This window comes from Tenrec ecaudatus, chromosome 13 (assembly GCF_050624435.1).
Source record: "Tenrec ecaudatus isolate mTenEca1 chromosome 13, mTenEca1.hap1, whole genome shotgun sequence".
Lineage (NCBI taxonomy): Eukaryota > Metazoa > Chordata > Mammalia > Afrosoricida > Tenrecidae > Tenrec > Tenrec ecaudatus.
The window spans coordinates 121,886,962-121,952,432 of record NC_134542.1 but is presented as its reverse complement, the minus strand read 5'-3'; positions in this window follow the sequence as shown (position 1 = coordinate 121,952,432).

Sequence of the window (65,471 nt, the reverse complement as noted above, 5' to 3'; positions counted from 1 at the left end):
CCTAGCCTTAGCCTAAGCCTAGTGGTGCCCTAGCCTAAGTCTAGATGTGCCCTAACCTAAGCCTAGGGGTGCCCTAGCCTTAGGCTAGGGGAGCCCTAGCCTTAGCCCAAGACTAGGGGTGCCCTAGCCAAAGACTAGCGGTGCCCTAGCCTAAGCTTAGGGGTACCCTAGCGTAAGCCTAGGGGTGGCCTAGCCTAAGCCTAGGGGTAGCCTAGCCTAAGCCTAGGTGTGCCCTAGCCTAAGCCTATGGGTGCCCTAGCCTAAGCCTAGGGGTGCCCTACACTAAGCCTAGGGGTGCCCGAGCCTAAGCCTATAGGTGCCCTAGCCTTAGCCTAAGCCTAGGGGTGCCCTAGCCTAAGCCTAGGGGTGCCCAAGCCTAAGCCTATAGTTGCCCTAGCCTAAGCCTAGGGGTGCCCTAGCCTTAGGCTAGAGGAGCCCTAGCCTTAGCCTAAGCCTAGGGGTGCCCTAGCCTAAGCCTAGGGGTTCCCTAGCCTAAGCCTAGGGGTGCCCTAGCCTAAGCCTAGGGGTGCCGTAGCCTAAGCCTAGGGGTGCTCAAGCCTTAGGCTTGCTGAGCCCTAGCCTTAGCCTAAGCGTAGTGGTGCCCTAGCCTACGCCTAGGGGTGCCCTAGCCTAAGCCTAGGGGTGTCCTAGCCTTAGGCTAAGGGAGCCCTAGTCTTAACGTAAGCTTAGGGGTGCCCTAGTCTAAGCCTAGGGGTGCCCTAGCCTAAGCCTAAGGGTGCCCTTGGCTTAGGCAAGTGGAGCCCTAGCCTTAGCTTAAGCCTAGCGGTGTCCTAGCCTTAGCCTAGGGGTGCCCTAGCATAAGCCTAGGGTTGCCCTAGCATAAGCCTAGGGGTGCCCAACATAAGCCTAGGGTTGCCCTAGCATAAGCCTAGGGGTCCCCTAGCATAAGCCTAGGGGTCCCCTAGCCTACGCCTAGGGGTGCCCTAGCCTTAGTCTAGTAGAACCCTAGCCTTAGCCTAAGCCTAGGGGTGCCCTATCCTAAGCCATGGGGTGCCTTAACCTAAGCCTAGGGGTGCCCTAGCCTAAGCCTAGGGATGCCCTACCCTAAGCCTAGGGGTGCCCTAGCCTTAGGCTAGGGGAACCCTAGCCTTAGCCTAAGCCTAGGGGTGCCCTAGCCTAAGCCTAGGTGTGCCCTAGCCTAAGCCTACGGGTGTCCTAGCCTAAGCCTAGGGTGCCCTACCCTAAGCCTAACGGTGCCCTAGCCTTAGGCCAGGGAGCCCTAGCCTTAGCCTAAGCCTTGGGGCACCCTAGCCTAAACCTAAGGGTTCCCTAGCCTAAGCCTAGGGGTGAGCTAGCCTAAGCCTAGGGGTGCGCTAGGCTAAGGCTAGGGGTGCCATAGCCTTAGTCTAGTGGAGCCCTAGCCTAAACCTAGGGGGCCCTAGCCTAAGCCTAGGGGTGCCCTAGCCTAAGCATACGGTTGCCCTAGCCTAAGCCTAGGGGTGCTCTAGCCTAAGCCTAGGGGTGCCCTAGCCTTAGTACAGTGGAGCCCTAGCCTTAGCCTAAGCCTAGGGGTGCCCTAGACTAAGACATGGGATGCCGTAGCGTAAGCCTAAGGGTGCCCTAGCCTAAGCCTAGGGGTGCCCTAGCCTAAGTCTTGGGGTGCCCTAGCCTAAGCTTAGGGGTGCCCTAGCCTAAGCCTAGGGGTCCCTAGCCTAAGCCTAGTGGTGCCCTAGTGTTAGGCGAGGGGAGCCCTAGCCTTAGCCTAATCCTAGTGGTGCCCTAGCCTAAGCCTAGGAGTGCCCTAGCCAAACCCTGGGGTGTCCTAGCCTTAGGATAGGGGAGACCTAGCCTTAGCCTAATCCTAAGGGTGCCCTAGCCTAAGCCTAGGAGTGCCCTAGCCAAAGCCTAGGGGTGCCCTATCCTTTAGGATAGGGGAGACCTAGACTTAGCCTAAGCCTACGGCTGCCCTAGCTTAAGCATAGGGGTGCCCTAGCCTAAGCCTAGGGTTGCCCTAGCCTTAGGCTAGGGGAGCACTAGCCTTAGCCTAAGCCTATGGGTGCCCTAGCCTAAGCTTAGGAGTGCCCTAGCCTAAGCCTAGGGGTGCCTTAGACTAAGCCTAGGGGTGACCTAGCCTTAACCTAAGCCTAGGGGTGCCCTAGCCTAAGCCTAAGGGTGCCCTAACCTAAGACTACGGTGCCCTTGCCTAAGCCTAGGGATGCCGTAGCCTAAGCCTAGGGGTCCCCTAGCCTTAGCCTAAGCCTAGGGGTGCCCTAGGCTAAGCCTAGGGGTGCCCTAGCCTAAGCCTAGGGGTGCCCTAGCCTAAGCCTAGGGGTGCCCAGGCCTTAGGCTAGAGTAGCCCTAGCTTTAGCTTAAGCTTAGGGGTGCCTTAGTCTAACCCTAGGGGTGCCCTAGCCTTAGACTAGGGGAGCACTAGCCTTAGCCTAAGCCTAGGGGTGCCCTAGCCTAAGCCTAGGCGTGCCCTAGCCTAAGCCTAGGGGTGCCCTACCCTAAGCCTAGGGGTGCCGTACCCTAAGCCTAGGGGTGCCCTAGCCTAAGCCTAGGCTTGCCCTAGCCGTAGGCTAGTTGAACCCTAGCCTAAGCCTAAGCCTAGGGGTGCACTAGCCTAAGCCTAGGGGTGCCCTAGCCTAAGCCTAGGGGTGCCCTAGCCTAAGCCTAGGGGTGCCCTCGCCTAAGACTATGGCTGCCCTAGCCGAAGCCTAGGGGTGCCCTAGCCTAACCATAGGGGTGCGCTAGCCTTAGGCTAGGGGAGCCCTAGCCTTAGCCTAAGCCTTGGGGCGCCCTAGCCTAAACCTAGGGGTTCCCTAACTTTAGGCTAGTGGAGCCCTAGCCTTAGCCTAAGCTTAGGGGTGCCCTAGCCGAAGCCTAGGGATGCCCTAGCGTTAGGCTAGAGGAGCCCTAGCCTTAGCTTAAGCCTAGGGGTGTCCTAGCCTAAGCCTATAGGTGCCCTAGCCTAAGTCTAGGGGTGTCCTAGCTTAAGCCTAGGGGTACCCTAGCCTTAGGCAAGAGGAGCCATAGCCTTAGCCTAAGCCTAGGGGTGCCCTAGCCTAAGCCTAAGGGTGCCCTAGCCTAAGCCAAGGGGTCCCCTAGCCTACGCCTAGGGATGCCCTAGCCTTAGCCTAAACCTAGGGGGCCCTAGCCTAAGCCTAGGGGTGCCCAGGCCTTAGGCTAGAGTAGCCCTAGCTTTAGCTTAAGCTTAGGGGTGCCTTAGTCTAACCCTAGGGGTGCCCTAGCCTTTGGCTAGGGGAGCCCTAGCCTTAGCCTAAGCTTAGGGGTGCCCTAGCCGAAGCCTAGGGATCCCCTAGCGTTAGGCTAGAGGAGCCCTAGCCTTAGCCTAAGCCTAGGGGTGTCCTAGCCTAAGCCTAGAGGTGCCCTAGCCTAAGTCTAGGGGTGTCCTAACCTAATCCTAGGGGTACCCTAGCCTTAGGCTAGAGGAGCCATAGCCTTAGCCTAAGCCTAGGGGTGCCCTAGCCTAAGCCTTAGGGTGCCCTAGCCTAAGCCTAGGGGTCCCCTAGCCTAAGCCTAGGGATGCCATAGCCTTAGCATAAACCTAGGGGGCCCTAGCCTCAGCCTAGGGGTTCCCTAGCCTAAGCCTATCGGTGCATTAGCGTAAGGCTAGGGGTGCCCTAGCCTTAGTACAGTGGAGCCCTAGCCTTAGCCTAAGCCTAGGGGTGCCCTAGACTAAGACATGGGGTGCCGTAGCCTAAGCCTAGGGGTACCCTAGCCTAAGCCTAGGGTTGCCCTACCCTAAGCCTAGGGGTGCCCTAGTCTTAGGCTAGGGGAGCCCTAGCCTTAGCCTAAGCCTAGAGGTGCCCTAGCCTAAGCCTAGGGGTGCCCTAGCCTAAGCCTACTGGATTCCTAGCCTAAGCCTAGGGGTGCCCTACCCTAAGCCTAGGGTTCCCCTAGCCTTAGGATAGGGGAGCCCTAGCCTTAGCCAAAGTCATGGGTCGCCCTAGCCTAAACCTAGGGGTTCCCTAGCCTAAGCCTAGAGGTGAGCTATCCTAAGCCTAGGGGTGCCCTAGGCTAAGGCTAGGGGGCCCTAGCCTTAGTCTAGTGGAGCCCTAGCCTTAGCCTAAGCCTAGGGGTGCCCTATCCTAAGGCTAGGGGAGCCCTAGTCTTAGTCTAAGCCTAGGGGTACCCTAGCCCAAGCCTAGGGATGCCCTAGCGTTAGGCTAGAGGAGCCCTAGCCTTAGCCTAAGCCTAGGGGTGCCCTAGCCTTAGCCTAGGGGTGCCCTAGCCCAAGCATAGGGATGCCCTAGCGTTTGGCTAGAGGAGCCCTAGCCTTACCCTAAGCCTAGGGGTGCCCTAGCCTAAGCCTAGGGGTGCCCTAGCCTAAGCCTAGGGGTGCCCTAGCCCAAGGCTAGGGGTGCCCCAGCCTTAGGCTAGGGGAGCCCTAGCCTTTGTCTAAGCCTAGGGGTGCCCTAGCCTAAGCCTCGGGGTGCCCAAGCCTAAGGCTAGGGGTGCCTAGCCTAAGCATAAGGGTGCCCTAACCTAAGCCTAGGGGTTCCCTACCTAAGCCTAGGGGTGCCCTAGCCTAAGCCTACGGGTGCCCTAGCCTAAGCCTAGAGGTGCCCTAGCCTTAGGCTAGGGAATCCCTAGCTTTAGCCTAAGCCTAGGGGTGCCCTAGCATAAGCCTAGGGCTGCCCTAGCCCAAGCCTAGGGGTGTCCAATCCTAAGCCTAGGGGTGCCCTAGCCTAAGGCTAGGGGTGCCCTCACCTTAGGCTAGGGGAGCCCTAGACTTAGCCTAAGCCTACGGGTGCCATAGCCTAAGATAGGCGTGCCCTAGCCTAAGCCTCGGGGTGCCCTAGCCTAAGCCTCGGGGTGCCCTAGCCTAAGCCTAGGAGTGCCCTAGCCCAAGCCTAGGGGTGCCCTATCCTAATCCTAAGGGTGCCCTATCCTAAGCCTAGGGGTGCCCTATCCTAAGCCTAGGGGTGCCCTTGCCTAAGCGTAGGGGTGCCCTTGCCTAAGCCTAGGGGTGCCCTAGCCTTAGGCTAGCGGAGCCCTAGCCTTAGCCTAAGCCTAGGGGTACCCTAGCCTAAGCCTAGGGGTGCCCTAGCCTAAGCCTAGGGGTGCCCTAGCCTAAGCCTAGGGGTGCCCTAGCCTTAGGCTAGGGGAGCCCTAGCCTTAGCCTAGGCCTTGGGTCGACCTAGCCTAAACCTAGGGGTTCCCTAGCCTTAGCCTAAGCCTAGGGGTGCCCTTGCCTAAACCTAGGAGTGCCCTAGCCAAAGCCTAGGGGTGCCCTAGCCTTAGTCTAGGGGAGCCCTAGCCTTAGCCTAGGCCTTGGGGCGTCCTAGCCTAAACCTAGGGGTCCCCTAGCCTTAGCCTAAGCCTAGGGGTGCCCTAGCCTAAGCCTAGGGGTGCCCTAGCCTAAGCCTACGGTTGTCCTAGCCTAAGCCTAGGGGTGCCCTAGCCTAAGCCTAGGGGTGCCCTAGCCCAAGCCTTGGGGTGCTCTATCCTAAGCCTAGGGGTGCCCTAGCCTAAGATTTGGGGTGCCCTAGCCCAAGGCTAGGGGTGCCCTCGCCTTAGGCTAAGGCAACCCTCGCCTTAGCCTAAGCCTAGGGGTGACATAGCCTAAGATAGGGGTGCCCTAGCCTAAGCCTCGGGGTGCCCTAGCCTAAGCCTAGGGGTGCCCTAGCCCAATCCTACGGGTGCCCTATCCTAAGTCTAGGGGTGCCCTATCCTAAGCCTAGGGGTGCCCTATCCTAAGCCTAGGGGTGCCCTATCCTAAGCCTGGGGTGCCCTTGCCTAAGCCTAGGGGTGCCCTTGCCTAAGCCTAGGGGTGCCCTAGCCTTAGGCTAGCGGAGCCCTAGCCTTAGCCTAAGCCTAGGGGTGCCCTAGCCTAAGCCTAGGGGTGGCCTAGCCTAAGCCTACAGTTGTCCTAGCCTAAGTTTAGGGGTGCCCTAGCCTAAGCCTAGGGGTGCCCTAGCCTATGCCTAGGGGTGCCCTAGCCTTAGGCTAGGGGAGCCCTAGCCTTAGCCTAGGCCTTGGGGCATCCTAGCCTAAACCTAGGGGTTCCCTAGCCTTAGCCTAAGCTTAGGGGTGCCCTAGCCGAAGCCTAGGGATGCCCTAGCGTTAGGCTAGAGGAGCCCTAGCCTTAGCCTAAGCCTAGGGGTGTCCTAGCCTAAGCCTAGAGGTGCCCTAGCCTAAGTCTAGGGGTGTCCTAGCGTAAGCCTAGGGGTACCCTAGCCTTAGGCTAGAGGAGCCATAGCCTTAGCCTAAGCCTAGGGGTGCCCTAGCCTAAGCCTAGGTGTGCCCTAGCCTAAGCCTACGGTTGCCCTAGCCTAAGCCTAGGGGTGCCCTAGCGTAAGGCTAGGGGTGCCCTAGCCTTTGTACAGTGGAGCACTAGCCGTAGCCTAAGCCTAGGGGTGCCCTAGACTAAGACATGGGGTGCCGTAGCCTAAGCCTTGGGGTGCCCTAGCCTAAGCCTAGGATTGCCCTACCCTAAGCCTAGGGGTGCCCTAGTCTTAGGCTAGGGGAGCCCTAGCCTTAGCCTAAGCCTAGGGGTGCACTAGCCTAAGCCTTGGGGTGCCCTAGCCTAAGCCTACGGGTTTCCTAGCCTAAGCCTAGGGGTGCCCTACCCTAAGCCTAGGGTTCCCCTAGCCTTAGGCTAGGGGAGCCCTAGCCTTAGCCAAAGCCATGGGGCGCCCTAGCCTAAACCTAGGGGTTCCCTAGCCTAAGCCTAGAGGTGAGCTAGCCTAAGCCTTGGAGTGCCCTAGGCTAAGGCTAGGGGTGCCCTAGCCTTAGTCTAGTGGAGCCCTAGCCTTACCCTAAGCTTAGGGGTGCCCTAGCCTAAGCCTAAGGGTCCCCTAGCCTTAGCCTAAGCCTAGGGGTGCCCTAGCCTAAGCCTAGGGGTGCCCTAACCTAAGCCTAGGGGTGCCATAGCGTTAGGCTAGAGGAGCCCTAGCCTTAGCCCAAGCCTAGGGGTGCCCTAGCCTAAGCCTAGGGGTGCCCTAGCCAAAGCCTAGGGGTGCCCTAGCCTAAGTCTTGGGGTGCCTTAGACTAAGCCTAGGTGTACCCTAGCCTTAGGCTAGGGGAGTCCTCGCCTTAGCCGAAGCCTTGGGGTGCCCGAGCCTAAGCCTTGGGGTGCCCTAGCCTAAGCCTTGGGGTGCCCTAGCCTAAGCCTAGGGGTGCCCTAGCCTAAGCCTAGGGGTGCCCTCGCCTAAGACTATGGCTGCCCTAGCCGAAGCCTAGGGGTGCCCTAGCCTAACCATAGGGGTGCGCTAGCCTTAGGCTAGGGGAGCCCTAGCCTTAGCCTAAGCCTTGGGGCGCCCTAGCCTAAACCTAGGGGTTCCCTAACTTTAGGCTAGTGGAGCCCTAGCCTTAGCCTAAGCTTAGGGGTGCCCTAGCCGAAGCCTAGGGATGCCCTAGCGTTAGGCTAGAGGAGCCCTAGCCTTAGCTTAAGCCTAGGGGTGTCCTAGCCTAAGCCTATAGGTGCCCTAGCCTAAGTCTAGGGGTGTCCTAGCTTAAGCCTAGGGGTACCCTAGCCTTAGGCAAGAGGAGCCATAGCCTTAGCCTAAGCCTAGGGGTGCCCTAGCCTAAGCCTAAGGGTGCCCTAGCCTAAGCCAAGGGGTCCCCTAGCCTACGCCTAGGGATGCCCTAGCCTTAGCCTAAACCTAGGGGGCCCTAGCCTAAGCCTAGGGGTGCCCAGGCCTTAGGCTAGAGTAGCCCTAGCTTTAGCTTAAGCTTAGGGGTGCCTTAGTCTAACCCTAGGGGTGCCCTAGCCTTAGGCTAGGGGAGCCCTAGCCTTAGCCTAAGCTTAGGGGTGCCCTAGCCGAAGCCTAGGGATCCCCTAGCGTTAGGCTAGAGGAGCCCTAGCCTTAGCCAAAGCCTAGGGGTGTCCTAGCCTAAGCCTAGAGGTGCCCTAGCCTAAGTCTAGGGGTGTCCTAACCTAATCCTAGGGGTACCCTAGCCTTAGGCTAGAGGAGCCATAGCCTTAGCCTAAGCCTAGGGGTGCCCTAGCCTAAGCCTTAGGGTGCCCTAGCCTAAGCCTAGGGGTCCCCTAGCCTAAGCCTAGGGATGCCATAGCCTTAGCATAAACCTAGGGGGCCCTAGCCTCAGCCTAGGGGTTCCCTAGCCTAAGCCTATCGGTGCATTAGCGTAAGGCTAGGGGTGCCCTAGCCTTAGTACAGTGGAGCCCTAGCCTTAGCCTAAGCCTAGGGGTGCCCTAGACTAAGACATGGGGTGCCGTAGCCTAAGCCTAGGGGTGCCCTAGCCTAAGCCTAGGGTTGCCCTACCCTAAGCCTAGGGGTGCCCTAGTCTTAGGCTAGGGGAGCCCTAGCCTTAGCCTAAGCCTAGAGGTGCCCTAGCCTAAGCCTAGGGGTGCCCTAGCCTAAGCCTACTGGATTCCTAGCCTAAGCCTAGGGGTGCCCTACCCTAAGCCTAGGGTTCCCCTAGCCTTAGGATAGGGGAGCCCTAGCCTTAGCCAAAGTCATGGGGCGCCCTAGCCTAAACCTAGGGGTTCCCTAGCCTAAGCCTAGAGGTGAGCTATCCTAAGCCTAGGGGTGCCCTAGGCTAAGGCTAGGGGGCCCTAGCCTTAGTCTAGTGGAGCCCTAGCCTTAGCCTAAGCCTAGGGGTGCCCTATCCTAAGGCTAGGGGAGCCCTAGTCTTAGTCTAAGCCTAGGGGTACCCTAGCCCAAGCCTAGGGATGCCCTAGCGTTAGGCTAGAGGAGCCCTAGCCTTAGCCTAAGCCTAGGGGTGCCCTAGCCTTAGCCTAGGGGTGCCCTAGCCCAAGCATAGGGATGCCCTAGCGTTTGGCTAGAGGAGCCCTAGCCTTACCCTAAGCCTAGGGGTGCCCTAGCCTAAGCCTAGGGGTGCCCTAGCCTAAGCCTAGGGGTGCCCTAGCCCAAGGCTAGAGGTGCCCCAGCCTTAGGCTAGGGGAGCCCTAGCCTTTGTCTAAGCCTAGGGGTGCCCTAGCCTAAGCCTCGGGGTGCCCAAGCCTAAGGCTAGGGGTGCCTAGCCTAAGCATAAGGGTGCCCTAACCTAAGCCTAGGGGTTCCCTACCTAAGCCTAGGGGTGCCCTAGCCTAAGCCTACGGGTGCCCTAGCCTAAGCCTAGAGGTGCCCTAGCCTTAGGCTAGGGAATCCCTAGCTTTAGCCTAAGCCTAGGGGTGCCCTAGCATAAGCCTAGGGCTGCCCTAGCCCAAGCCTAGGGGTGTCCAATCCTAAGCCTAGGGGTGCCCTAGCCTAAGCCTACGGGTGCCCTAGCCTAAGGCTAGGGGTGCCCTCACCTTAGGCTAGGGGAGCCCTAGACTTAGCCTAAGCCTACGGGTGCCATAGCCTAAGATAGGCGTGCCCTAGCCTAAGCCTCGGGGTGCCCTAGCCTAAGCCTCGGGGTGCCCTAGCCTAAGCCTAGGGGTGCCCTAGCCCAAGCCTAGGGGTGCCCTATCCTAATCCTAAGGGTGCCCTATCCTAAGCCTAGGGGTGCCCTATCCTAAGCCTAGGGGTGCCCTTGCCTAAGCGTAGGGGTGCCCTTGCCTAAGCCTAGGGGTGCCCTAGCCTTAGGCTAGCGGAGCCCTAGCCTTAGCCTAAGCCTAGGGGTACCCTAGCCTAAGCCTAGGGGTGCCCTAGCCTAAGCCTACGGTTGTCCTAGCCTAAGCCTATGGGTGCCCTAGCCTAAGCCTAGGGGTGCCCTAGCCTTAGGCTAGGGGAGCCCTAGCCTTAGCCTAGGCCTTGGGTCGTCCTAGCCTAAACCTAGGGGTTCCCTAGCCTTAGCCTAAGCCTAGGGGTGCCCTTGCCTAAACCTAGGAGTGCCCTAGCCAAAGCCTAGGGGTGCCCTAGCCTTAGTCTAGGGGAGCCCTAGCCTTAGCCTAGGCCTTTGGGCGTCCTAGCCTAAACCTAGGGGTCCCCTAGCCTTAGCCTAAGCCTAGGGGTGCCCTAGCCTAAGCCTACAGTTGTCCTAGCCTAAGCCTAGGGGTGCCCTAGCCTAAGCCTAGGGGTGCCCTAGCCCAAGCCTTGGGGTGCTCTATCCTAAGCCTAGGGGTGCCCTAGCCTAAGATTTGGGGTGCCCTAGCCCAAGGCTAGGGGTGCCCTCGCCTTAGGCTAAGGCAACCCTCGCCTTAGCCTAAGCCTAGGGGTGACATAGCCTAAGATAGGGGTGCCCTAGCCTAAGCCTCGGGGTGCCCTAGCCTAAGCCTAGGGGTGCCCTAGCCCAATCCTACGGGTGCCCTATCCTAAGTCTAGGGGTGCCCTATCCTAAGCCTAGGGGTGCCCTATCCTAAGCCTAGGGGTGCCCTATCCTAAGCCTGGGGTGCCCTTGCCTAAGCCTAGGGGTGCCCTTGCCTAAGCCTAGGGGTGCCCTAGCCTTAGGCTAGCGGAGCCCTAGCCTTAGCCTAAGCCTAGGGGTGCCCTAGCCTAAGCCTAGGGGTGGCCTAGCCTAAGCCTACAGTTGTCCTAGCCTAAGTTTAGGGGTGCCCTAGCCTAAGCCTAGGGGTGCCCTAGCCTATGCCTAGGGGTGCCCTAGCCTTAGGCTAGGGGAGCCCTAGCCTTAGCCTAGGCCTTGGGGCATCCTAGCCTAAACCTAGGGGTTCCCTAGCCTTAGCCTAAGCTTAGGGGTGCCCTAGCCGAAGCCTAGGGATGCCCTAGCGTTAGGCTAGAGGAGCCCTAGCCTTAGCCTAAGCCTAGGGGTGCCCTAGCCTAAGCCTAGAGGTGCCCTAGCCTAAGTCTAGGGGTGTCCTAGCATAAGCCTAGGGGTACCCTAGCCTTAGGCTAGAGGAGCCATAGCCTTAGCCTAAGCCTAGGGGTGCCCTAGCCTAAGCCTAGGTGTGCCCTAGCCTAAGCCTACGGTTGCCCTAGCCTAAGCCTAGGGGTGCCCTAGCGTAAGGCTAGGGGTGCCCTAGCCTTTGTACAGTGGAGCACTAGCCGTAGCCTAAGCCTAGGGGTGCCCTAGACTAAGACATGGGGTGCCGTAGCCTAAGCCTTGGGGTGCCCTAGCCTAAGCCTAGGATTGCCCTACCCTAAGCCTAGGGGTGCCCTAGTCTTAGGCTAGGGGAGCCCTAGCCTTAGCCTAAGCCTAGGGGTGCACTAGCCTAAGCCTTGGGGTGCCCTAGCCTAAGCCTACGGGTTTCCTAGCCTAAGCCTAGGGGTGCCCTACCCTAAGCCTAGGGTTCCCCTAGCCTTAGGCTAGGGGAGCCCTAGCCTTAGCCAAAGCCATGGGGCGCCCTAGCCTAAACCTAGGGGTTCCCTAGCCTAAGCCTAGAGGTGAGCTAGCCTAAGCCTTGGAGTGCCCTAGGCTAAGGCTAGGGGTGCCCTAGCCTTAGTCTAGTGGAGCCCTAGCCTTACCCTAAGCTTAGGGGTGCCCTAGCCTAAGCCTAAGGGTCCCCTAGCCTTAGCCTAAGCCTAGGGGTGCCCTAGCCTAAGCCTAGGGGTGCCCTAACCTAAGCCTAGGGGTGCCATAGCGTTAGGCTAGAGGAGCCCTAGCCTTAGCCCAAGCCTAGGGGTGCCCTAGCCTAAGCCTAGGGGTGCCCTAGCCAAAGCCTAGGGGTGCCCTAGCCTAAGTCTTGGGGTGCCTTAGACTAAGCCTAGGTGTACCCTAGCCTTAGGCTAGGGGAGTCCTCGCCTTAGCCGAAGCCTTGGGGTGCCCGAGCCTAAGCCTTGGGGTGCCCTAGCCTAAGCCTTGGGGTGCCCTAGCCTAAGACTCGGGGTGACCTAGCCCAAGCCTAGGGATGCACTAGCGTTAGGCTACAGGAGCCCGAGCCTTACCCTAAGCCTAGGGGTGCCCTAGCCTAAGCCTAGGGGTGCCCTAGCCTAAGTCTAGGGGTGCCCTAGCCTAAGGCTAGGGGTGCCCTAGCCTTAGGCTAGGGGAGCCCTAGCCTTAGTCTAAGTCTAGGGGCGCCCTAGCCTAAGCCTAGGGGTGCCTTAGCCCAAGCCTGGGGATGCGCTAGCGTTAGGCTAGAGGAGCCCTAGCTTAGCCTAAGCCTAGGGGTGCACTAGCCTAAGCCTAGGGGTGCCCTAGCCTAAGATAGAGGTGCCCTAGCCTAAGCCTAGGGGTGCCCTAACCTAAGCCTTGATGTACACTAGCCTTACGCTAGGGGAGACCTCGCTTCAGCCGAAGGCTTGGTGTGCCCTAGCCTAAGCCTAGGGGTGCCCTAGCCTAAGCCTAGGGGTGCCCTAGCCCAAGCCTAGGGATGCCCTAGCGTTAGGCTAGAGGAGCCCTAGCCTTAGTACAGTGGAGCCCTAGCCTTAGCCTAAGCCTAGGGGTGCCCTAGACTAAGACATGGGATGCCGTAGCCTAAGCCTAAGGGTGCCCTAGCCTAAGCCTAGGGGTGCCCTAGCCTAAGTCTTTGGGTGCCCTAGCCTAAGCCTAGGTGTACCCTAGCCTTAGTTTAGGGGAGTCCTCGCCTTAGCCGAAGCCTAGGGGTGCCCTTGCCTAAGCCTAGGGGTGCCCTAGCCCAAGCCTATGGATGCCCTAGCGTTAGGCTAGAGGAGCCCTAGCCTTACCCTAAGCCTAGGGGTGCCCTAGCCTAAGCCTAGGGGTGCCCTATCCTAAGCCTAGGGGTGCCCTATCCTAAGCCTAGGGGTGCCCTAGCCTAAGGCTAAGGGTGCCCTAGCCTTAGGCTAGGGGAGCCCTAGCCTTAGGCTAGGGGAGCCCTAGCCTTAGTCTAAGCCTAGGGGTGCCCTAGCCTAAGCCTAGGGGTGCCTTAGCCCAAGCCTTGGGATGCCCTAGCGTTAGGCTAGAGGAGCCCTTCCTTAGCCTAAGCCTAGGGGTGCCCTAGCCTAAGCCTAGGGGTGCCTTAGCCTAAGTCTAGGGGGGCCCTAGCCTAAGCCTAGGTGTACCCTAGCCTTAGGATAGGGGAGACCTCGCCTCAGCGAAGGCTTGGGGTGCCCTAGCCTAAGCCTAGGGGTGCCCTAGCCTAAGCCTAGGGGTGCCCTAGCCCAAGCCTAGGGATGCCCTAGCGTTAGGCTAGAGGAGCCCTAGTCTTAGCCTAAGCCTAGGGGTGCCCCAGCCAAGCCTAGGGGTGCCCTAGCCTAAGCCTAGGGGTGCCCTAGCCCAAGCCTATGGATGCCCTAGCGTTAGGCTAGAGGAGCCCTAGCCTTACCCTAAGCCTAGGGGTGCCCTAGCCTAAGCCTACGGGTGCCCTAGCCTAAGCCTAGGGGTGCCCTAGCCTTAGGCTAGGGAAGCCCTAGCCTTAGCCTAAGTCTAGGGTGCCCTAGCATAAACCTAGGGCTGCCCTAGCCTAAGCCTAGGGGTGCCCTAGCCTAAGCCTAGGGGTGCTCTATCCTAAGCCTAAGGGTGCCCTAGCCTAAGCTTAGGGGTGCCCTAGCCTAAGGCTAGGGGTGCCGTAGCCTTAGGCTAGGGGTGCCCTAGCCTTAGGCTGGGGGAGCCCTAGCCTTAGCCTAAGCCTAGGGGTGCCCAAGCCTAAGATAGGGGTGCCCTAGCCTAAGCCTAGGGGTGCCCTAGCCTTAGGCTAGGGGATCCCTAGCCTTAGCCTAAGCCTATGGGTGCCCTAGCCTAAGTGTAGGGGTGCCCTAGCCTGAGCCTAGGGGTGCCCTAGCCTTAGGCTAGGGGTGCCCTAGCCTAAGCCTAGGGGTGCCTTAGCCTAAGCCTAGGGGTCCCTTATCCTTAGTCTAAGCCTAGGGGTCCCTTAGCATTAGTCTAAGCCTAGGGGTGCCCTAGCCTAAGCCTAGGGGTGCCCTAGCCTAAGCCTAGGGGTGCCAAAGCCTAAGCCTAGGGTTGCCCTAGCCTAAGCCTAGGGGTGCCCTAGCCTAAGCCTAGGGGTGCCAAGGCCTTAGGCTAGAGGAGCCCTAGCCTTAGCCTAAGCCTATGGCTGCCCTAGCCGAAGCCTAGGGGTGCCTTAGCCTAACCGTAGGGGTGCGCTAGCCTTAGGCTATGGGAGCCCTAGCCTTAGCCTAAGCCTTGGGGCGCCCTAGCCTAAACCTAGGGGTTCCCTAGCCTTAGGCTAGGGGAGCCCTAGCCTTAGCCTAAGCTTAGGGGTGCCCTAGCCGAAGCCTAGGGATGCCCTAGCGTTAGGCTAGAGGAGCCCTAGCCTTAGCTTAAGCCTAGGGGTGTCCTAGCCTAAGCCTAGAGGTGCCCTAGCCTAAGTCTAGGGGTGTCCTAGCCTAAGCCTAGGGGTACCCTAGCCTTAGGCTAGAGGAGCCATAGCCTTAGCCTAAGCCTAGGGGTGCCCTAGCCTAAGCCTAAGGGTGCCCTAGCCTAAGCCTAGGGGTCCCCTAGCCTACGCCTAGGGATGCCCTAGCCTTAGCCTAAACCTAGGGGGCCCTAGCCTAAACCTATGGGGCCCTATCGTAAGCCTAGGGGTGCCCTAGCCTAAGCCTAGGGGTGCCCTAGCCTAAGCATACGGTTGCCCTAGCCTAAGCCTAGGGGTGCTCTAGCTTAAGCCTAGGGGTGCCCTAGCCTTAGTACAGTGGAGCCCTAGCCTTAGCCTAAGCCTAGGGGTGCCCTAGACTAAGACATGGGGTGCACTAGCCTAAGCTTAGGGGTGCCCTAGCCTAAGCCTAGGGGTCCCTAGCCTAAGCCTAGTGGTGCCCTAGTGTTAGGCGAGGGGAGCCCTAGCCTTAGCCTAATCCTAGTGGTGCCCTAGCCTAAGCCTAGGGTTGCCCTAGCCTTAGGCTAGGGGTGCCCTAGCCTTAGCCTAAGCCTATGGGTGCCCTAGCCTCAGCCTAGGGGTTCCCTAGCCTCAGCCTAGGGGTGCCCTAGCCTAAGCTTAGGAGTGCCCTAGCCTAAGCCTAGGGGTGCCTTAGTCTAAGCCTAGGGGTGACCTAGCCTTAACCTAAGCCTAGGGGTGCCCTAGCCAAAGCCTAAGGGTGCCCTAACCTAAGACTAGGGTGCCCTTGCCTAAGCCTAGGGATGCCGTAGCCTAAGCCTAGGGGTCCCCTAGCCTTAGCCTAAGCCTAGGGGTGCCCTAGGCTAAGCCTAGGGGTGCCCTAGCCTAAGCCTAGGGGTGCCCTAGCCTAAGCCTAGGGGTGCCCTAGCCTAAGCCTAGGGGTGCCCAGGCCTTAGGCTAGAGTAGCCCTAGCTTTAGCTTAAGCTTAGGGGTGCCTTAGTCTAACCCTAGGGGTGCCCTAGCCTTAGGCTAGGGGAGCACTAGCCTTAGCCTAAGCCTAGGGGTGCCCTAGCCTAAGCCTAGGGGTGTCCTAGCCTAAGCCTAGGGGTGCCCTTGCCTAAGCCTAGGTGTGCCCTAGCCTTAGGCTAGGGGATCCCTAGCCTTAGCCTAAGCCTAGGGGTGCCCTAGCCTAAGCCTAGGGGTGCCCTAGCCTAAGCCTAAGCCTAGGGGTGCCCTAGCCTAAGCCTAGGGTTTCCCTAGCCTAAGACTAGGGGTGCCCTAGCCTTAGGCTAGGGGAGCCCTAGCCTTAGCCTAGGCCTTGGGGCGCCCTAGCCTAAGCCTAGGGGTTCCCTAGCCTTAGGCTAGGGAAGCCCTAGCCTTAGCCTAAGCCTAGGGGTGCCCTAGCATAAGCCTAGGGCTGCCCTAGCCTAAGCTTAGGGGTGCCCTGGCTTAAGCCTAGGGGTGCTCTATCCTAAGCCTAGGGGTGCACTAGCCTAAGCTTAGGGGTGCCCTAGCCTAAGATAGGGGTGCCCTAGCCTAAGCCTAGGGCTGCCCTAGCCTAAGCCTAGGGGTGCCCTAGCCTTAGGCTAGGGGATCCCTAGCCTTAGCCTAAGCCTATGGGTGCCCTAGCCTAAGTGTAGGGGTGCCTTATCCTAAGCCTAGGGGTCCCTTAGCCTTAGTCTAAGCCTAGGAGTGCCCTAGCCAAGCCTAGGGGTGCCCTAGCCTAAGCCTCGGGGTGCCCTAGCCTAAACCTAGGGGTCTCCTAGCCATACCTTAAGCCTAGGGGTACCCTAGCCTGAGCCTAGAAGTGCCGTAGCCTTAGCCTAGGGGTGCCCTAGCCTAAGCCTAGGGGTGCCCTAGCCTAAACTTAGGGGTGTCCTAGCCTAAGCATAGGGGTGTCTTAGCCTAAGCCTAGGGGTCCCCTAGCCTTAGCCTAAACCTAGGGGTGCCCTAGCCTAAGCCTAGGGGTGCCCAAGCCTTAGGCTAGAGTAGCCCTAGCTTTAGCTTAAGCTTAGGGGTGCCTTAGTCTAACCCTAGTGGTGCCCTAGCCTTACGCTAGGGGAGCACTAGCCTTAGCCTAAGCCTAGGGGTGTCCTAGCCTAAGCATAGGCGTGCCCTAGCCTAAGTCTAGGGGTGCCCTACCCTAAGCCTAGGGGTGCCCTACCCTAAGCCTAGGGGTGCCCTAGCCTAAGCCTAGGGGTGCCCTAGCCTAAGCCTAGGGGTGCCCTAGCCTAAGCCTAAGCCTAGGGGTGCCCTAGAATAAGCCTAGGGTTTCCCTAGCCTAAGACTAGGGGTGCCCTAGCCTTAGGCTAGGGGAGCCCTAGCCTTAGCCTAGGCCTTGGGGCGCCCTAGCCTAAACCTAGGGGTTCCCTAGCCTTAGGCTAGGGAAGCCCTAGCCTTAGCCTAAGCCTAGGGGTGCCCTAGCATAAGTCTAGGGCTGCCCTAGCCTAAGCCTAGGGGTGCCCTGGCTTAAGCCTAGGGGTGCTCTATCCTAAGCCTAGGGGTGCCCTAGCCTAAGCTTAGGGGTGCCCTAGCCTAAGATAGGGGTGCCCTAGCCTAAGCCTAGGGCTGCCCTAGCCTAAGCCTCGGCTTGCCCTAGCCTTAGGCTAGTTGAGCCCTAGCCTAAGACTAAGCCTAGGGGTGCACTAGCCTAAGCCTAGGGGTGCCCTAGCCTAAGCCTAGGGGTGCCCTAGCCTAAGCCTAGGGGTGCCCTAGCCTAAGCCTAGGGTTGCCCTAGCCTAAGCCTAGGGGTGCCCTAGCCTAAGCCTAGGGGTGCCCAGGCCTTAGGCTAGAGTAGCCCTAGCCTTAGCCTAAGCCTATGGCTGCCCTAGCCGAAGCCTAGGGGTGCCCTAGCCTAACCGTAGCGGTGCGCTAGCCTTAGGCTAGGGGAGCCCTAGCCTTAGCCTAAGCTTTGGGGCGCCCTAGCCTAAACCTTGGGGTTCCCTAGCCTTAGGCTAGGGGAGCCCTAGCCTTAGCCTAAGCTTAGGGGTGCCCTAGCCGAAGCCTAGGGGTACCCTAGCCTTAGGCTAGAGGAGCCATAGACTTAGCCTAAGCCTAGGGGTGCCCTAGCCTAAGCCAAAGGGTGCCCTAGCCTAAGCCTAGGGGTCTCCTAGCCTACGCCTAGTGATGCCCTAGCCTTAGCCTAAACCTAGGGGGCCCTAGCCTAAACCTAGGGGGCCCTAGCCTAAGCCTAGGGTTGCCCTAGCCTAAGCCTAGGGGTGCCCTAGCCTAAGCCTACGGTTGCCCTAGCCTAAGCCTATGGGTGACCTAGCGTAAGGCTAGGGGTGCCCTAGCCTTAGTACAGTGGAGCCCTAGCCTTAGCCTAAGCCTAGGTGTGCCCTAGACTAAGACATGGGATGCCGTAGCCTAAGCCTAAGGGTGCCCTAGCCTAAGCCTAGGGGTGCCGTAGCCTAAGTCTTGGGGTGCCCTAACCTAAGCCTAGGTGTACCCTAGCCTTAGTTTAGGGGAGTCCTCGCCTTAGCTGAAGCCTTTGGGTGCCCTAGACTAAGCCTTCGGGTGCCCTAGCCTAAGCCTAGGGGTGCCCTAGCCTAAGCCTACGGGTGCCCTATGCTAAGCCTAGGGTTGCCGTAGCCTAAGGCTAGGGGTGCCGTAGCCTAAGGCTAGGGGTGCCCTAGCCTTAGGCTAGGGGAGCCCTAGCCTTAGTCTAAGCCTAGGGGTGCCCTAGCCTAAGCCTAGGGGTGCCTTAGCCCAAGCCTAGGGATGCCCTAGCGTTAGGCTAGAGGAGCCCTAGCTTAGCCTAAGCCTAGGGGTGCCCTAGCCTAAGCCTAGGGGTGCCCTAGCCTAAGTCTAGGGGTGCCCTAGCCTAAGCCTAGGTGTACCCTAGCCTTAGGCTAGGGGAGACCTCTCCTCAGCCGAAGGCTTGGGGTGCCCTAGCCTGAGCCTAGGGGTGCCCTAGCCTAAGCCTAGGGGTGCCCTAGCCCAAGCCTAGGGATGACCTAGCGTTAGGCTAGAGGAGCCCTAGACTTAGCCTAAGCCTAGGGGTGCCCCAGCCAAAGCCTAGGGGTGCCCTAGCCTAAGTGTAGGAGTGCCTAGCCTAAGCATAAGGGTTCCCTAACCTAAGCCTAGAGGTTCCCTACCTAAGCCTAGGGGTGCCCTAGCCTAAGCCTACGGGTGCCCTAGTCTAAGCCTAGGGGTGCCCTAGCCTTAGGCTAAGGAAGCCCTAGCCTTAGCCTAAGCCTAGGGGTGCCCTAGCATAAGCCTAGGGCTGCCCTAGCCTAAGCCTAGGGGTGCCCTAGCCTAAGCCTAGGGGTGCTCTATCCTAAGCCTAGGGGTGCCCTAGCCTAAGCTTAGGGGTGCCCTAGCCTAAGGCTAGGGGTGCCCTAGCCTTAGGCTAGGGGAGTCCTAGCCTTAGCCTAAGCCTAGGGGTCCCCTAGCCTAAGATAGGGGTGCCCTAGCCTAAGCCTAGGGGTGCCCTAGCCTAAGCCTAGGGGTGCCCTAGCCTTAGGCTAGGGGATCCCTAGCCTTAGCCTAAGCCTATGGGTGCCCTAGCCTAAGTGTAGGGGTGCCCTAGCCTGAGCCTAGGGGTGCCCTAGCCTTAGGCTAGGGGTGCCCTAGCCTAAGCCTAGGGGTGCCTTAGCCTAAGGCTAGGGGTCCCTTAGCCTTAGTCTAAGCCTAGGGGTGCCCTAGCCTAAGCCTAGGGTTGCCCTAGCCTTAGGCTAGGGGAGCACTAGCCTTAGCCTAAGCCTATGGGTGCCCTAGCCTCAGCCTAGGGGTTCCCTAGCCTCAGCCTAGGGGTGCCCTAGCCTAAGCTTAGGAGTGCCCTAGCCTAAGCCTAGGGGTGCCTTAGACTAAGCCTAGGGGTGACCTAGCCTTAACCTAAGCCTAGGGGTGCCCTAGCCTAAGCCTAAGGGTGCCCTAACCTAAGACTAGGGTGCCCTTGCCTAAGCCTAGGGATGCCGTAGCCTAAGCCTAGGGGTCCCCTAGCCTTAGCCTAAGCCTAGGGGTGCCCTAGGCTAAGCCTAGGGGTGCCCTAGCCTAAGCCTAGGGGTGCCCTAGCCTAAGCCTAGGGGTGCCCAGGCCTTAGGCTAGAGTAGCCCTAGCTTTAGCTTAAGCTTAGGGGTGCCTTAGTCTAACCCTAGGGGTGCCCTAGCCTTAGACTAGGGGAGCACTAGCCTTAGCCTAAGCCTAGGGGTGCCCTAGCCTAAGCCTAGGCGTGCCCTAGCCTAAGCCTAGGGGTGCCCTACCCTAAGCCTAGGGGTGCCGTACCCTAAGCCTAGGGGTGCCCTAGCCTAAGCCTAGGCTTGCCCTAGCCGTAGGCTAGTTGAACCCTAGCCTAAGCCTAAGCCTAGGGGTGCACTAGCCTAAGCCTAGGGGTGCCCTAGCCTAAGCCTAGGGGTGCCCTAGCCTAAGCCTAGGGGTGCCCTCGCCTAAGACTATGGCTGCCCTAGCCGAAGCCTAGGGGTGCCCTAGCCTAACCATAGGGGTGCGCTAGCCTTAGGCTAGGGGAGCCCTACTCTTAGCCTAAGCCTTGGGGCGCCCTAGCCTAAACCTAGGTGTTCCCTAACTTTAGGCTAGTGGAGCCCTAGCCTTAGCCTAAGCTTAGGGGTGCCCTAGCCGAAGCCTAGGCATGCCCTAGCGTTAGGCTAGAGGAGCCCTAGCCTTAGCTTAAGCCTAGGGGTGTCCTAGCCTAAGCCTATAGGTGCCCTAGCCTAAGTCTAGGGGTGTCCTAGCTTAAGCCTAGGGGTACCCTAGCCTTAGGCAAGAGGAGCCATAGCCTTAGCCTAAGCCTAGGGGTGCCCTAGCCTAAGCCTAAGGGTGCCCTAGCCTAAGCCAAGGGGTCCCCTAGCCTACGCCTAGGGATGCCCTAGCCTTAGCCTAAACCTAGGGGGCCCTAGCCTAAGCCTAGGGGTGCCCAGGCCTTAGGCTAGAGTAGCCCTAGCTTTAGCTTAAGCTTAGGGGTGCCTTAGTCTAACCCTAGGGGTGCCCTAGCCTTAGGCTAGGGGAGCCCTAGCCTTAGCCTAAGCTTAGGGGTGCCCTAGCCGAAGCCTAGGGATCCCCTAGCGTTAGGCTAGAGGAGCCCTAGCCTTAGCCTAAGCCTAGGGGTGTCCTAGCCTAAGCCTAGAGGTGCCCTAGCCTAAGTCTAGGGGTGTCCTAACCTAATCCTAGGGGTACCCTAGCCTTAGGCTAGAGGAGCCATAGCCTTAGCCTAAGCCTAGGGGTGCCCTAGCCTAAGCCTTAGGGTGCCCTAGCCTAAGCCTAGGGGTCCCCTAGCCTAAGCCTAGGGATGCCATAGCCTTAGCATAAACCTAGGGGGCCCTAGCCTCAGCCTAGGGGTTCCCTAGCCTAAGCCTATCGGTGCATTAGCGTAAGGCTAGGGGTGCCCTAGCCTTAGTACAGTGGAGCCCTAGCCTTAGCCTAAGCCTAGGGGTGCCCTAGACTAAGACATGGGGTGCCGTAGCCTAAGCCTAGGGGTGCCCTAGCCTAAGCCTAGGGTTGCCCTACCCTAAGCCTAGGGGTGCCCTAGTCTTAGGCTAGGGGAGCCCTAGCCTTAGCCTAAGCCTAGAGGTGCCCTAGCCTAAGCCTAGGGGTGCCCTAGCCTAAGCCTACTGGATTCCTAGCCTAAGCCTAGGGGTGCCCTACCCTAAGCCTAGGGTTCCCCTAGCCTTAGGATAGGGGAGCCCTAGCCTTAGCCAAAGTCATGGGGCGCCCTAGCCTAAACCTAGGGGTTCCCTAGCCTAAGCCTAGAGGTGAGCTATCCTAAGCCTAGGGGTGCCCTAGGCTAAGGCTAGGGGGCCCTAGCCTTAGTCTAGTGGAGCCCTAGCCTTAGCCTAAGCCTAGGGGTGCCCTATCCTAAGGCTAGGGGAGCCCTAGTCTTAGTCTAAGCCTAGGGGTACCCTAGTCCAAGCCTAGGGATGCCCTAGCGTTAGGCTAGAGGAGCCCTAGCCTTAGCCTAAGCCTAGGGGTGCCCTAGCCTTAGCCTAGGGGTGCCCTAGCCCAAGCATAGGGATGCCCTAGCGTTTGGCTAGAGGAGCCCTAGCCTTACCCTAAGCCTAGGGGTGCCCTAGCCTAAGCCTAGGGGTGCCCTAGCCTAAGCCTAGGGGTGCCCTAGCCCAAGGCTAGGGGTGCCCCAGCCTTAGGCTAGGGGAGCCCTAGCCTTTGTCTAAGCCTAGGGGTGCCCTAGCCTAAGCCTCGGGGTGCCCAAGCCTAAGGCTAGGGGTGCCTAGCCTAAGCATAAGGGTGCCCTAACCTAAGCCTAGGGGTTCCCTACCTAAGCCTAGGGGTGCCCTAGCCTAAGCCTACGGGTGCCCTAGCCTAAGCCTAGAGGTGCCCTAGCCTTAGGCTAGGGAATCCCTAGCTTTAGCCTAAGCCTAGGGGTGCCCTAGCATAAGCCTAGGGCTGCCCTAGCCCAAGCCTAGGGGTGTCCAATCCTAAGCCTAGGGGTGCCCTAGCCTAAGCCTACGGGTGCCCTAGCCTAAGGCTAGGGGTGCCCTCACCTTAGGCTAGGGGAGCCCTAGACTTAGCCTAAGCCTACGGGTGCCATAGCCTAAGATAGGCGTGCCCTAGCCTAAGCCTCGGGGTGCCCTAGCCTAAGCCTCGGGGTGCCCTAGCCTAAGCCTAGGGGTGCCCTAGCCCAAGCCTAGGGGTGCCCTATCCTAATCCTAAGGGTGCCCTATCCTAAGCCTAGGGGTGCCCTATCCTAAGCCTAGGGGTGCCCTTGCCTAAGCCTAGGGGTGCCCTTGCCTAAGCCTAGGGGTGCCCTAGCCTTAGGCTAGCGGAGCCCTAGCCTTAGCCTAAGCCTAGGGGTACCCTAGCCTAAGCCTAGGGGTGCCCTAGCCTAAGCCTACGGTTGTCCTAGCCTAAGCCTATGGGTGCCCTAGCCTAAGCCTAGGGGTGCCCTAGCCTTAGGCTAGGGGAGCCCTAGCCTTAGCTAGGCCTTGGGTCGTCCTAGCCTAAACCTAGGGGTTCCCTAGCCTTAGCCTAAGCCTAGGGGTGCCCTTGCCTAAACCTAGGAGTGCCCTAGCCAAAGCCTAGGGGTGCCCTAGCCTTAGTCTAGGGGAGCCCTAGCCTTAGCCTAGGCCTTGGGGCGTCCTAGCCTAAACCTAGGGGTCCCCTAGCCTTAGCCTAAGCCTAGGGGTGCCCTAGCCTAAGCCTAGGGGTGCCCTAGCCTAAGCCTACGGTTGTCCTAGCCTAAGCCTAGGGGTGCCCTAGCCTAAGCCTAGGGGTGCCCTAGCCCAAGCCTTGGGGTGCTCTATCCTAAGCCTAGGGGTGCCCTAGCCTAAGATTTGGGGTGCCCTAGCCCAAGGCTAGGGGTGCCCTCGCCTTAGGCTAAGGCAACCCTCGCCTTAGCCTAAGCCTAGGGGTGCCATAGCCTAAGATAGGGGTGCCCTAGCCTAAGCCTCGGGGTGCCCTAGCCTAAGCCTAGGGGTGCCCTAGCCCAATCCTACGGGTGCCCTATCCTAAGTCTAGGGGTGCCCTAGCCTATGCCTAGGGGTGCCCTAGCCTTAGGCTAGGGGAGCCCTAGCCTTAGCCTAGGCCTTGGGGCATCCTAGCCTAAACCTAGGGGTTCCCTAGCCTTAGCCTAAGCTTAGGGGTGCCCTAGCCGAAGCCTAGGGATGCCCTAGCGTTAGGCTAGAGGAGCCCTAGCCTTAGCCTAAGCCTAGGGGTGTCCTAGCCTAAGCCTAGAGGTGCCCTAGCCTAAGTCTAGGGGTGTCCTAGCGTAAGCCTAGGGGTACCCTAGCCTTAGGCTAGAGGAGCCATAGCCTTAGCCTAAGCCTAGGGGTGCCCTAGCCTAAGCCTAGGTGTGCCCTAGCCTAAGCCTACGGTTGCCCTAGCCTAAGCCTAGGGGTGCCCTAGCGTAAGGCTAGGGGTGCCCTAGACTTAGTACAGTGGAGCACTAGCCGTAGCCTAAGCCTAGGGGTGCCCTAGACTAAGACATGGGGTGCCGTAGCCTAAGCCTTGGGGTTCCCTAGCCTAAGCCTAGGATTGCCCTACCCTAAGCCTAGGGGTGCCCTAGTCTTAGGCTAGGGGAGCCCTGGCCTTAGCCTAAGCCTAGGGGTGCACTAGCCTAAGCCTAGGGGTGCCCTAGCCTAAGCCTACGGGTTTCCTAGCCTAAGCCTAGGGGTGCCCTACCCTAAGCCTAGGGTTCCCCTAGCCTTAGGCTAGGGGAGCCCTAGCCTTAGCCAAAGCCATGGGGCGCCCTAGCCTAAACCTAGGGGTTCCCTAGCCTAAGCCTAGAGGTGAGCTAGCCTAAGCCTTGGAGTGCCCTAGGCTAAGGCTAGGGGTGCCCTAGCCTTAGTCTAGTGGAGCCCTAGCCTTACCCTAAGCTTAGGGGTGCCCTAGCCTAAGCCTAAGGGTCCCCTAGCCTTAGCCTAAGCCTAGGGGTGCCCTAGCCTAAGATAGGGGTGCCCTAGCCTAAGCCTAGGGGTGCCCTAACCTAAGCCTAGGGGTGCCATAGCGTTAGGCTAGAGGAGCCCTAGCCTTAGCCCAAGCCTAGGGGTGCCCTAGCCTAAGCCTAGGGGTGCCCTAGCCAAAGCCTAGGGGTGCCCTAGCCTAAGCCTAGGGGTGCCCTTGCCTAAGCCTAGGGGTGCCCTAGCCTTAGGCTAGCGGAGCCCTAGCCTTAGCCTAAGCCTAGGGGTACCCTAGCCTAAGCCTAGGGGTGCCCTAGCCTAAGCCTACGGTTGTCCTAGCCTAAGCCTAGGGGTGCCCTAGCCTAAGCCTAGGGGTGCCCTAGCCTTAGGCTAGGGGAGCCCTAGCCTTAGCCTAGGCCTTGGGTCGTCCTAGCCTAAACCTAGGGGTTCCCTAGCCTTAGCCTAAGCCTAGGGGTGCCCTTGCCTAAACCTAGGAGTGCCCTAGCCAAAGCCTAGGGGTGCCCTAGCCTTAGTCTAGGGGAGCCCTAGCCTTAGCCTAGGCCTTGGGGCGTCCTAGCCTAAACCTAGGGGTCCCCTAGCCTTAGCCTAAGCCTAGGGGTGCCCTAGGCTAAGCCTAGGGGTGCCCTAGCCTAAGCCTACGGTTGTCCTAGCCTAAGCCTAGGGGTGCCCTAGCCTAAGCCTAGGGGTGCCCTAGCCCAAGCCTTGGTGCTCTATCCTAAGCCTAGGGGTGCCCTAGCCTAAGATTTGGGGTGCCCTAGCCCAAGGCTAGGGGTGCCCTCGCCTTAGGCTAAGGCAACCCTCGCCTTAGCCTAAGCCTAGGGGTGCCATAGCCTAAGATAGGGGTGCCCTAGCCTAAGCCTCGGGGTGCCCTAGCCTAAGCCTAGGGGTGCCCTAGCCCAATCCTACGGGTGCCCTATCCTAAGTCTAGGGGTGCCCTATCCTAAGCCTAGGGGTGCCCTATCCTAAGCCTAGGGGTGCCCTATCCTAAGCCTGGGGTGCCCTTGCCTAAGCCTAGGGGTGCCCTTGCCTAAGCCTAGGGGTGCCCTAGCCTTAGGCTAGCGGAGCCCTAGCCTTAGCCTAAGCCTAGGGGTGCCCTAGCCTAAGCCTAGGGGTGGCCTAGCCTAAGCCTACAGTTCTCCTAGCCTAAGTTTAGGGGTGCCCTAGCCTAAGCCTAGGGGTGCCCTAGCCTATGCCTAGGGGTGCCCTAGCCTTAGGCTAGGGGAGCCCTAGCCTTAGCCTAGGCCTTGGGGCATCCTAGCCTAAACCTAGGGGTTCCCTAGCCTTAGCCTAAGCTTAGGGGTGCCCTAGCCGAAGCCTAGGGATGCCCTAGCGTTAGGCTAGAGGAGCCCTAGCCTTAGCCTAAGCCTAGGGGTGTCCTAGCCTAAGCCTAGAGGTGCCCTAGCCTAAGTCTAGGGGTGTCCTAGCGTAAGCCTAGGGGTACCCTAGCCTTAGGCTAGAGGAGCCATAGCCTTAGCCTAAGCCTAGGGGTGCCCTAGCCTAAGCCTAGGTGTGCCCTAGCCTAAGCCTACGGTTGCCCTAGCCTAAGCCTAGGGGTGCCCTAGCGTAAGGCTAGGGGTGCCCTAGCCTTAGTACAGTGGAGCACTAGCCGTAGCCTAAGCCTAGGGGTGCCCTAGACTAAGACATGGGGTGCCGTAGCCTAAGCCTTGGGGTGCCCTAGCCTAAGCCTAGGATTGCCCTACCCTAAGCCTAGGGGTGCCCTAGTCTTAGGCTAGGGGAGCCCTAGCCTTAGCCTAAGACTAGGGGTGCACTAGCCTAAGCCTTGGGGTGCCCTAGCCTAAGCCTACGGGTTTCCTAGCCTAAGCCTAGGGGTGCCCTACCCTAAGCCTAGGGTTCCCCTAGCCTTAGGCTAGGGGAGCCCTAGCCTTAGCCAAAGCCATGGGGCGCCCTAGCCTAAACCTAGGGGTTCCCTAGCCTAAGCCTAGAGGTGAGCTAGCCTAAGCCTTGGAGTGCCCTAGGCTAAGGCTAGGGGTGCCCTAACCTTAGTCTAGTGGAGCCCTAGCCTTACCCTAAGCTTAGGGGTGCCCTAGCCTAAGCCTAAGGGTCCCCTAGCCTTAGCCTAAGCCTAGGGGTGCCCTAGCCTAAGATAGGGGTGCCCTAGCCAAAGCCTAGGGGTGCCCTAACCTAAGCCTAGGGGTGCCATAGCGTTAGGCTAGAGGAGCCCTAGCCTTAGCCCAAGCCTAGGGGTGCCCTAGCCTAAGCCTAGGGGTGCCCTAGCCAAAGCCTAGGGGTGCCCTAGCCTAAGTCTTGGGGTGCCTTAGACTAAGCCTAGGTGTACCCTAGCCTTAGGCTAGGGGAGTCCTCGCCTTAGCCGAAGCCTTGGGGTGCCCGAGCCTAAGCCTTGGGGTGCCCTAGCCTAAGCCTAGGGGTGCCCTAGCCTAAGTCTAGGGGTGCCCTAGCCTAAGGCTAGGGGTGCCCTAGCCTTAGGCTAGGGGAGCCCTAGCCTTAGTCTAAGTCTAGGGGCGCCCTAGCCTAAGCCTAGGGGTGCCTTAGCCCAAGCCTGGGGATGCGCTAGCGTTAGGCTAGAGGAGCCCTAGCTTAGCCTAAGCCTAGGGGTGCACTAGCCTAAGCCTAGGGGTGCCCTAGCCTAAGATAGAGGTGCCCTAGCCTAAGCCTAGGGGTGCCCTAACCTAAGCCTAGATGTACACTAGCCTTACGCTAGGGGAGACCTCGCTTCAGCCGAAGGCTTGGTGTGCCCTAGCCTAAGCCTAGGGGTGCCCTAGCCTAAGCCTAGGGGTGCCCTAGCCCAAGCCTAGGGATGCCCTAGCGTTAGGCTAGAGGAGCCCTAGCCTTAGTACAGTGGAGCCCTAGCCTTAGCCTAAGCCTAGGGGTGCCCTAGACTAAGACATGGGATGCCGTAGCCTAAGCCTAAGGGTGCCCTAGCCTAAGCCTAGGGGTGCCCTAGCCTAAGTCTTGGGGTGCCCTAGCCTAAGCCTAGGTGTACCCTAGCCTTAGTTTAGGGGAGTCCTCGCCATAGCCGAAGCCTAGGGGTGCCCTTGCCTAAGCCTAGGGGTGCCCTAGCCCAAGCCTATGGATGCCCTAGCGTTAGGCTAGAGGAGCCCTAGCCTTACCCTAAGCCTAGGGGTGCCCTAGCCTAAGCCTAGAGGTGCCCTATCCTAAGCCTAGGGGTGCCCTATCCTAAGCCTAGGGGTGCCCTAGCCTAAGGCTAAGGGTGCCCTAGCCTTAGGCTAGGGGAGCCCTAGCCTTAGGCTAGGGGAGCCCTAGCCTTAGTCTAAGCCTAGGGGTGCCCTAGCCTAAGCCTAGGGGTGCCTTAGCCCAAGCCTTGGGATGCCCTAGCGTTAGGCTAGAGGAGCCCTTCCTTAGCCTAAGCCTAGGGGTGCCCTAGCCTAAGCCTAGGGGTGCCTTAGCCTAAGTCTAGGGGGGCCCTAGCCTAAGCCTAGGTGTACCCTAGCCTTAGGATAGGGGAGACCTCGCCTCAGCGAAGGCTTGGGGTGCCCTAGCCTAAGCCTAGGGGTGCCCTAGCCTAAGCCTAGGGGTGCCCTAGCCCAAGCCTAGGGATGCCCTAGCGTTAGGCTAGAGGAGCCCTAGTCTTAGCCTAAGCCTAGGGGTGCCCCAGCCAAGCCTAGGGGTGCCCTAGCCTAAGCCTAGGGGTGCCCTAGCCCAAGCCTATGGATGCCCTAGCGTTAGGCTAGAGGAGCCCTAGCCTTACCCTAAGCCTAGGGGTGCCCTAGCCTAAGCCTACGGGTGCCCTAGCCTAAGCCTAGGGGTGCCCTAGCCTTAGGCTAGGGAAGCCCTAGCCTTAGCCTAAGTCTAGGGTGCCCTAGCATAAACGTAGGGCTGCCCTAGCCTAAGCCTAGGGGTGCCCTAGCCTAAGCCTAGGGGTGCTCTATCCTAAGCCTAAGGGTGCCCTAGCCTAAGCTTAGGGGTGCCCTAGCCTAAGGCTAGGGGTGCCGTAGCCTTAGGCTAGGGGTGCCCTAGCCTTAGGCTGGGGGAGCCCTAGCCTTAGCCTAAGCCTAGGGGTGCCCAAGCCTAAGATAGGGGTGCCCTAGCCTAAGCCTAGGGGTGCCCTAGCCTTAGGCTAGGGGATCCCTAGCCTTAGCCTAAGCCTATGGGTGCCCTAGCCTAAGTGTAGGGGTGCCCTAGCCTGAGCCTAGGGGTGCCCTAGCCTTAGGCTAGGGGTGCCCTAGCCTAAGCCTAGGGGTGCCTTAGCCTAAGCCTAGGGGTCCCTTATCCTTAGTCTAAGCCTAGGGGTCCCTTAGCCTTAGTCTAAGCCTAGGGGTGCCCTAGCCTAAGCCTAGGGGTGCCCTAGCCTAAGCCTAGGGGTGCCAAAGCCTAAGCCTAGGGTTGCCCTAGCCTAAGCCTAGGGGTGCCCTAGCCTAAGCCTAGGGGTGCCAAGGCCTTAGGCTAGAGGAGCCCTAGCCTTAGCCTAAGCCTATGGCTGCCCTAGCCGAAGCCTAGGGGTGCCTTAGCCTAACCGTAGGGGTGCGCTAGCCTTAGGCTATGGGAGCCCTAGCCTTAGCCTAAGCCTTGGGGCGCCCTAGCCTAAACCTAGGGGTTCCCTAGCCTTAGGCTAGGGGAGCCCTAGCCTTAGCCTAAGCTTAGGGGTGCCCTAGCCGAAGCCTAGGGATGCCCTAGCGTTAGGCTAGAGGAGCCCTAGCCTTAGCTTAAGCCTAGGGGTGTCCTAGCCTAAGCCTAGAGGTGCCCTAGCCTAAGTCTAGGGGTGTCCTAGCCTAAGCCTAGGGGTACCCTAGCCTTAGGCTAGAGGAGCCATAGCCTTAGCCTAAGCCTAGGGGTGCCCTAGCCTAAGCCTAAGGGTGCCCTAGCCTAAGCCTAGGGGTCCCCTAGCCTACGCCTAGGGATGCCCTAGCCTTAGCCTAAACCTAGGGGGCCCTAGCCTAAACCTATGGGGCCCTAGCGTAAGCCTAGGGGTGCCCTAGCCTAAGCCTAGGGGTGCCCTAGCCTAAGCATACGGTTGCCCTAGCCTAAGCCTAGGGGTGCTCTAGCTTAAGCCTAGGGGTGCCCTAGCCTTAGTACAGTGGAGCCCTAGCCTTAGCCTAAGCCTAGGGGTGCCCTAGACTAAGACATGGGGTGCCCTAGCCTAAGCTTAGGGGTGCCCTAGCCTAAGCCTAGGGGTCCCTAGCCTAAGCCTAGTGGTGCCCTAGTGTTAGGCGAGGGGAGCCCTAGCCTTAGCCTAATCCTAGTGGTGCCCTAGCCTAAGCCTAGGGTTGCCCTAGCCTTAGGCTAGGGGTGCCCTAGCCTTAGCCTAAGCCTATGGGTGCCCTAGCCTCAGCCTAGGGGTTCCCTAGCCTCAGCCTAGGGGTGCCCTAGCCTAAGCTTAGGAGTGCCCTAGCCTAAGCCTAGGGGTGCCTTAGACTAAGCCTAGGGGTGACCTAGCCTTAACCTAAGCCTAGGGGTGCCCTAGCCAAAGCCTAAGTGTGCCCTAACCTAAGACTAGGGTGCCCTTGCCTAAGCCTAGGGATGCCGTAGCCTAAGCCTAGGGGTCCCCTAGCCTTAGCCTAAGCCTAGGGGTGCCCTAGGCTAAGCCTAGGGGTGCCCTAGCCTAAGCCTAGGGGTGCCCTAGCCTAAGCCTAGGGGTGCCCTAGCCTAAGCCTAGGGGTGCCCAGGCCTTAGGCTAGAGTAGCCCTAGCTTTAGCTTAAGCTTAAGGGTGCCTTAGTCTAACCCTAGGGGTGCCCTAGCCTTAGGCTAGGGGAGCACTAGCCTTAGCCTAAGCCTAGGGGTGCCCTAGCCTAAGCCTAGGCGTGCCCTAGCCTAAGCCTAGGGGTGCCCTTGCCTAAGCCTAGGTGTGCCCTAGCCTTAGGCTAGGGGATCCCTAGCCTTAGCCTAAGCCTAGGGGTGCCCTAGCCTAAGCCTAGGGGTGCCCTAGCCTAATCCTAAGCCTAGGGGTGCCCTAGCCTAAGCCTAGGGTTTCCCTAGCCTAAGACTAGGGGTGCCCTAGCCTTAGGCTAGGGGAGCCCTAGCCTTAGCCTAGGCCTTGGGGCGCCCTAGCCTAAACCTAGGGGTTCCCTAGCCTTAGGCTAGGGAAGCCCTAGCCTTAGCCTAAGCCTAGGGGTGCCCTAGCATAAGCCTAGGGCTGCCCTAGCCTAAGCCTAGGGGTGCCCTGGCTTAAGCCTAGGGGTGCTCTATCCTAAGCCTAGGGGTGCCCTAGCCTAAGCTTAGGGGTGCCCTAGCCTAAGATAGGGGTGCCCTAGCCTAAGCCTAGGGCTGCCCTAGCCTAAGCCTAGGGGTGCCCTAGCCTTAGGCTAGGGGATCCCTAGCCTTAGCCTTAGCCTATGGGTGCCCTAGCCTAAGTGTAGGGGTGCCTTATCCTAAGCCTAGGGGTCCCTTAGCCTTAGTCTAAGCCTAGGAGTGCCCTAGCCTAAGCCTAGGGGTGCCCTAGCCTAAGCCTCGGGGTGCCCTAGCCTAAACCTAGGGGTCTCCTAGCCATACCTTAAGCCTAGGGGTACCCTAGCCTGAGCCTAGAAGTGCCGTAGCCTTAGCCTAGGGGTGCCCTAGCCTAAGCCTAGGGGTGCCCTAGCCTAAACTTAGGGGTGTCCTAGCCTAAGCATAGGGGTGTCTTAGCCTAAGCCTAGGGGTCCCCTAGCCTTAGCCTAAACCTAGGGGTGCCCTAGCCTAAGCCTAGGGGTGCCCAAGCCTTAGGCTAGAGTAGCCCTAGCTTTAGCTTAAGCTTAGGGGTGCCTTAGTCTAACCCTAGTGGTGCCCTAGCCTTAGGCTAGGGGAGCACTAGCCTTAGCCTAAGCCTAGGGGTGCCCTAGCCTAAGCATAGGCGTGCCCTAGCCTAAGTCTAGGGGTGCCCTACCCTAAGCCTAGTGGTGCCCTACCCTAAGCCTAGGGGTGCCCTAGCCTAAGCCTCGGCTTGCCCTAGCCTTAGGCTAGTTGAGCCCTAGCCTAAGACTAAGCCTAGGGGTGCACTAGCCTAAGCCTAGGGGTGCCCTAGCCTAAGCCTAGGGGTGCCCTAGCCTAAGCCTAGGGTTGCCCTAGCCTAAGCCTAGGGGTGCCCTAGCCTAAGCCTAGGGGTGCCCAGGCCTTAGGCTAGAGTAGCCCTAGCCTTAGCCTAAGCCTATGGCTGCCCTAGCCGAAGCCTAGGGGTGCCCTAGCCTAACCGTAGCGGTGCGCTAGCCTTAGGCTAGGGGAGCCCTAGCCTTAGCCTAAGCTTTGGGGCGCCCTAGCCTAAACCTTGGGGTTCCCTAGCCTTAGGCTAGGGGAGCCCTAGCCTTAGCCTAAGCTTAGGGGTGCCCTAGCCGAAGCCTAGGGATGCCCTAGCGTTAGGCTAGAGGAGCCCTAGCCTTAGCTTAAGCCTAGGGGTGTCCTAGCCTAAGCCTAGAGGTGCCCTAGCCTATATCTAGGGGTGTCCTAGCCTAAGCCTAGGGGTACCCTAGCCTTAGGCTAGAGGAGCCATAGACTTAGCCTAAGCCTAGGGGTGCCCTAGCCTAAGCCAAAGGGTGCCCTAGCCTAAGCCTAGGGGTCTCCTAGCCTACGCCTAGTGATGCCCTAGCCTTAGCCTAAACCTAGGGGGCCCTAGCCTAAACCTAGGGGGCCCTAGCCTAAGCCTAGGGTTGCCCTAGCCTAAGCCTAGGGGTGCCCTAGCCTAAGCCTACGGTTGCCCTAGCCTAAGCCTATGGGTGACCTAGCGTAAGGCTAGGGGTGCCCTAGCCTTAGTACAGTGGAGCCCTAGCCTTAGCCTAAGCCTAGGGGTGCCCTAGACTAAGACATGGGATGCCGTAGCCTAAGCCTAAGGGTGCCCTAGCCTAAGCCTAGGGGTGCCCTAGCCTAAGTCTTGGGGTGCCCTAACCTAAGCCTAGGTGTACCCTAGCCTTAGTTTAGGGGAGTCCTCGCCTTAGCTGAAGCCTTTGGGTGCCCTAGACTAAGCCTTCGGGTGCCCTAGCCTAAGCCTAGGGGTGCCCTAGCCTAAGCCTACGGGTGCCCTATGCTAAGCCTAGGGTTGCCGTAGCCTAAGGCTAGGGGTGCCGTAGCCTAAGGCTAGGGGTGCCCTAGCCTTAGGCTAGGGGAGCCCTAGCCTTAGTCTAAGCCTAGGGGTGCCCTAGCCTAAGCCTAGGGGTGCCTTAGCCCAAGCCTAGGGATGCCCTAGCGTTAGGCTAGAGGAGCCCTAGCTTAGCCTAAGCCTAGGGGTGCCCTAGCCTAAGCCTAGGGGTGCCCTAGCCTAAGTCTAGGGGTGCCCTAGCCTAATCCTAGGTGTACCCTAGCCTTAGGCTAGGGGAGACCTCTCCTCAGCCGAAGGCTTGGGGTGCCCTAGCCTGAGCCTAGGGGTGCCCTAGCCTAAGCCTAGGGGTGCCCTAGCCCAAGCCTAGGGATGACCTAGCGTTAGGCTAGAGGAGCCCTAGACTTAGCCTAAGCCTAGGGGTGCCCCAGCCAAAGCCTAGGGGTGCCCTAGCCTAAGTGTAGGAGTGCCTAGCCTAAGCATAAGGGTTCCCTAACCTAAGCCTAGAGGTTCCCTACCTAAGCCTAGGGGTGCCCTAGCCTAAGCCTACGGGTGCCCTAGTCTAAGCCTAGGGGTGCCCTAGCCTTAGGCTAAGGAAGCCCTAGCCTTAGCCTAAGCCTAGGGGTGCCCTAGCATAAGCCTAGGGCTGCCCTAGCCTAAGCCTAGGGGTGCCCTAGCCTAAGCCTAGGGGTGCTCTATCCTAAGCCTAGGGGTGCCCTAGCCTAAGCTTAGGGGTGCCCTAGCCTAAGGCTAGGGGTGCCCTAGCCTTAGGCTAGGGGAGTCCTAGCCTTAGCCTAAGCCTAGGGGTCCCCTAGCCTAAGATAGGGGTGCCCTAGCCTAAGCCTAGGGGTGCCCTAGCCTAAGCCTAGGGGTGCCCTAGCCTTAGGCTAGGGGATCCCTAGCCTTAGCCTAAGCCTATGGGTGCCCTAGCCTAAGTGTAGGGGTGCCCTAGCCTGAGCCTAGGGGTGCCCTAGCCTTAGGCTAGGGGTGCCCTAGCCTAAGCCTAGGGGTGCCTTAGCCTAAGGCTAGGGGTCCCTTAGCCTTAGTCTAAGCCTAGGGGTGCCCTAGCCTAAGCCTAGGGTTGCCCTAGCCTTAGGCTAGGGGAGCACTAGCCTTAGCCTAAGCCTATGGGTGCCCTAGCCTCAGCCTAGGGGTTCCCTAGCCTCAGCCTAGGGGTGCCCTAGCCTAAGCTTAGGAGTGCCCTAGCCTAAGCCTAGGGGTGCCTTAGACTAAGCCTAGGGGTGACCTAGCCTTAACCTAAGCCTAGGGGTGCCCTAGCCTAAGCCTAAGGGTGCCCTAACCTAAGACTAGGGTGCCCTTGCCTAAGCCTAGGGATGCCGTAGCCTAAGCCTAGGGGTCCCCTAGCCTTAGCCTAAGCCTAGGGGTGCCCTAGGCTAAGCCTAGGGGTGCCCTAGCCTGAGCCTAGGGGTGCCCTAGCCTGAGCCTAGCGGTGCCCTAGCCTGAGCCTACGGGTGCCCTAGCCTGAGGCTATGGGAGCCCTAGCTTTAGTCTAGCCTAGGATTGCCTTAGCCTAAGCCTAGGGGTGCCGTAGCCTAAGCCTAGGGATGCCCTAGCCTGAGCCTAGGGGTGCCCTAGCCTTAGGCTAGGGGAGCCCTAGCCTTAGCCTAAGCCTAGGGCTGCCCTAGCCTAAGCCTAGGGGTGCCCTAGGCTAACCCTAGGGGTGCACTAGCATTAGGCTAGGGGAGCACTAACCTTAGCCTAAGCCTATGGGTGCTCTAGCCTAAGCCTATGGGTCCTCTAGCCTAAGCCTAGGGATGCCCTAGCCTAAGGCTAGGGGTGCCCTATCCTAAGCCTAGGGGTGCCCTAGCCTAAGCTTAGGGGTGCCCTAGCCTAAGCCTAAGGGTGCCCTAGCCTAAGCCTAGTGGTGCCCTAGCCTTAGGCTAGGGGAGCGCTACCTTTAGCCTAAGCCTAGGAGTGCCCTAGCCTAAGACTAGGGGTGCCCTAGCCTAAGCTTAGGGGTGCCCTAGCCTAAGCCTATGGGTCCCTAGCCTAAGCCTAGGGGTGCCCTAGTGTTAGGCGAGGGGAGCCCTAGCCTTAGCCTAATCCTAGGGGTGCCCTAGCCTAAGCCTAGGAGTGCCCTAGCCAAAGCTTAGGGGTGCCCTAGCCTTAGGATAGGGGAGACCTAGCCTTAGCCTAATCCTAAGGGTGCCCTAGCCTAAGCCTAGGAGTGCCCTAGCCAAAGCCTAGGGGTGCCCTAGCCTTAGGATAGGGGAGACCTAGCCTTAGCCTAAGCCTACGGCTGCCCTAGATTAAGCATAGGGGTGCCCTAGCCTAAGCCTAGGGGTGCTCTAGCCTTAGGCTAGGGGAGCCCTAGCCTTAGCCTAAGCCTATGGGTGCCCTAGCCTCAGCCTAGGGGTTCCCTAGCCTCAGCCTAGGGGTGCCATAACCTAAGCTTAGGAGTGCCCTAGCCTAAGCCTAGGGGTGCCTTACACTAAGCCTAGGGGTGACCTAGCCTTAACCTAAGCCTAGGGGTGCCCTAGTCTAAGCCTAAGGGTGCCCTAACCTAAGACTAGGGTGCCCTTGCCTAAGCCTAGGGATGCCGTAGCCTAAGCCTAGGGGTCCCCTAGCCTTAGCCTAAGCCTAGGGGTGCCCTAGGCTAAGCCTAGGGGTGCCCTAGCCTAAGCCTAGGGGTGCCCTAGCCTAAGCCTAGGGGTGCCCTAGCCTAAGCCTAGGGGTGCCCAGGCCTTCGGCTAGAGTAGCCCTAGCTTTAGCTTAAGCTTACGGGTGCCTTAGTATAACCCTAGGGGTGCCCTAACCTTAGGCTAGGGGAGCACTAGCCTTAGCCTAAGCCTAGGGGTGCCCTAGCCTAAGCCTAGGCGTGCCCTAGCCTAAGCCTAGGGGTGCCCTACCCTAAGCCTAGGGGTGCCCTAGCCTAAGCCTAGGGGTGCCCTAGCATAAGCTTACGGTTGCCCTAGCCTAAGCATAGGGGTGCCCAAGCGTAAGGCTAGGGGTGCCCCAGCCTTAGTACAGTGGAGCCCTAGCCTTAGCCTAAGCCTAGGGGTGCCCTAGACTAAGACATTGGGTGCCGTAGCCTAAGCCTAGGGGTGCCCTAGCCTAAGCCTAGGGTTGCCCTACCCTAAGCCTAGGGGTGCCCTAGTCTTAGGCTAGGGGAGCCCTAGCCTTAGCCTAAGCCTTGGGGCGCCCTAGCCTAAACCTAGGGGTTCCCTAGCTTTAGGCTAGGGGAGCCCTAGCCTTAGCCTAAGCTTAGGGGTGCCCTAGCCGAAGCCTAGGGATGCCCTAGCGTTAGGCTAGAGGAGCCCTAGCCTTAGCTTAAGCCTAGGGGTGTCCTAGCCTAAGCCTAGAGGTGCCCTAGCCTAAGTCTAGGGGTGTCCTAGCCTAAGCCTATGGGTACTCTAGCCTTAGGCTAGAGGAGCCATAGCCTTAGCCTAAACCTAGGGGTGCCCTAGCGTAAGCCTAAGGGTGCCCTAGCCTAAGCCTAGGGGTCCCCTAGCCTACGCCTAGGGATGCCCTAGCCTTAGCCTAAACCTAGGGGGCCCTAGCCTAAACCTAGGGGGCCCTAGCCTAAGCCTAGGGGTGCCCTAGCCTAAGCCTAGGGGTGCCCTAGCCTAAGCCTACGGTTGCCCTAGCCTAAGCCTAGGGGTGCCCTAGCGTAAGGCTAGGGGTACCCTAGCCTTAGTAGAGTGGAGCCCTAGCCTTAGCCTAAGCCTAGCGGTGCCCTAGACTAAGACATTGGGTGCCGTAGCCTAAGCCTAGGGGTGCCCTAGCCTAAGCCTAGGGTTGCCCTACCCTAAGCCTCGGGGTGCCCTAGTCTTAGGCTAGGGGAGCCCTAGCCTTAGCCTAAGCCTAGGGATGCCCTAGCCTAAGCCTAGGGGTGCCCTATACTAAGCCTACGGGTTTCCTAGCCTAAGCCTAGGGGTGTCCTACACTAAGCCTAGGGTTCCCCTAGCCTTAGGCTAGGGGAGCCCTAGCCTTAGCCAAAGCCTTGGGCGCCCTAGCCTAAACCTAGGGGTTCCCTAGCCTAATCCTAGGGGTGAGCTAGCCTAAGCCTAGGGGTGCCCTATCCTAAGGCTAGGGGTGCCCTAGCCTTAGGCTAGGGGACACCTAGCCTTAGTCTAATCCTAGGGGTGGCCTAGCCCAAGCCTAGGGATGCCCTAGCGTTAGGCTACAGGAGCACTAGCCTTAGCCTAAGCCTAGGGGTTCCCTAGCCTAAGCCTAGTGGTGCCCTAGCCTAAGTCTTGGGGTGCCCTAGCCTAAGCCTAGGTATACCCTAGCCTTAGGCTAGGGGAGTCCTCGCCTTAGCCGAAGCCTTGGGGTGCACTAGCCTAAGCCTAGGGGTGCCCTAGCCCAAGCCTAGGGATGCCCTAGCGTTAGGCTAGAGGAGCCATAGCCTTACCTTAAGCCTAGGGGTGCCCTAGCCTAAGCCTAGGGGTGCCCTAGCCTAAGCCTAGGGGTGCCCTAGCCTAAGCCTATGGGTACCTTAGCCCAAGTCTAGGGATGCCCTAGCGTTAGGCTAGAGGAGCCCAAGCTTAGCCTAAGCCTAGGGGTGCCCTAGCCTAAGTTTAGGGGTGCCCTAGCCTAAGTCTAGGGGTGCCCTAGCCTAAGCCTAGGTGTACACTAGCCTTAGGCTAGGGGAGACCTCGCCTCAGCCGAAGGTTTGGGGTGCCCTAGCCTAAGCCTAGGGGTGCCCTAGCCTAAGCCTAGGGGTGCCCTAGCCCAAGCCTAGGGATGCCCTAGCGTTAGGCTAGAGGAGCCCTAGACTTAGCCTAAGCCTAGGGGTGCCCCAGCCTAAGCCTAGGGGTGCCCTAGCCTAAGTCTAGGAGAACGTAGCCTAAGCATAAGGGTGCCCTAACCTAAGCCTAGGGGTTCCCTACCTAAGCCTAGGGGTGCCCTAGCCTAAGCCTACGGGTGCCCTAGCCTAAGCCTAGGGGTGCCCTAGCCTAAGCCTAGGGGTGCCCTAGCCATAGCCAAGGGGTGCCCTAGCCTAAGCCTAGGGGTGCCCTAGCCTTAGCCTAAACCTAGGGGGCCCTAGCCTAAACCTAGGGGGCCCTAGCCTAAGCCTAGGGGTGCCCTAGCCTAAGCCTAGGGGTGCCCTATCCTAAGCCTACGGTTGCCCTAGCCTAAGCATAGGGGTGCCCTTGCGTAAGGCTAGGGGTTCCCTAGCCTTAGTACAGTGGAGCCCTAGCCTTAGCCTAAGCCTAGGGGTGCCCTAGACTAAGACATGGGATGCCGTAGCCTAAGCCTAAGGGTGCCCTAGCCTAAGCCTAGGGGTGACCTAGCCTAAGTCTTGGGGTGCCCTAACCTAAGCCTAGGTGTACCCTAGCCTTAGTTTAGGGGAGTCCTCGCCTTAGTTGAAGCCTTTGGGTGCCCTACACTAAGCCTTCGGGTGCCCTAGCCTAAGCCTAGGGGTGCCCTAGCCCAAGCCTATGGATGCCCTAGCGTTAGGCTAGAGGAGCCCTAGCCTTACCCTAAGCCTAGGGGTGCCCTAGCCTAAGATTAGGGGTGCCCTAGCCTAAGCTTAGGGGTGCCCTAGCGTAAGGCTAGGGGTGCCCTAGCCTAAGCCTAGAGGTGCCCTAGCCTAAGCCTAGGGGTGCCTAGCCTAAGCGTAGGGGTGCCTTAGCCCAAGCCTTGGGATGCCCTAGCGTTAGGCTAGAGGAGCCCTTCCTTAGCCTAAGCCTAGGGGTGCCCTAGCCTAAGCCTAGGGGTGCCTTAGCCTAAGTCTAGGGGGGCCCTAGCCTAAGCCTAGGTGTACCCTAGCCTTAGGATAGGGGAGACCTCGCCTCAGCGAAGGCTTGGGGTGCCCTAGCCTAAGCCTAGGGGTGCCCTAGCCTAAGCCTAGGGGTGCCCTAGCCCAAGCCTAGGGATGCCCTAGCGTTAGGCTAGAGGAGCCCTAGTCTTAGCCTAAGCCTAGGGGTGCCCCAGCCAAGCCTAGGGGTGCCCTAGCCTAAGCCTAGGGGTGCCCTAGCCCAAGCCTATGGATGCCCTAGCGTTAGGCTAGAGGAGCCCTAGCCTTACCCTAAGCCTAGGGGTGCCCTAGCCTAAGCCTACGGGTGCCCTAGCCTAAGCCTAGGGGTGCCCTAGCCTTAGGCTAGGGAAGCCCTAGCCTTAGCCTAAGTCTAGGGTGCCCTAGCATAAACGTAGGGCTGCCCTAGCCTAAGCCTAGGGGTGCCCTAGCCTAAGCCTAGGGGTGCTCTATCCTAAGCCTAAGGGTGCCCTAGCCTAAGCTTAGGGGTGCCCTAGCCTAAGGCTAGGGGTGCCGTAGCCTTAGGCTAGGGGTGCCCTAGCCTTAGGCTGGGGGAGCCCTAGCCTTAGCCTAAGCCTAGGGGTGCCCAAGCCTAAGATAGGGGTGCCCTAGCCTAAGCCTAGGGGTGCCCTAGCCTTAGGCTAGGGGATCCCTAGCCTTAGCCTAAGCCTATGGGTGCCCTAGCCTAAGTGTAGGGGTGCCCTAGCCTGAGCCTAGGGGTGCCCTAGCCTTAGGCTAGGGGTGCCCTAGCCTAAGCCTAGGGGTGCCTTAGCCTAAGCCTAGGGGTCCCTTATCCTTAGTCTAAGCCTAGGGGTCCCTTAGCCTTAGTCTAAGCCTAGGGGTGCCCTAGCCTAAGCCTAGGGGTGCCCTAGCCTAAGCCTAGGGGTGCCAAAGCCTAAGCCTAGGGTTGCCCTAGCCTAAGCCTAGGGGTGCCCTAGCCTAAGCCTAGGGGTGCCAAGGCCTTAGGCTAGAGGAGCCCTAGCCTTAGCCTAAGCCTATGGCTGCCCTAGCCGAAGCCTAGGGGTGCCTTAGCCTAACCGTAGGGGTGCGCTAGCCTTAGGCTATGGGAGCCCTAGCCTTAGCCTAAGCCTTGGGGCGCCCTAGCCTAAACCTAGGGGTTCCCTAGCCTTAGGCTAGGGGAGCCCTAGCCTTAGCCTAAGCTTAGGGGTGCCCTAGCCGAAGCCTAGGGATGCCCTAGCGTTAGGCTAGAGGAGCCCTAGCCTTAGCTTAAGCCTAGGGGTGTCCTAGCCTAAGCCTAGAGGTGCCCTAGCCTAAGTCTAGGGGTGTCCTAGCCTAAGCCTAGGGGTACCCTAGCCTTAGGCTAGAGGAGCCATAGCCTTAGCCTAAGCCTAGGGGTGCCCTAGCCTAAGCCTAAGGGTGCCCTAGCCTAAGCCTAGGGGTCCCCTAGCCTACGCCTAGGGATGCCCTAGCCTTAGCCTAAACCTAGGGGGCCCTAGCCTAAACCTATGGGGCCCTAGCGTAAGCCTAGGGGTGCCCTAGCCTAAGCCTAGGGGTGCCCTAGCCTAAGCATACGGTTGCCCTAGCCTAAGCCTAGGGGTGCTCTAGCTTAAGCCTAGGGGTGCCCTAGCCTTAGTACAGTGGAGCCCTAGCCTTAGCCTAAGCCTAGGGGTGCCCTAGACTAAGACATGGGGTGCCCTAGCCTAAGCTTAGGGGTGCCCTAGCCTAAGCCTAGGGGTCCCTAGCCTAAGCCTAGTGGTGCCCTAGTGTTAGGCGAGGGGAGCCCTAGCCTTAGCCTAATCCTAGTGGTGCCCTAGCCTAAGCCTAGGGTTGCCCTAGCCTTAGGCTAGGGGTGCCCTAGCCTTAGCCTAAGCCTATGGGTGCCCTAGCCTCAGCCTAGGGGTTCCCTAGCCTCAGCCTAGGGGTGCCCTAGCCTAAGCTTAGGAGTGCCCTAGCCTAAGCCTAGGGGTGCCTTAGACTAAGCCTAGGGGTGACCTAGCCTTAACCTAAGCCTAGGGGTGCCCTAGCCAAAGCCTAAGTGTGCCCTAACCTAAGACTAGGGTGCCCTTGCCTAAGCCTAGGGATGCCGTAGCCTAAGCCTAGGGGTCCCCTAGCCTTAGCCTAAGCCTAGGGGTGCCCTAGGCTAAGCCTAGGGGTGCCCTAGCCTAAGCCTAGGGGTGCCCTAGCCTAAGCCTAGGGGTGCCCTAGCCTAAGCCTAGGGGTGCCCAGGCCTTAGGCTAGAGTAGCCCTAGCTTTAGCTTAAGCTTAAGGGTGCCTTAGTCTAACCCTAGGGGTGCCCTAGCCTTAGGCTAGGGGAGCACTAGCCTTAGCCTAAGCCTAGGGGTGCCCTAGCCTAAGCCTAGGCGTGCCCTAGCCTAAGCCTAGGGGTGCCCTTGCCTAAGCCTAGGTGTGCCCTAGCCTTAGGCTAGGGGATCCCTAGCCTTAGCCTAAGCCTAGGGGTGCCCTAGCCTAAGCCTAGGGGTGCCCTAGCCTAATCCTAAGCCTAGGGGTGCCCTAGCCTAAGCCTAGGGTTTCCCTAGCCTAAGACTAGGGGTGCCCTAGCCTTAGGCTAGGGGAGCCCTAGCCTTAGCCTAGGCCTTGGGGCGCCCTAGCCTAAACCTAGGGGTTCCCTAGCCTTAGGCTAGGGAAGCCCTAGCCTTAGCCTAAGCCTAGGGGTGCCCTAGCATAAGCCTAGGGCTGCCCTAGCCTAAGCCTAGGGGTGCCCTGGCTTAAGCCTAGGGGTGCTCTATCCTAAGCCTAGGGGTGCCCTAGCCTAAGCTTAGGGGTGCCCTAGCCTAAGATAGGGGTGCCCTAGCCTAAGCCTAGGGCTGCCCTAGCCTAAGCCTAGGGGTGCCCTAGCCTTAGGCTAGGGGATCCCTAGCCTTAGCCTTAGCCTATGGGTGCCCTAGCCTAAGTGTAGGGGTGCCTTATCCTAAGCCTAGGGGTCCCTTAGCCTTAGTCTAAGCCTAGGAGTGCCCTAGCCTAAGCCTAGGGGTGCCCTAGCCTAAGCCTCGGGGTGCCCTAGCCTAAACCTAGGGGTCTCCTAGCCATACCTTAAGCCTAGGGGTACCCTAGCCTGAGCCTAGAAGTGCCGTAGCCTTAGCCTAGGGGTGCCCTAGCCTAAGCCTAGGGGTGCCCTAGCCTAAACTTAGGGGTGTCCTAGCCTAAGCATAGGGGTGTCTTAGCCTAAGCCTAGGGGTCCCCTAGCCTTAGCCTAAACCTAGGGGTGCCCTAGCCTAAGCCTAGGGGTGCCCAAGCCTTAGGCTAGAGTAGCCCTAGCTTTAGCTTAAGCTTAGGGGTGCCTTAGTCTAACCCTAGTGGTGCCCTAGCCTTAGGCTAGGGGAGCACTAGCCTTAGCCTAAGCCTAGGGGTGCCCTAGCCTAAGCATAGGCGTGCCCTAGCCTAAGTCTAGGGGTGCCCTACCCTAAGCCTAGTGGTGCCCTACCCTAAGCCTAGGGGTGCCCTAGCCTAAGCCTCGGCTTGCCCTAGCCTTAGGCTAGTTGAGCCCTAGCCTAAGACTAAGCCTAGGGGTGCACTAGCCTAAGCCTAGGGGTGCCCTAGCCTAAGCCTAGGGGTGCCCTAGCCTAAGCCTAGGGTTGCCCTAGCCTAAGCCTAGGGGTGCCCTAGCCTAAGCCTAGGGGTGCCCAGGCCTTAGGCTAGAGTAGCCCTAGCCTTAGCCTAAGCCTATGGCTGCCCTAGCCGAAGCCTAGGGGTGCCCTAGCCTAACCGTAGCGGTGCGCTAGCCTTAGGCTAGGGGAGCCCTAGCCTTAGCCTAAGCTTTGGGGCGCCCTAGCCTAAACCTTGGGGTTCCCTAGCCTTAGGCTAGGGGAGCCCTAGCCTTAGCCTAAGCTTAGGGGTGCCCTAGCCGAAGCCTAGGGATGCCCTAGCGTTAGGCTAGAGGAGCCCTAGCCTTAGCTTAAGCCTAGGGGTGTCCTAGCCTAAGCCTAGAGGTGCCCTAGCCTATATCTAGGGGTGTCCTAGCCTAAGCCTAGGGGTACCCTAGCCTTAGGCTAGAGGAGCCATAGACTTAGCCTAAGCCTAGGGGTGCCCTAGCCTAAGCCAAAGGGTGCCCTAGCCTAAGCCTAGGGGTCTCCTAGCCTACGCCTAGTGATGCCCTAGCCTTAGCCTAAACCTAGGGGGCCCTAGCCTAAACCTAGGGGGCCCTAGCCTAAGCCTAGGGTTGCCCTAGCCTAAGCCTAGGGGTGCCCTAGCCTAAGCCTACGGTTGCCCTAGCCTAAGCCTATGGGTGACCTAGCGTAAGGCTAGGGGTGCCCTAGCCTTAGTACAGTGGAGCCCTAGCCTTAGCCTAAGCCTAGGGGTGCCCTAGACTAAGACATGGGATGCCGTAGCCTAAGCCTAAGGGTGCCCTAGCCTAAGCCTAGGGGTGCCCTAGCCTAAGTCTTGGGGTGCCCTAACCTAAGCCTAGGTGTACCCTAGCCTTAGTTTAGGGGAGTCCTCGCCTTAGCTGAAGCCTTTGGGTGCCCTAGACTAAGCCTTCGGGTGCCCTAGCCTAAGCCTAGGGGTGCCCTAGCCTAAGCCTACGGGTGCCCTATGCTAAGCCTAGGGTTGCCGTAGCCTAAGGCTAGGGGTGCCGTAGCCTAAGGCTAGGGGTGCCCTAGCCTTAGGCTAGGGGAGCCCTAGCCTTAGTCTAAGCCTAGGGGTGCCCTAGCCTAAGCCTAGGGGTGCCTTAGCCCAAGCCTAGGGATGCCCTAGCGTTAGGCTAGAGGAGCCCTAGCTTAGCCTAAGCCTAGGGGTGCCCTAGCCTAAGCCTAGGGGTGCCCTAGCCTAAGTCTAGGGGTGCCCTAGCCTAATCCTAGGTGTACCCTAGCCTTAGGCTAGGGGAGACCTCTCCTCAGCCGAAGGCTTGGGGTGCCCTAGCCTGAGCCTAGGGGTGCCCTAGCCTAAGCCTAGGGGTGCCCTAGCCCAAGCCTAGGGATGACCTAGCGTTAGGCTAGAGGAGCCCTAGACTTAGCCTAAGCCTAGGGGTGCCCCAGCCAAAGCCTAGGGGTGCCCTAGCCTAAGTGTAGGAGTGCCTAGCCTAAGCATAAGGGTTCCCTAACCTAAGCCTAGAGGTTCCCTACCTAAGCCTAGGGGTGCCCTAGCCTAAGCCTACGGGTGCCCTAGTCTAAGCCTAGGGGTGCCCTAGCCTTAGGCTAAGGAAGCCCTAGCCTTAGCCTAAGCCTAGGGGTGCCCTAGCATAAGCCTAGGGCTGCCCTAGCCTAAGCCTAGGGGTGCCCTAGCCTAAGCCTAGGGGTGCTCTATCCTAAGCCTAGGGGTGCCCTAGCCTAAGCTTAGGGGTGCCCTAGCCTAAGGCTAGGGGTGCCCTAGCCTTAGGCTAGGGGAGTCCTAGCCTTAGCCTAAGCCTAGGGGTCCCCTAGCCTAAGATAGGGGTGCCCTAGCCTAAGCCTAGGGGTGCCCTAGCCTAAGCCTAGGGGTGCCCTAGCCTTAGGCTAGGGGATCCCTAGCCTTAGCCTAAGCCTATGGGTGCCCTAGCCTAAGTGTAGGGGTGCCCTAGCCTGAGCCTAGGGGTGCCCTAGCCTTAGGCTAGGGGTGCCCTAGCCTAAGCCTAGGGGTGCCTTAGCCTAAGGCTAGGGGTCCCTTAGCCTTAGTCTAAGCCTAGGGGTGCCCTAGCCTAAGCCTAGGGTTGCCCTAGCCTTAGGCTAGGGGAGCACTAGCCTTAGCCTAAGCCTATGGGTGCCCTAGCCTCAGCCTAGGGGTTCCCTAGCCTCAGCCTAGGGGTGCCCTAGCCTAAGCTTAGGAGTGCCCTAGCCTAAGCCTAGGGGTGCCTTAGACTAAGCCTAGGGGTGACCTAGCCTTAACCTAAGCCTAGGGGTGCCCTAGCCTAAGCCTAAGGGTGCCCTAACCTAAGACTAGGGTGCCCTTGCCTAAGCCTAGGGATGCCGTAGCCTAAGCCTAGGGGTCCCCTAGCCTTAGCCTAAGCCTAGGGGTGCCCTAGGCTAAGCCTAGGGGTGCCCTAGCCTGAGCCTAGGGGTGCCCTAGCCTGAGCCTAGCGGTGCCCTAGCCTGAGCCTACGGGTGCCCTAGCCTGAGGCTATGGGAGCCCTAGCTTTAGTCTAGCCTAGGATTGCCTTAGCCTAAGCCTAGGGGTGCCGTAGCCTAAGCCTAGGGATGCCCTAGCCTGAGCCTAGGGGTGCCCTAGCCTTAGGCTAGGGGAGCCCTAGCCTTAGCCTAAGCCTAGGGCTGCCCTAGCCTAAGCCTAGGGGTGCCCTAGGCTAACCCTAGGGGTGCACTAGCATTAGGCTAGGGGAGCACTAACCTTAGCCTAAGCCTATGGGTGCTCTAGCCTAAGCCTATGGGTCCTCTAGCCTAAGCCTAGGGATGCCCTAGCCTAAGGCTAGGGGTGCCCTATCCTAAGCCTAGGGGTGCCCTAGCCTAAGCTTAGGGGTGCCCTAGCCTAAGCCTAAGGGTGCCCTAGCCTAAGCCTAGTGGTGCCCTAGCCTTAGGCTAGGGGAGCGCTACCTTTAGCCTAAGCCTAGGAGTGCCCTAGCCTAAGACTAGGGGTGCCCTAGCCTAAGCTTAGGGGTGCCCTAGCCTAAGCCTATGGGTCCCTAGCCTAAGCCTAGGGGTGCCCTAGTGTTAGGCGAGGGGAGCCCTAGCCTTAGCCTAATCCTAGGGGTGCCCTAGCCTAAGCCTAGGAGTGCCCTAGCCAAAGCTTAGGGGTGCCCTAGCCTTAGGATAGGGGAGACCTAGCCTTAGCCTAATCCTAAGGGTGCCCTAGCCTAAGCCTAGGAGTGCCCTAGCCAAAGCCTAGGGGTGCCCTAGCCTTAGGATAGGGGAGACCTAGCCTTAGCCTAAGCCTACGGCTGCCCTAGATTAAGCATAGGGGTGCCCTAGCCTAAGCCTAGGGGTGCTCTAGCCTTAGGCTAGGGGAGCCCTAGCCTTAGCCTAAGCCTATGGGTGCCCTAGCCTCAGCCTAGGGGTTCCCTAGCCTCAGCCTAGGGGTGCCATAACCTAAGCTTAGGAGTGCCCTAGCCTAAGCCTAGGGGTGCCTTACACTAAGCCTAGGGGTGACCTAGCCTTAACCTAAGCCTAGGGGTGCCCTAGTCTAAGCCTAAGGGTGCCCTAACCTAAGACTAGGGTGCCCTTGCCTAAGCCTAGGGATGCCGTAGCCTAAGCCTAGGGGTCCCCTAGCCTTAGCCTAAGCCTAGGGGTGCCCTAGGCTAAGCCTAGGGGTGCCCTAGCCTAAGCCTAGGGGTGCCCTAGCCTAAGCCTAGGGGTGCCCTAGCCTAAGCCTAGGGGTGCCCAGGCCTTCGGCTAGAGTAGCCCTAGCTTTAGCTTAAGCTTACGGGTGCCTTAGTATAACCCTAGGGGTGCCCTAACCTTAGGCTAGGGGAGCACTAGCCTTAGCCTAAGCCTAGGGGTGCCCTAGCCTAAGCCTAGGCGTGCCCTAGCCTAAGCCTAGGGGTGCCCTACCCTAAGCCTAGGGGTGCCCTAGCCTAAGCCTAGGGGTGCCCTAGCATAAGCTTACGGTTGCCCTAGCCTAAGCATAGGGGTGCCCAAGCGTAAGGCTAGGGGTGCCCCAGCCTTAGTACAGTGGAGCCCTAGCCTTAGCCTAAGCCTAGGGGTGCCCTAGACTAAGACATTGGGTGCCGTAGCCTAAGCCTAGGGGTGCCCTAGCCTAAGCCTAGGGTTGCCCTACCCTAAGCCTAGGGGTGCCCTAGTCTTAGGCTAGGGGAGCCCTAGCCTTAGCCTAAGCCTTGGGGCGCCCTAGCCTAAACCTAGGGGTTCCCTAGCTTTAGGCTAGGGGAGCCCTAGCCTTAGCCTAAGCTTAGGGGTGCCCTAGCCGAAGCCTAGGGATGCCCTAGCGTTAGGCTAGAGGAGCCCTAGCCTTAGCTTAAGCCTAGGGGTGTCCTAGCCTAAGCCTAGAGGTGCCCTAGCCTAAGTCTAGGGGTGTCCTAGCCTAAGCCTATGGGTACTCTAGCCTTAGGCTAGAGGAGCCATAGCCTTAGCCTAAACCTAGGGGTGCCCTAGCGTAAGCCTAAGGGTGCCCTAGCCTAAGCCTAGGGGTCCCCTAGCCTACGCCTAGGGATGCCCTAGCCTTAGCCTAAACCTAGGGGGCCCTAGCCTAAACCTAGGGGGCCCTAGCCTAAGCCTAGGGGTGCCCTAGCCTAAGCCTAGGGGTGCCCTAGCCTAAGCCTACGGTTGCCCTAGCCTAAGCCTAGGGGTGCCCTAGCGTAAGGCTAGGGGTACCCTAGCCTTAGTAGAGTGGAGCCCTAGCCTTAGCCTAAGCCTAGCGGTGCCCTAGACTAAGACATTGGGTGCCGTAGCCTAAGCCTAGGGGTGCCCTAGCCTAAGCCTAGGGTTGCCCTACCCTAAGCCTCGGGGTGCCCTAGTCTTAGGCTAGGGGAGCCCTAGCCTTAGCCTAAGCCTAGGGATGCCCTAGCCTAAGCCTAGGGGTGCCCTATACTAAGCCTACGGGTTTCCTAGCCTAAGCCTAGGGGTGTCCTACACTAAGCCTAGGGTTCCCCTAGCCTTAGGCTAGGGGAGCCCTAGCCTTAGCCAAAGCCTTGGGCGCCCTAGCCTAAACCTAGGGGTTCCCTAGCCTAATCCTAGGGGTGAGCTAGCCTAAGCCTAGGGGTGCCCTATCCTAAGGCTAGGGGTGCCCTAGCCTTAGGCTAGGGGACACCTAGCCTTAGTCTAATCCTAGGGGTGGCCTAGCCCAAGCCTAGGGATGCCCTAGCGTTAGGCTACAGGAGCACTAGCCTTAGCCTAAGCCTAGGGGTTCCCTAGCCTAAGCCTAGTGGTGCCCTAGCCTAAGTCTTGGGGTGCCCTAGCCTAAGCCTAGGTATACCCTAGCCTTAGGCTAGGGGAGTCCTCGCCTTAGCCGAAGCCTTGGGGTGCACTAGCCTAAGCCTAGGGGTGCCCTAGCCCAAGCCTAGGGATGCCCTAGCGTTAGGCTAGAGGAGCCATAGCCTTACCTTAAGCCTAGGGGTGCCCTAGCCTAAGCCTAGGGGTGCCCTAGCCTAAGCCTAGGGGTGCCCTAGCCTAAGCCTATGGGTACCTTAGCCCAAGTCTAGGGATGCCCTAGCGTTAGGCTAGAGGAGCCCAAGCTTAGCCTAAGCCTAGGGGTGCCCTAGCCTAAGTTTAGGGGTGCCCTAGCCTAAGTCTAGGGGTGCCCTAGCCTAAGCCTAGGTGTACACTAGCCTTAGGCTAGGGGAGACCTCGCCTCAGCCGAAGGTTTGGGGTGCCCTAGCCTAAGCCTAGGGGTGCCCTAGCCTAAGCCTAGGGGTGCCCTAGCCCAAGCCTAGGGATGCCCTAGCGTTAGGCTAGAGGAGCCCTAGACTTAGCCTAAGCCTAGGGGTGCCCCAGCCTAAGCCTAGGGGTGCCCTAGCCTAAGTCTAGGAGAACGTAGCCTAAGCATAAGGGTGCCCTAACCTAAGCCTAGGGGTTCCCTACCTAAGCCTAGGGGTGCCCTAGCCTAAGCCTACGGGTGCCCTAGCCTAAGCCTAGGGGTGCCCTAGCCTAAGCCTAGGGGTGCCCTAGCCATAGCCAAGGGGTGCCCTAGCCTAAGCCTAGGGGTGCCCTAGCCTTAGCCTAAACCTAGGGGGCCCTAGCCTAAACCTAGGGGGCCCTAGCCTAAGCCTAGGGGTGCCCTAGCCTAAGCCTAGGGGTGCCCTATCCTAAGCCTACGGTTGCCCTAGCCTAAGCATAGGGGTGCCCTTGCGTAAGGCTAGGGGTTCCCTAGCCTTAGTACAGTGGAGCCCTAGCCTTAGCCTAAGCCTAGGGGTGCCCTAGACTAAGACATGGGATGCCGTAGCCTAAGCCTAAGGGTGCCCTAGCCTAAGCCTAGGGGTGACCTAGCCTAAGTCTTGGGGTGCCCTAACCTAAGCCTAGGTGTACCCTAGCCTTAGTTTAGGGGAGTCCTCGCCTTAGTTGAAGCCTTTGGGTGCCCTACACTAAGCCTTCGGGTGCCCTAGCCTAAGCCTAGGGGTGCCCTAGCCCAAGCCTATGGATGCCCTAGCGTTAGGCTAGAGGAGCCCTAGCCTTACCCTAAGCCTAGGGGTGCCCTAGCCTAAGATTAGGGGTGCCCTAGCCTAAGCTTAGGGGTGCCCTAGCGTAAGGCTAGGGGTGCCCTAGCCTAAGCCTAGAGGTGCCCTAGCCTAAGCCTAGGGGTGCCTAGCCTAAGCGTAGGGGTGTCCTAGCCTAAGGCTAGGGGAGCCCTAGCCTTATCCTAAGCCTAGGGGTGCCCTAGTCTAAGCCTATGGGTGCCCTACCCTAAGCCTTGGGGTGCTCTAGCCTAATCCTAGGGGTGACCTAATCTAAGCCTAGGGGTGCCCTAGCCTTAGGCTAGTGGAGCCCTAGCCTTAGCCTAAGCGTACGGGTGCCCTAGCCTAAGCCTAGGGGTTCCCTAGCCTAAGCCGAGAGATGCCCTTGCCTAAGCCTAGGGGTGCCCTAGTCTAAGGCTAGAGGTGCCCTAGCCTTAGTCTAGTGGAGCCCTAGCCTTAGCCTAAGCCTAGGGGTGCCCTAGCCTAAGCCTAGGGGTCCCCTAGCCTAAGCCTAGAGGTGCCCAAGCCTAAGTCTAGGGGTGTCCTAGCCTAAGCCTAGGGGTACCCTAGCCTTAGGCTAGAGGAGCCATTGCCTTAGCCTAAGCCTAGGGGTGCCCTAGCGTAAGCCTAAGGGTGCCCTAGCCTAAGCCTAGGGGTCCCCTAGCCTACGCCTAGGGATGCCCTAGCCTTAGCCTAAACCAAGGGGGACCTAGCCTAAACCTAGGGAGCCCTAGCCTAAGCCTAGGGGTGCCCTAGCCTAAGCCTAGGGGTGCCCTAGCCTAAGCCTACGGTTGCCCTAGCCTAAGCATAGGGGTGCCCTAGCGTAAGGCTAGGGGTGCCCTAGCCTTAGTACAGTGGAGCCCTAGCCTTAGCCTAAGCCTAGGGGTGCCCTAGACTAAGACATTGGGTGCCGTAGCCTAAGCCTAGGGGTGCTCTAGCCTAAGCCTAGGGTTGCCCTACCCTAAGCCTCGGGGTGCCCTAGTCTTAGGCTAGGGGAGCCCTAGCCTTAGCCAAAGCCTTGGGCGCCCTAGCCTAAACCTAGGGGTTCCCTAGCCTAAGCCTAGGGGTGAGCTAGCCTAAGCCTAGGGGTGCCCTATCCTAAGGCTAGGGGTGCCCTAGCCTTAGGCTAGGGGACACCTAGCCTTAGTCTAATCCTAGGGGTGCCCTAGCCCAAGCCTAGGGATGCCCTAGCGTTAGGCTACAGGAGCCCTAGCCTTAGCCTAAGCCTAGGGGTTCCCTAGCCTAAGCCTAGGGGTGCCCTAGCCTAAGTTTTGGGGTGCCCTAGCCTAAGCCTAGGTGTACCCTAGCCTTAGGATAGGGGAGTCCTCGCCTTAGCCGAAGCCTTGGGGTGCACTAGCCTAAGCCTTGGGGTACCATAGCCTAAGCCTAGGGGTGCCTTAGCCCAAGCCTAGGGATGCCCTAGCGTTAGGCTAGAGGAGCCATAGCCTTACCTTAAGCCTAGGGGTGCCCTAGCCTAAGCCTAGGGGTGCCCTAGCCTAAGCCTAGGGGTGCCCTAGCCTAAGGCTAGGGGTGCCCTAGCCTTACGCTAGTGGAACCCTAGCCTAAGGCTAGGGGTGCCCTAGCCTTACGCTAGTGGAACCCTAGCCTTAGTCTAAGCCTAGGGGTGCCCTAGCCTAAGCCTATGGGTACCTTAGCCCAAGCCTAGGGATGCCGTAGCGTTAGGCTAGAGGAGCCCTAGCTTAGCCTAAGCCTAGGGGTGCCCTAGCCTAAGCTTAGGGGTGCCCTAGCCTAAGTCTAGGGGCGCCCTAGCCTAAGCCTAGGTGTACCCTAGCCTTAGGCTAGGGGAGACCTCGCCTCAGCCGAAGGCTTGGGGTGCCCTAGCCTAAGCCTAGGGGTGCCCTAGCCCAAGCCTAGGGATGCCCTAGCGTTAGGCTAGAGGAGCCCTAGACTTAGCCTAAGCCTAGGGGTGCCCCAGCCTAAGCCTAGGGGTGCCCTAGCCTAAGCCTAGGGGTGCCCTAGCCTAAGCCTAGGGGTGCGCTACCCTAAGCCTAGGGTTGCCCAAGCCTTAGCCTAGCTGAGCCCTAGCCTTAACCTAAGCCTAGGGGTGCCCTAGCCTAAGCCTAGGGGTGCCCTAGCCTAAGCCTAGGGGTGCCCTACCCTAAGCTTAGGGGTGCCCTACCCTAAGCCAAGGGTTGCCCTAGCCTAAGCCTAGGGGTGCCCTAGCCTTAGGCTAGGTGAGCCCTAGCCTTAGCCTAAGCCTAGGGGTGCCCTAGCCTAAGCCTAGGGGTGCCCTTTCCTAAGCCTAGGGGTGCCCTCTCCTAAGCCTAGGGGTGCCCTAGCCTAAGGCTTAGGGTGCCCTAGCCTTAGGCTAGGGGAGCCCTAGCCTTAGTCTAAGCCTAGGGGTGCCCTAGCCTAAGCCTATGGGTGCCTTAGCCCAAGCCTTGGGATGCCCTAGCGTTAGGCTAGAGGAGCCCTTCCTTAGCCTAAGCCTAGGGGTGCCCTAGCCTAAGCCTAGGTGTACCCTAGCCTTAGGATAGGGGAGACCTCGCCTCAGCGAAGGCTTGGGGTGCCCTAGCCTAAGCCTAGGGGTGCCCTAGCCTAAGCCTAGGGGTGCCCTAGCCCAAGCCTAGGGATGCCCTAGCGTTAGGCTAGAGGAGCCCTAGTCTTAGCCTAAGCCTAGGGGTGCCCTAGCCTAAGCCTAGGGGTGCCCTAGCCCAAGCCTATGGATGCCCTAGCGTTAGGCTAGAGGAGCCCTAGCCTTACCCTAAGCCTAGGGGTGCCCTAGCCTAAGCCTACGGGTGCCCTAGCCTAAGCCTAGGGGTGCCCTAACCTTAGGCTAGGGGTGCCCTAGCCTTAGGCTGGGGGAGCCCTAGCCTTAGCCTAAGCCTAGGGGTGCCCAAGCCTAAGATAGGGGTGCCCTAGCCTAAGCCTAGGGGTGCCCTAGCCTAAGCCTAGGGGTGCCCTAGCCTTAGGCTAGGGGATCCCTAGCCTTAGCCTAAGCCTATGGGTGCCCTAGCCTAAGTGTAGGGGTGCCCTAGCCTGAGCCTAGGGGTGCCCTAGCCTTAGGCTAGGGGTGCCCTAGCCTAAGCCTAGGGGTGCCTTAGCCTAAGCCTAGGGGTCCCTTAGCCTTAGTCTAAGCCTAGGGGTCCCTTAGCCTTAGTCTAAGCCTAGGGGTGCCCTAGCCTAATCCTAGGGGTGCCCTAGCCTAAGCCTAGGGGTGCCAAAGCCTAAGCCTAGAGTTGCCCTAGCCTAAGCCTAGGGGTGCCCTAGCCTAAGCCTAGGGGTGCCAAGGCCTTAGGCTAGAGGAGCCCTAGCCTTAGCCTAAGCTTATGGCTGCCCTAGCCGAAGCCTAGGGGTGCCCTAGCCTAACAGTAGGGGTGCGCTAGCCTTAGGCTATGGGTGCCCTAGCCTTAGCCTAAGCCTTGGGGCGCCCTAGCCTAAACCTAGGGGTTCCCTAGCCTTAGGCTAGGGGAGCCCTAGCCTTAGCCTAAGCTTAGGGGTGCAATAGCCGAAGCCTAGGGATGCCCTAGCGTTAGGCTAGAGGAGCCCTAGCCTTAGCTTAAGCCTAGGGTTGTCCTAGCCTAAGCCTAGAGGTGCCCTAGCCTAAGTCTAGGGGTGTCCTAGCCTAAGCCTAGAGGTACCCTAGCCTTAGGCTAGAGGAGCCATAGCCTTAGCCTAAGCCTAGGGGTGCCCTAGCCTAAGCCTAAGGGTGCCCTAGCCTAAGCCTAGGTGTCCCCTAGCCTACGCCTAGGGATGCCCTAGCCTTAGCCTAAACCTAGGGGGCCCTAGCCTAAACCTATGGGGCCCTAGCGTAAGCCTAGGGGTGCCCTAGCCTAAGCCTAGGGGTGCCCTAGCCTAAGCATACGGTTGCCCTAGCCTAAGCCTAGGGGTGCTCTAGCCTAAGCCTAGGGGTGCCCTAGCCTTAGTACAGTGGAGACCTAGCCTTAGCCTAAGCCTAGGGGTGCCCTAGACTAAGACATGGGGTGCCCTCGCCTAAGCTTAGGGGTGCCCTAGCCTAAGCCTAGGGGTCCCTAGCCTAAGCCTAGTGGTGCCCTAGTGTTAGGCGAGGGGAGCCCTAGCCTTAGCCTAATCCTAGTGGTGCCCTAGCCTAAGCCTAGGAGTGCCCTAGCCAAAGCCTAGGGGTGCCCTAGCCTTAGGATAGGGGGGACCTAGACTTAGCCTAAGCCTACGGCTGCCCTAGCTTAAGCATAGGGGTGCCCTAGCCTAAGCCTAGGGTTGCCCTAGCCTTAGGCTAGGGGAGCCCTAGCCTTAGCCTAACCCTATGGGTGCCCTAGCCTCAGCCTAGGGGTTCCCTAGCCTCAGCCTAGGGGTGCCCTAGCCTAAGCTTAGGAGTGCCCTAGCCTAAGCCTAGGGGTGCCTTAGACTAAGCCTAGGGGTGACCTAGCCTTAACCTAAGCCTAGGGGTGCCCTAGCCTAAGCCTAAGGGTGCCCTAACCTAAGACTAGGGTGCCCTTGCCTAAGCCTAGGGATCCGTAGCCTAAGCCTAGGGGTCCCCTAGCCTTAGCCTAAGACTAGGGGTGCCCTAGGCTAAGCCTAGGGGTGCCCTAGCCTAAGCCTAGGGGTGCCCTAGCCTAAGCCTAGGGGTGCCCTAGCCTAAGCCTAGGGGTGCCCAGGCCTTAGGCTAGAGTAGCCCTAGCTTTAGCTTAAGCTTAGGGGTGCCTTAGTCTAACCCTAGGGGTGCCCTAGCCTTAGGCTAGGGGAGCACTAGCCTTAGCCTAAGCCTAGGGGTGCCCTAGCCTAAGCCTAGGGGTGCCCTAGCCTAAGCCTAGGGGTGCCCTTGCCTAAGCCTAGGTGTGCCCTAGCCTTAGGCTAGGGGAGCCCTAGCCTTAGCCTAAGCCTAGGGGTGCCCTAGCCTAAGCCTAGGTGTGCCCTAGCCTAAGCCTAAGCCTAGAGGTGCCCTAGCCTAAGCCTCGGGGTTCCCTAGCCTAAGACTAGGGGTGCCCTAGCCTTAGGGTAGGGGAGCCCTAGCCTTAGCCTAGGCCTTGGGGCGCCCTAGTCTAAACCTAGGGGTTCCCTAGCCTTAGGCTAGGGGAGCCCTAGCCTTAGCCTAAGCCTAGGGGTGCCCTAGCCCAAGCCTATGGATGCCCTAGCGTTAGGCTAGAGGAGCCCTAGCCTTACCCTAAGCCCAGGGGTTCCCTAGCCTAAGCCTAGGGGTGCCCTATCCTTAGCCTAGGGGTGCCCTATCCTAAGCCTAGGGGTGCCCTAGCCTAAGGCTAGGGGTGCCCGAGCCTTAGGCTAGGGGAGCCCTAGCCTTAGTCTAAGCCTAGGGGTGCCCTAGCCTAAGCCTAGGGGTGCCTTAGCCCAAGCCTTAGGATGCCCTAGCGTTAGGCTAGAGGAGCCCTAGCTTAGCCTAAGCCTAGGGGTGCCCTAGCCTAAGCCTAGGGATGCCCTAGCCTAAGTCTAGGGGTGCCCTAGCCTAAGCCTAGGTGTGCCCTAGCCTTAGGCTAGGGGAGACCTCGCCTCAGCGATGGCTTGGGGTGCCCTAGCCTAAGCCTAGGGGTGCCATAGCCTAAGCCTAGGGGTGCCCTAGCCCAAGCCTAGGGATGCCCTAGCGATAGGCTAGAGGAGCCCTATACTTAGCCTAAGCCTAGGGGTGCCCCAGCAAAAGCCTAGTGGTGCCCTAGCCTAAGTCTAGGAGTGCCTAGCCTAAGCATAAGGGTGCCCTAACCTAAGCCTAGGGGTTCCCTACCTAAGCCTAGGGGTGCCCTAGCCTAAGCCTACGGGTACCCTAGCCTAAGCCTAGGGGTGCCCTAGCCTTAGGCTAGGGAAGCCCTAGCCTTAGCCTAAGCCTAAGGGTGCCCTAGCATAAGCCTAGGGCTGCCCTAGCCTAAGCCTAGGGGTGCCCTAGCCTAAGCCTAGGGGTGCTCTATCCTAAGCCTAGGGGTGCCCTAGCCTAAGCTTAGGGGTGCCCTAGCCTAAGGCTAGGGGTGCCCTAGCCTAAGATAGGGGTGCCCTAGCCTAAACCTAGGGGTGCCATATCCTAAGCCTAGGGGTGCCCTAGCCTTAGGCTAGGGGATCCCTAGCCTTAGCCTAAGCCTATGGGTGCCCTAGCCTAAGTGTAGGGGTGCCTTATCCTAAGCCTAGGGCTCCCTTAGCCTTAGTCTAAGCCTAGGAGTGCCCTAGCCTAAGCCTAGGGGTGCCCTAGCCTAAGCCTCCGGGTGCCTTAGCCTAAGCCTAAGGGTCCCCTAGCATTAGCCTAAGCCTTGGGGTGCCCTAGCCTAAACCTAGGGGTCTCCTAGCCATACCTTAAGCCTAGGGGTACCCTAGCCTGAGCCTAGAAGTGCCGTAGCCTTAGCCTAGGGGTGCCCTAGCCTAAGCCTAGGGGTGCCCTAGCCTAAACTTAGGGGTGTCCTAGCCTAAGCCTAGGGGTGTCTTAGCCTAAGCCTAGGGGTCCCCTAGCCTTAGCCTAAACCTAGGGGTGCCCTAGCCTAAGCCTAGGGGTGCCCAGGCCTTAGGCTAGAGTAGCCCTAGCTTTAGCTTAAGCTTAGGGGTGCCTTAGTCTAACCCTAGTGGTGCCCTAGCCTTAGGCTAGGGGAGCACTAGCCTTAGCCTAAGCCTAGGGGTGCCCTACCCTAAGCCTAGGGGTGCCCTACACTAAGCCTAGGGGTGCCCTAGCCTAAGCCTAGGCTTGCCCTAGCCTTAGGCTAGTTGATCCCTAGCCTAAGACTAAGCCTAGGGGTGCACTAGCCTAAGCCTAGGGGTGCCCTAGCCTAAGCCTAGGGGTGCCCTAGCCTAAGCCTAGGGGTGCCCTAGCCTAAGCCTAGGGTTGCCCTAGCCTAAGCCTAGGGGTGCCCTAGCCTAAGCCTAGGGGTGCCCAGGCCTTAGGCTAGAGTAGCCCTAGTCTTAGCCTAAGCCTATGGCTGCCCTAGCCGAAGCCTAGGGGTGCCCTAGCCTAACCGTAGAGGTGCGCTAGCCTTAGGCTAGGGGAGCCCTAGCCTTAGCCTAAGCTTTGGGGCGCCCTAGCCTAAACCTTGGGGTTCCCTAGCCTTAGGCTAGGGGAGCCCTAGCCTTAGACTAAGCTTAGGGGTGCCCTAGCCTAAGCCTAAGGGTGCCCTAGCCTAAGCCTAGGGGTCCCCTAGCCTACGCCTAGGGATGCCCTAGCCTTAGCCTAAACCTAGGGGGCCCTAGCCTAAACCTAGGGGGCCCTAACCTAAGCCTAGGGTTGCCCAAGCCTAAGCCTAGGGGTGCCCTAGCCTAAGCCTACGGTTGCCCTAGCCTAAGCCTAGGGGTGACCTAGCGTAAGGCTAGGGGTGCCCTAGCCTTAGTACAGTGGAGCCCTAGCCTTAACCTAAGCCTAGGGGTGCCCTAGACTAAGACATGGGATGCCGTAGCCTAAGCCTAAGGGTGCCCTAGCCTAAGCCTAGGGGTGCCCTAGCCTAAGTCTTGGGGTGCCCTAACCTAAGCCTAGGTGTACCCTAGCCTTAGTTTAGGGGAGTCCTCGCCTTAGCTGAAGCCTTTGGGTGCCCTAAACTAATCCTTCGGGTGCCCTAGGCTAAGCCTAGGGGTGCCCTAGCCCAAGCCTATGGATGCCCTAGCGTTAGGCTAGAGGAGCCCTAGCCTTACCCTAAGCCTAGGGGTGCCCTAGCCTAAGATTAGGGGTGCCCTAGCCTAAGTCTAGGAGTGCCTAGCCTAAGCATAAGGGTTCCCTAACCTAAGCCTAGGGGTTCCCTACCTAAGCCTAGGGGTGCCCTAGCCTAAGCCTACGGGTGCCCTATCCTAAGCCTAGGGGTGCCCTAGCCTTAGGCTAGGGAAGACCTAGCCTTAGCCTAAGCCTAGGGGTTCCCCAGCCTAAGCCTAGGGGTGCCCTAGCCTAAGTCTAGGAGTGCCTAGCCTAAGCATAAGTGTTCCCTAACCTAAGCCTAGGGGTTCCCTACCTAAGCCTAGGGGTGCCCTAGCCTAAGCCTACGGGTGCCCTATCCTAAGCCTTGGGGTGCCCTAGCCTTAGGCTAGGGAAGCCCTAGCCTTAGCCTAAGCCTAGGGGTGCCCTAGCACAAGCCTAGGGCTGCCCTAGCCTAAGCCTAGGGGTGCCCTAGCCTAAGCCTAGGGGTGCTCTATCCTAAACCTATGGGTGCCCTAGCCTAAGCTTAGGGGTGCCCTAGCCTAAGGCTAGGGGTGCTCTAGCCTTAGGGTAGGGGAGTCCTAGCCTTAGCATAAGCCTAGGGGTGCCCTAGCCTAAGATAGGGGTGCCCTAGCCTAAGCCTAGAGGTGCCCTAGCCTAAGCCTAGGGGTGCCCTAGCCTTAGGCTAGGGGATCCCTAGCCTTAGCCTAAGCCTATGGGTGCCCTAGCCTAAGTGTAGGGGTGCCCTAGCCTGAGCCTAGGGGTGCCCTAGCCTTAGGCTAGGGGTGCCCTAGCCTAAGCCTAGGGGTGCCTTAGCCTAAGCCTAGGGGTCCCTTAGCCTTAGTCTAAGCCTAGGGGTGCCCTAGCCTAAGCCTAGGGGTGCCCTAGCCTAAGCCTCGGGGTACCTTAGCCTAAGCCTCGGGGTCCCATAGCATTAGCCTAAGCCTTGGGGTGCCCTCGCCTAAACCTAGGGGTCTCCTAGCCATACCTTAAGCCTAGGGGTACCCTAGCCTGAGCCTAGGGGTGCCGTAGCCTTAGCCTAGGGGTTCCCTAGCCTAAGCCTAGGGGAGCCCTAGCTTTAGCCTAAGCCTAGGGGTGCCCTAGCCTAAACTTAGGGGTGCCCTAGCCTAAGCCTAGGGGTGCCTTAGCCTAAGCCTAGGGGTGCCCTAGCCATAGGCTAGGGGAGCCCTAGCCTTAGCCTAAGCTTATGGGTGCCCGAGCCTAAGCCAAGGGTTGCCCTAGCCTAAGCCTATGGGTGCCCTAGCCTTGGGATAGGGGAGCCCTAGCCTTAGCCTTCGCCTAGGGGTGCCCTAGCCTAAGATTAGGGGTGCCCTAGCCTAAGCCTAGGGGTGCCCTAGCCTGAGCCTAGGGGTGCCCTAGCCTGAGCCTAGCGGTGCCCTAGCCTGAGCCTACGGGTGCCCTAGCCTGAGGCTATGGGAGCCCTAGCTTTAGTCTAGCCTAGGATTGCCCTAGCCTAAGCCTAGGGGTGCCATAGCCTGAGTCAAGGGGTGCCCTAGTCTGAGGTTAGGGGAGCCGTAGCCTTAGTCCAAGCCTAAGGGTGCCCTAGCCTAAGCCTAGGGGTTCCCTAACCTAAGCCTAGGGGTGCCCTAGCCTCAGCCTACGGGTGCACTCGCCTTAGGCTTGGGGAGCCCTAGCCTTAGCCTAAGCCTAGGGGTGCCTTAGCCTAAGCCTAGGGATGCCCTAGCCTGAGCCTAGGGGTGCCCTAGCCTTAGGCTAGAGGAGCCCTAGCCTTACCCTAAGCCTAGGGGTGCCCTAGCCTAAGCCTAGGGGTGCCCTATGCTAAGCCTAGGGGTGCCCTAGCCTAAGCCTAGGGGTGCCCTAGCCTAAGGCTAGGGGTGCCCTAGCCTTAGGCTAGGGGAGCCCTAGCCTTAGTCTAAGACTAGGGGTGCCCTAGCCTAAGTCTAGGGGTGCCCTAGCCTAAGCCTATGTGTACCCTAGCCTTAGGCAAGGGGAGACCTCGCCTCAGCCGAAGGCTTGGGGTGCCCTAGCCTAAGCCTAGGGGTGCCCTAGCCTAAGCCTAGGGGTGCCCTAGCCCAAGCCTAGGGATGACCTAGCGTTAGGCTAGAGGAGCCCTAGACTTAGCCTAAGCCTAGGGGTGCCCCAGCCAAAGCCTAGTGGTGCCCTAGCCTAAGTCTAGGAGTGCCTAGCCTAAGCATAAGGGTTCCCTAACCTAAGCCTAGGGGTTCCCTACCTAAGCCTAGGGGTGCCCTAGCCTAAGCCTACGGGTGCCCTAGCCTAAGCCTAGGGGTGCCCTAGCCTTAGGCTAGGGAAGCCCTAGCCTTAGCCTAAGCCTAGGGGTGCCCTAACATAAGCCTAGGGCTGCCCTAGCCTAAGCCAAGGGGTGCCCTAGCCTAAGACTAGGGGTGCTCTATCCTAAGCCTAGGGGTGCCCTAGCCTAAGCTTAGGGGTGCCCTAGCCTAAGGCTAGGGGTGCACTAGCCTTAGGCTAGGGGAGTCCTAGCCTTAGCCTAAGCCTAGGGGTGCCCTAGCCTAAGATAGGGCTGCCCTAGCCTAAGCCCAGGGGTGCCCTAGCCTAAGCCTAGGGGTGCCCTAGCCTTAGGCTAGGGGATCCCTAGCCTTAGCCTAAGCCCATGGGTGCCCTAGCCTAAGTGTAGGGGTGCCCTAGCCTGAGCCTAGGGGTGCCCTAGCTTTAGGCTAGGGGTGCCCTAGCCTAAGCCTAGGGGTGCCTTAGCCTAAGCCTAGGGGTCCCTTAGCCTTAGTCTAAGCCTAGGGGTGCCCTAGCCTAAGCCTAGGGGTGCCCTAGCCTAAGCCTCGGGGTGCCTTAGCCTAAGCCTCGGGGTCCCGTAGCATTAGCCTAAGCCTTGGGGTGCCCTCGCCTAAACCTAGGGGTCTCCTAGCCATACCTTAAGCCTAGGGGTACCCTAGCCTGAGCCTAGGGGTGCCGTAGCCTTAGCCTAGGGGTGCCCTAGCCTAAGCCTAGGGGAGCCCTAGCTTTAGCCTAAGCCTAGGGGTGCCCTAGCCTAAACTTAGGGGTGCCCTAGCCTAAGCCTAGGGGTGTCTTAGCCTAAGCCTAGGGGTGCCCTAGCCATAGGCTAGGGGAGCCCTAGCCTTAGCCTAAGCTTATGGGTGCCCGAGCCTAAGCCAAGGGTTGCCCTAGCCTAAGCCTAGGGGTGCCCTAGCCTTGGGATAGGGGAGCCCTAGCCTTAGCCTTCGCCTAGGGGTGCCCTAGCCTAACCGTAGGGGTGTGCTAGCCTTAGGCTAGGGGAGCCCTAGCCTTAGCCTAAGCCTTGGGGCGCCCTAGCCTAAACCTAGGGGTTCCCTAGCTTTAGGCTAGGGGAGCCCTAGCCTTAGCCTAAGCTTAGGGGTGCCCTAGCCGAAGCCTAGGGATGCCCTAGCGTTAGGCTAGAGGAGCCCTAGCCTTAGCTTAAGCCTAGGGGTGTCCTAGCCTAAGCCTAGAGGTGCCCTAGCCTAAGTCTAGGGGTGTCCTAGCCTAAGCCTAGGGGTACCCTAGCCTTAGGCTAGAGGAGCCATAGCCTTAGCCTAAGCCTAGGGGTGCCCTAGCATAAGCCTAAGGGTGCCCTAGCCTAAGCCTAGGGGTCCCCTAGCCTACGCCTAGGGATGCCCTAGCCTTAGCCTAAACCTAGGGGGCCCTAGCCTAAACCTAGGGGGCCCTAGCGTAAGCCTAGGGGTGCCCTAGCCTAAGCCTAGGGGTGCCCTAGCCTAAGCCTACGGTTGCCCTAGCCTAAGCATAGGGGTGCCCTAGCGTAAGGCTAGGGGTGCCCTAGCCTTAGTACAGTGGAGCCCTAGCCTTAGCCTAAGCCTAGGGGTGCCCTAGACTAAGACATAGGGTGCCGTAGCCTAAGCCTAGGGGTGCTCTAGCCTAAGCCTAGGGTTGCCCTACCCTAAGCCTAGGGGTGCCCTAGTCTTAGGCTAGGGGAGCCCTAGCCTTAGCCTAAGCCTAGGGGTGCCCTAGCCTAAGCCTAGGGGTGCCCTATCCTAAGCCTACGGGTTTCCTAGCCTAAGCCTAGGGGTGCCCTACCCTAAGCCTAGGGTTCCCCTAGCCTTAGGCTAGGGGAGCCCTAGCCTTAGCCAAAGCCTTGGGCGCCCTAGCCTAAACCTAGGGGTTCCCTAGCCTAAGCCTAGGGGTGAGCTAGCCTAAGCCTAGGGGTGCCCTATCCTAAGGCTAGGGGTGCCCTAGCCTTAGGCTAGGGGACTCCTAGCCTTAATCTAATCCTAGGGGTGCCCTAGCCCAAGCCTAGGGATGCCCTAGCGTTAGGCTACAGGAGCCCTAGCCTTAGCCTAAGCCTAGGGGTGCCCTAGCCCAAGCCTAGGGATGCCCTAGCGTTAGGCTAGAGGAGCCATAGCCTTACCTTAAGCCTAGGGGTGCCCTAGCCTAAGCCTAGGGGTGCCCTAGCCTAAGCCTAGGGGTGCCCTAGCCTAAGCCTAGGGGTGCCCTAGCCTAAGGCTAGGGGTTCCCTAGCCTTACGCTAGTGGAACCCTAGCCTTAGTCTAAGCCTAGGGGTGCCCTAGCCTAAGCCTATGGGTACCTTAGCCCAAGCCTAGGGATGCCGTAGCGTTAGGCTAGAGGAGCCCTAGCTTAGCCTAAGCCTAGGGGTACCCTAGCTTAAGCTTAGGGGTGCCCTAGCCTAAGTCTAGGGGTGCCCTAGCCTAAGCCTAGGTGTACCCTAGCCTTAGGCTAGGGGAGACCTTGCCTCAGCCGAAGGCTTGGGGTGCCCTAGCCTAAGCCTAGGGGTGCCCTAGCCCAAGCCTAGGGATGCCCTAGCGTTAGGCTAGAGGAGCCCTAGACTTAGCCTAAGCCTAGGGGTGCCCCAGCCTAAGCCTAGGGGTGCCCTAGCCTAAACCTAGGGGTGCCCTAGCCTAAGCCTAGGGGTGCGCTACCCTAAGCCTAGGGTTGCCAAAGCCTTAGCCTAGCTGAGCCCTAGCCTTAACCTAAGCCTAGGGGTGCCCTAGCCTAAGCCTAGGGGTGCCCTACCCTAAGCCTAGGGGTGCCCTACCCTAAGCCTAGGGGTGCCCTACCCTAAGCCGAGGGTTGCCCTAGCCTAAGCCTAGGGGTGCCCTAGCCTGAGGCTAGGTGAGCCCTAGCCTTAGCCTAAGCCTAGGGGTACCCTAGCCTAAGGCTACGGGTGCCCTCACCTTAGGCTAGGGGAGCCCTAGCCTTGGCCTAAGCGTAGGGGTGCCCTAGCCTAAGCCTAGGGGTGCCCTAGCCTAAGGCTAAGGGTGCCCTTGCCTAAGCCTACGGGTTCTCTAGCCTAAGCCTAGGGGTGCCCTAGCCTTAGGCTAGGGGAGACCTAGCCTTAGCCTAAGCCTACTGGTGCCCTAGCTTTAGCCGAGGGGTGCCCTAGCCTAAGCCTAGGGGTGCCCTAGCCTTAGGCTAGGGAGCCCTAGCCTTAGCCTAAGCCTATGGGTGCCCTAGCCTCAGCCTCGGGGTGCCCTAGCATCAGCCTAGGTGTGCCCTAGCCTAAGCCTATGAGTGCCCTAGCCTAACCCTAGGGGTGACCTAGCCTTAGGCTAGGGGAGCACTAGCCTTAGCCTAAGCCTAGGGGTGTCCTAGCCCAAGCCTAGGGGTGCCCTATCCTAAGCCTAGGGGTGCCCTAGCCTAAGCTTAGGGGTGCCCTAGCCTAAGCCTAAGGGTGCCCTAGCCTAGGCCTGTGGTGCCCTAGCCTAAGCTTAGGTGTGCCCTAGGGTTAGGCTAGGGGAGCCCTAGCCTTAGCCTAATCCTAGGGGTGCCCTAGCCTAAGCCTAGGAGTGCCCTAGCCAAAGCCTAGGGGTGCCCTAGCCTTAGGATAGGGGAACCTAGCCTTAGCCTAAGCCTACTGGTGCCCTAGCTTAAGCCGAGGGGTGCCCTAGCCTAAGCCTAGGAGTGCCCTAGCCTAAGCCTAGGGGTGCCCTAGCCTAAGCCTTGTGGTGCCTTAGCCTAAGCCTAGGGGTGACCTAGCCTTAGCCTAGGGGTGCCCTAGCCTTAGGATAGGGGAACCTAGCCTTAGCCTAAGCCTACTGGTGCCCTAGCTTAAGCCGAGGGGTGCCCTAGCCTAAGCCTAGGGGTGCCCTAGCCTTAGGCTAGGGAGCCCTAGCCTTAGCCTTAGCCTATGGGTGCCCTAGCCTCAGCCTCGGGGTGCCCTAGCCTCAGCCTAGGTGTGCCCTAGCCTAAGCCTAGGAGTGCCCTAGCCTAAGCCTAGGGGTGCCCTAGCCTAAGCCTTGTGGTGCCTTAGCCTAAGCCTAGGGGTGACCTAGCCTTAGCCTAAGCCTAGAGGTGCCTTAGCGTAAGCCTAGTTGTGCCATAGCCTAAGCCTAGGGGTGCCCTAGCCTAAGCCTAGGGGTGCCCTAGCCTAAGCCTAAGGGTGCCCTAGCCTAAGCTTAGGGGTGCCCAGGCCTTAGGATAGAGGAGCCCTAGCCTTAGCCTAAGCCTATGGCTGCCCTAGCCTAAGCCTAGGGTTGCCCTAGCCTAAGCATAGGGGTGCCCTAGCCTAACCCTAGGGGTACCCTAGCCTTAGGCTAGGGGAGCACTAGCCTTAGCCTAAGCCTAGGGGTGCCCTAGCCTAAGCCTAGGCGTGCCCTAGCCTAAGCCTAGGGGTGCCCTACCCTAAGCCTAGGGGTGCCCTAGCATAAGCCTAGGCTTGCCCTAGCCTTAGGCTAGCTGAGCCCTAGCCTAAGCCTAAGCCTAGGGGTGCCCTAGCCTAAGCCTAGGGGTGCCCTAGCCTAAGCCTAGGGGTGCCCTAGCCTAAGCCTAAGGGTGCCCTAGCCTAAGCCTAGGGGTGCCCTAGCCTAAGCCTAGGGGTGCCCTAGCCTAAGCCTAGGGGTGCCCTAGCCTCAGCATAGGGGTGCCCTACCCTAAGGCTAGGGGTGCCCAGGCCTTATGATAGAGGAGCCCTAGCCTTAGCCTAAGCCTATGGCTGCCTTAGCCTAAGCCTAGGGTTGCCCTACCCTAACCCTATTGGTGCCCTAGCCTAACCCTAGGGGTGCCCTAGCCTTAGGCTAGGGGAGCACTAGCCTTAGCCTAAGACTAGGGGTGCCCTAGCCTAAGCCTAGGGGTGCCCTAGCCAAAGCCAAGTGGTGCCCTAGCCTTAGACTAAGCCTAGGGTTGCCCTAGCCTAAGCCTAGGGGTGCCCTAGCCTAAGCCAAGGGGTGCCCAGGCCTTAGGCTAGAGGAGCCCTAGCCTTAGCCTAAGCCTATGACTGCCGTAGCCTAAGCCTAGGGGTGCCCTAGCCTAAGCCTAGGGATGCCCTAGCCTAACCCTAGTGGTGCCCTAGCCTTAAAATAGGGGAACACGAGCCATAGCCTAAGCTTAGGGGTGCCCTAGCCTAAGCCTAGGCGTGCCCTAGCGTAAGCCGAGGGGTGCCCTACCCTAAGACTAGGGGTGCCCTACCCTAAGCCCAGGGGTGCCCTAGCCTAAGCCTAGGCTTGCCCTAGCTTTAGGCTAGCTGAGCCCTAGCCTAAGCCTAAGCCCAGGGGTGCCCTTGCCTAAGCCTAGGGGTGCCATAGCCTAAGCCTAGGGGTGCCATAGCCTTAGGCTGGAGGAGCCCTAGCCTTAGCCTAAGCTTAGGGGTGCCCTAGCCTAAGCCTAGGGGTGCCCTAGCCTAAGCCTAGGGGTGTCCAAGCCTTAGGCTAGGGGAGCCCTAGACTTAGCCTAAGCCTAGGGGTGCCCTAGTCTAAGCCTAGTGGTGCCTTATCCTAAGCCTAGGGGTGCCCTAGCCTAAGCCTAGGGGTGCCGTAACCTTAGGCTAGGGGAGCCCTAACCTTAGCCTAAACCTAGGGGTGCCCTAGCCCAAGCCTAGTGGTGCCGTAGCCTAAGCCTAGGGGTGCCCTAGCCTAAGCCTAGGGGTGCCCTAGCCTAAGATTACGGGTGCCCTAGCCTAAGGCTAGGGGTGCCCTAGCCTTAGTCTAGTGGAGCCCTTGCCTTAGCCTAAGCATAGGGGTGCCCGACCCTAAGCCTAGATGTGACCTAGCCTAACCTAGGGGTGACCTACCGTAAGCCTAAGGGTGCCCTAGCCTAAGCCTAGGGGTGCCCTAGCCTAAGCCTAGGGGTGCCCTAGCCTTACGCTAGCTGAGCCCTAGCCTTAGCCTAAGCCTACGGGTGCCCTAGCCTAAGCCTATGGGTGCCCTAACCTAAGCCTAGGGGAGCCCTAGCCTTAGCCTAGTGGTGCCCTGTCCTAAGCCAAGGGGTGCCCTAGCCTAAGCCTAGGGGTGCCCTAGCCTTAGGCTAGGGGAGCCCTAACCTTAGCCTAAGCCTTGGGGTGCCCTAGCCCAAGCCAAGGGGTGTTGTAGCCTAAGGCCAGGGGTGCCCTAACCTAAGCCTAGGGGTGCCCTAGCCTATGCCAAGGGTTGCCCTAGCCTTAGCCTAAGCCTTGGGGTGCCCTAGCCTAAGACTAGGGGTGCCCTAGCCTAAGCTTATTGGTGCCCTAGCGTAAGCCTAGGGGTGCCCTAGCCTAAGCCTAGGGGTGCCCAGGCCTTAGGCTAGAGGAGCCCTAGCCTTAGCCTAAGCCTATGGCTGCTGTAGGCTAAGCCTAGGGGTGCCCTATCCTAAGCCTAGGGGTGCCCTAACCTAACACTATGGGTGCCCTAGCCTTTGGCTAGGGGAGCACTAGCCTTAGCCTAAGCCTAAGGGTGCCCTAGCCTAAACTTAGGGGTGCCCTAGCCTAAGCCTAGGGGTGCCTTAGCCTAAGCCTAGGTGTCCCCTTGCCTTAGCCTAAGCCTAGGGGTGCCCTAGCCTAAGCCTATTGGTGCCCTAGCCTAAGCCTAGGGGTGCCCTAGCCATAGCCTAGGGGAGCCCTAGCCTTAGCCTAAGCTTAGGGGTGCCCGAGCCTAAGCCTAGGGTTGCCCAAGCCTAAGCCTAGGGGTGCCCTAGCCTTAGGCTAGGGGTGCCCTACCCTTAAGCTAGGGGAGCCCTAGCCTTAGCCTACGCCTAGGGGTGCCCTAGCCTAAGATTAGGGGTGCCCTAGCCTAAGCCTAGGGGTGCCCTAGCCTAAGCCTAGGGGTGCCGTAGCCTCAGCCTAGGGGTGCCCTAGCCTAAGCCTAGAGCTACCCTAGCCTTAGGTTAGCTGAGCCCTAGCCTTAGCCTAAGCCTAGGGGTGCCCTAGCCTACAACTAGGGGTGCCCTAGCCTAAGCCTTGGGGTGCCCTAGCCTAAGCCTTGGGGTGCTCAATGGTTAGACTAGGGGAGCCCTAGCCTTAGCCTAAGCCTAGGGGTGCCCTAGCCTAAGCCTATGTGTGCCCTAGCCTAAGCCTAGGGGTGCCCAGGCCTAAGCCTAGTGGTGCCCTAGCCTAAGCCTAGGGTTGCCCTAGCCTTAGGCTAGGGGAGCCCTAGCCTTAGCCTAGTGGTGCCCTATGTTAAGCCTAGGGGTGCCCTAGCCTAAGCCTAGGGGTGCCCTAGCCTAAGCCTAGTGGTGCCCTAGCCTAAGCCTAGGGGTGCCCTAGTCTAAGCCAAGGGGTGCCCTAGCCTTAGCCTAAGCCTAGGGCTGCCCTAGCCTAAGACAAGGTGTGCCCTAGCCTAAGCTTATTGGTGCCCTAGCGTAAGCCTAGGGGTGCCCTAGCCTAAGCTTAGGGGTGCCCTAGCCTAAGCCTAGGGGTGCCCTAGCCTAAGCCTAGGGGTGCCCAAGCCTTAGGCTAGAGGATCCCTAGCCTTAGCCTAAGCCTATGGCTGCCCTAGCCTAAGCCTAGGGCTGCCCTAGCCTAAGCCTAGGGGTGCCCTAGCCTAACACTATGGGTGCCCTAGCCTTAGGCTAGGGGAGCACTAGCCTTAGCCTAAGCCTAAGGGTGCCCTAGCCTAAACTTAGGGGTGCCCTAGCCTAAGCCTAGGGGTGCCTTAGCCTAAGTCTAGGGGTCCCCTAGCCTTACCCTAAGCCTAGGGGTGCCCTAGCCTAAGCCTATTGGTGCCCTAGCCTAAGCCTAGGGGTGCCCTAGCCTTAGGCTAGCTGAGCCCTAGCCTAAGCCTAAGCCTAGGGCTGCCCTTGCCTAAGCCTAGGGGTGCCCTAGCCTAAGCCTAGGGGTGCCATAGCCTTAGGCTGGAGGAGCCTTAGCCTTAGCCTAAGCCTAGGGGTGCCCTAGCCTAAGCCTAGGGGTGCCCTAGCCTAAGCCTAGGGGTGCCCAAGCCTTAGGCTAGGGGAGCCCTAGACTTAGCCTAAGGCTAGGGGTGCCCTTGTCCAAGCCTAGTGGTGCCCTATCCTAAGCCTAGGGGTGCCCTAGCCTAAGCCTAGGGGTGCCGTAACCTTAGGCTAGGGGAGCCCTTACCTTAGCCTAAACCTAGGGGTGCCCTACCCCAAGCCTAGGGGTGCCCTTGCCTAAGCCTAGGGGTGCCCTAGCCTAAGGCTAGGGGTGCCCTAACGTTAGTCTAGTGGAGCCCTTGCCTTAGCCTAAGCATAGGGGTGCCCGACCCTAAGCCTAGATGTGACCTAGCCTAAGCCTAGGGGTACCCTACCGTAAGCCTAGGGGTGCCCTAGCCCAAGCCTAGGGGTGCCCTAGCCAAAGCCAAGTGGTGCCCTAGCCTTAGACTAAGCCTAGGGTTGCCCTAGCCTAAGCCTAGGGGTGCCCTAGCCTAAGCCAAGGGGTGCCCAGGCCTTAGGCTAGAGGAGCCCTAGCCTTAGCCTAAGCCTATGACTGCCGTAGCCTAAGCCTAGGGGTGCCCTAGCCTAAGCCTAGGGATGCCCTAGCCTAACCCTAGTGGTGCCCTAGCCTTAAAATAGGGGAACACGAGCCATAGCCTAAGCTTAGGGGTGCCCTAGCCTAAGCCTAGGCGTGCCCTAGCGTAAGCCGAGGGGTGCCCTACCCTAAGACTAGGGGTGCCCTACCCTAAGCCCAGGGGTGCCCTAGCCTAAGCCTAGGCTTGCCCTAGCTTTAGGCTAGCTGAGCCCTAGCCTAAGCCTAAGCCCAGGGGTGCCCTTGCCTAAGCCTAGGGGTGCCATAGCCTAAGCCTAGGGGTGCCATAGCCTTAGGCTGGAGGAGCCCTAGCCTTAGCCTAAGCTTAGGGGTGCCCTAGCCTAAGCCTAGGGGTGCCCTAGCCTAAGCCT